Source organism: Saccostrea cucullata, unplaced genomic scaffold, assembly GCF_032062105.1.
Source record: "Saccostrea cucullata isolate Sc308-1 unplaced genomic scaffold, CSIRO_AGI_Scuc_v1 ctg138, whole genome shotgun sequence".
NCBI lineage: Eukaryota > Metazoa > Mollusca > Bivalvia > Ostreida > Ostreidae > Saccostrea > Saccostrea cuccullata.
In genome coordinates, this window is record NW_026935400.1 from 130,134 (window position 1) to 202,222 (window position 72,089).

Consider the following 72,089-nt stretch of genomic DNA (forward strand, 5'->3'; position numbering starts at 1 on the left):
AATATGTCTTACAGTTCATTCGACGTGCATGAACATTCTCTTCATACCGCGGCAAACTATTCTTAAAACGAGATTCTAGTAAACTATTGGCAAATACGTTGACTATACATTGTATCAACAGTCTGTAAATCGATTCATATTTTGGCGATTTCTATGGTCGAAACAATTACCTTTAATCGGTTAACTTTTTCCAGAACAAATTGTAGGGAGATTATTTGTTATTTTTACTGATATACAGATTGATTTTTTCCGTTTGTCCGGTGATGACAACAAGGCCAGGGGCCCGTTTCACAAAATATATGTCACCGGGTTCACAGGTGCGTGAAAGTCAGTCAATGTATAGGGTTTCAATAGCTCAGTTGCCATTGGTTAGAACCAGTACGGTTCGAGTCCCAGTTGAGACTTGACTTTTCACCACCTGTGACATTTGGGGCCCAACGAAAAAAAAAGCCCCTTGGAATATACTTCACGCATTTCCTTAATTCCTAGAATTCGAGGAGGAATACGTCACCGGGTTCACAGGTGCATGTAAGTCAGTCAATATATATAGTAAGTTGGTTAGAGCGCTGGCACAGTACGCCAGAGACCCTGGGTTCGAGTCCCAGTAGAAACTTGACTTTTCACTACCTGTGACAAAAAGAACCTACGACTACAGCCAACATTGAATAATGTTGATTAATTAATATAATAATAATGTGTATAGCTACTTGCTATATTAATTGCTATTTTACTTAAAAGGAATTTAACAGATGTTTTGAAAAAGGATCAATGGCAATATATTTTTAGAAACTTAAAAGGAATTTAACAGATAAAATGTTTTGTATTAGTTATATAAATTGCAGGTGTATAGGAATAATCTAATCTCCCCAATGGCATTTTAAGCTGAACATTCCTAACAGGTGTAGTACCCTCTGATGCTTTTTTAAAAATTTGTGTTTGTATATACAAATAAAAAAAAAATTATTTTACATTTATCAATCCGGAAGACAAGCCCCTATGACCTGTTTTGTTTTTAAAATTCAGAATGACCAACAGCTGCAAAAAATTATATTTATATATATTTTTTTCGAAAAGTCATCCTTTCACCTTTGTGCAAATACGAAATGTATAGATACGACTTAACAAATTTTGCCCTACTTTTTTTATGACCCGGAAGTTGAAACCAAGTCAGTCACATATTTGGGGAAATTTCCGTCGTTTCCAAACTAAATAGAGGAAGAATGAGGCAATTGTTTAGATACTAGCTAACAACAAAATGGCAGCCATCTTAATATCTTTAAAAATTTGACTAGGGTCATTCTAATTGTTTTGAAATCGCGACCTTTTGATCTCATTATTTCGCCAAAATGTCAGTGTCTGAGATGGAGATTTTGGATACGAATGGCGAAAGTATAAGCCTCAGTGATAAGTATAAGGAGATAACTCTAGATGCATTAAGGGTTAGTGCAAGAAAAAAATTATCTTTGTATTTAAACGTCCAAGCTGAAATAGTGAATGATGCCAATGGGTTAGTTAGTGACTACAATGGCCTGGCAGAAATGGTGGGTTTTGGATTCCTGGAGATCAAAGATTTTGAACGTCAGAAAAATCCAACAGATGAACTACTTACTGAGTGGACCAACCGACCAGACCTTTCCCCAACTATCGGAAAACTATGGGACTACTTGGTGGAGCTTGGTCGCTTCGATGTTCTTGGAGACTGCAAAAATCTCATCAGTTAGTTGTCAAAATATGCAAAAATCTCATTAGTTAGTTGTCAAAATTATAGTACATTTCATGTTTTGTTTCACAGATTATGTTGCACAAAATGAAATGCATTTAATATAAGGGCTGGGACGATACAAATTTTTCTATATCGATACATATCACGATATTTGAGCCACGATACGATATTTATCACGTTATGTTTAATTGCTTCTAAAATCTTTTTTTGCTTTGAAATAAACAAATTATTTCTATGCAAATGAGAATAATTTATTCAAAATAGTTGTTTATATGTTGTAAAACAAAAATATATTACTCAACTGGCGTTAATTATTATTTATTTCATATCTATATTTATATTTAACTTATTTAAAATTTATTTTATATATTAAACCCCAACTGTTAAATAAACAATGAAAAACAGAAGTCAGATTATTTTTCTGGGCGATATTTCAATATTTTTTCAAATGTATTGATATGTGTATCTTCCTTATATATATCACGATATATCGATATCTCGATATATTGTCCCAGCCCTATTTAATACATTGATGGTGTGAATGTTAGATGAGCATAGTACTTCTACTGTTTTATTTAATAGTTCGGGCTCGTCAAATCACTTGTGACATTTGGTGCATCTAGACTCTGACGTCACATGACGTATGAAAATTGTATTATCAAAAAGGAGTCTAAATGGTGCTGAAAGTTAATGAAGAACATTTTGTTTACTATTTTTCATTTAAAAACACCCATTAAATCAAGGCGAGTTAAATTTTTGTTTAATATTTGCTGTTATTCTCGCAAGAACATAAGCATTAACAAACAATGCACTGTGTGTCCAGAGTGACTGCGGAAAAAATTTGTTTGGATCAATGTGCAAAATCTGAATTGTCTTTGCCCAGGCTCACATTGATGAGAGGCTTTGTGCTGCTCGCTGGGCTCGCTATAAGAATTTAACTTTTTTTTTTTTTACAATCAGATCCCATGCAGGCATGAAGTATAAACTAATTAAACTGAGGCTTTTCATATAGGCACATCTCACATTTATCTCAGCTGAGATTAGATTGTCTGAATATTTGGACTGATGCCATCCTTCATTTTTCATGTCTGGAAATTAACACTCAACATTGATCGCTTCTAGTTTTTACATGTATTGTCCACCTATATGATACTCATTCACATCAAGTGTAAAAGTTATTTGAATGGTCATCTTGTTCGTTTTAATAGGTATGATTATACTGCATTGCATACAGTTACTGTGTACATGGAGTAAAGATGTAATTCCTAAACTGAAAAACCAAATTTTCCTTTTAAATAATGGCTCCAATATTAGATGCAAGTCAATTTTTTTATCTCCTAATATAAATTAGAATTATAATAGTGTCTTATTGAACATGTGCTCAACATATCAGAACAGACCATTATGTATCATGGTAGTCATCATTTGAACAAAAACAAAACTGGGAAAAAAGTGGATTTCCGGGCATGAACTATAAAGGGCTGTTCTAAGATTTGGTGAAGGTGTACGTCCAGATATCCAAACAAGCCAAAACTCAACAAGAACAGAAGCATAATCTCATAAAATAAAGAACAATACTCATATAATTTATCATTTTTTCTGGTAAAGTAGACAAAAGGCAAAAGTAGTTATACACCAAAACATCAGGACATTCTGCATGTTCTTGTCTGGCATAAAAAATGATGCACCAGACTTTATACACTGTATATTGTTCATGTCTGATTGTCTGATGTCTTCTGCAATATAGCTGTATGTGTCTTTTAATTATTTTTTTTGTTAGATCCCCTCCTACCTCCACATACACAAACACACACAAAATGGAAATTGCTAGAAAGGCATAGGGAACTGTTTGTCAGTTCATCATACTGATGCACCTTTTTGCAGGAAATAGGTCTTTATAAAATGCTATGTTAAAAAAATTAGCATGTTATATCAATTTAGACACGCTGAAAAAATGAAAAAATCAATAATAAAATACTATAATAATGCAATATACCTTCAATTTTTGTTCCAAAACAGCATGCTAGTGTAATTTTTATAATTCGACTAGTGGTGTTGATTTAGTACAATACGAATACGTCACCTGAATGGTAGCAAAATATTCCTGGTCTTTACATTCTTTTTATCAGCAATGTAAAGCAGGCAAACACCTAAGTTTATAACTTTATATATACCATAAATAATACAATCTTTCTTTCAGTCAGAGACGCTGATGCCTACATCAAGATGAAAGAAGATTTAAAGAGCAAAGAAAGTCCTGTACAAGAGGATATGGGTAAGGTCTTCATTATTTTAGCAGTACACATCTGTATGTTAAAGTCAGTTTCTTCTGACCTAAGTTACATAAAGTACCAAGTGAATTACTGGCACTTTGAATTTTGAAGTTTTGTTCATTGTCCTTGGACTCCTTATCATGTTTATTTTGTACCAATAATTGAAAATAGGAGGGGGTAAGTAGTGTGGGCTTGCCTTAAAAAAAAAAATAAATGAATACTTGAGCACTTTTAAATAGTAAAAAAATACTGTCTCTTAACATCCTTGTTAATTGGGTTTACCATGAAAACATCTTTGTCAGCAATTGTGCAGCTTATACTAAATGACCTTATGATGCACTGGTGTACAAACGATGTAATAATCATCCTTTGTCCCACACAATGAGTACTAAATAAATAATCAAGTTACCAGGTATACCATATTTGAACACTGTCTATCCATTTCAATTTTTGAATGTAATGAAGGTGAAGGTATGATTAAAATTTCCTTTTTTGATGAACTTGTATAAGTAGCTGAGACTCTCATTGGTAGAAAGAGGTACATGTACTCCACTACCTGTTGTAGAGGATTGTGTAAAAGAAAAATATTAATGTGAGCTAGTTTATTGGTGACATTTAGGTCAACCAGGTAATTTTACTAGTAACATGAGTAAGCTTTGAATAGATTATATAACATACACTAATTATAGAAATTGCATACACAGTGGTTTTATTATAATTTTTGACTGCACAGGTAAATTGTAATATGATCCAATGTTTATTATCAAAAAAAAACTATAACTTAAATTGTAAACAGCACAAAAACTTGAAAGTATTTTGTCATTTAACTCAAAGTTACTAGGTATTGAAGATTGACCAAAACGTATATTGCATAACTTGATATGGCTGCCTATCTTGAGTTGAATGTTTATTTTTGTTTAATTTGAGTATTATTCTTTTTGGATGTTGTTGATTGCATAATGGCACCAAACTATGGCCATGCATTAGGAAAGAATAAAACCATCTACTCTGGATGCATTGAAATTCATTGGTCCTTTAAGATGATTTGCTATGATGCTATCTATGTTCAATTAAACATTTCACTGATTCTGAATTCAAATATCCCCACATTTCTATATATAGGTTAAATTGTGTCTGATATTTAAATGCCAAGTCGAAAATATATGGGTATTGTTTTAAATCTCGGATATCTATGAAAGCTGATTGATTTAATTTGTGTAATTTACAGGATAGTCCTATCTTTATATAAAGTAACTAAACAAATACAAGATCTTTTTAGTTAGTCTGAACTTTTCAAAAATACACCATATATGACTTTAACTATCGTTCAACCAAAATAAATAATATAGGCCTATGAATCCTGAACCTGATCTAGAACATGTAGACAAAACCGAATCAACATAAACAAATGTTATCAACACTTGAATAGTGAAAAAAAAAGTAATGTAAATATTCTTCATAATGCTATTATACTTGCTGACATATGGACAGAAAGTTTAGGGCCAAAATAATAGGTATCATCTATGTACATAAACAATTGGCAAGAGAATAAATAAAATTCAGGTAAGCATTCTAGCCCATGGGCTTCTTGTGACATGCAAAGTTTTAACTTGGAGGATGTGTGAAAACAAACATTTAATATAAGACTGACCTCCTTGACCAGACTGTCTGCTGTAACGGTTTTTGCTCTGATTTCAGTAACTTCCTCTGAGACAGCTGTGGACCACCATGTAGATGAGCTGTCCATTCTTTGTAAAGATGATGGTAAGTTTTCTCTTAATTTTATCCAAATAAGAATATTACAGTTAAAATTTGGTGCACTTTCATTTTATTTTTGATAGGGTGTGTGATTTTATCGTTTTACTAGTATGTCATGAATTGTTACTGTGAGACTTTTATGATCATATGGAGCAAAAAAATATTTATTACAATGTTATAAAATCTGGAAGTATTTCCTTCATTTGTTCAGAAGTTTGGATAAGTGTTTAGTGTTAAAATTGATACAAAATAGTAAAATCATACTGTATAGAGTCTATACAGTATTTAGTACATAGTATCTAGTACAAACACGAATAACACTACAATTTATGGATATATAGAAAAGTTGTTTTTTCAATTCATTGTAAAATTTCTAAGATATGAGGATATAACACTATCGGATATAGTAAATTTATGGATATATTATTTTTATGTTCCAAAAGGTTCAAAATAATTAAATGAACATTATATTAATAAAAATATTATGACTACCTATATAAATGTTTGACCTCAATATTTTAGTGGAGAAAGGGGAGCCGCAGTATTTTGATGCCTTTGTCTGTTACTCCCCCATTGGGGAGGACTTGACCTTTGTCAAGGAGATGATCTCTAAGCTGGAGAATCCGCCCCACAACCTGAAGCTGTTTGTTCCATGGAGGGATGATCTGCCGGGAGGGTCACGCTATGTTATTGATGCCAGGCTCATTGAAATGAGGTCGGTTTTCTTCTCCCTAGTAAGATCATAGAATTTTTATGCCCCCCTTCGAAGAAGGGAGGGCATATTGCTTTGCTGCTGTCCGTCGGTCTGTCGGTCGGTCGGTCTGTCGGTCCATTTAGTTTCAGTTCATTTTCTTTACAACCGCTGCATATACTGAAATGAAATTTGGTATACAGGTTTATCAGGTAAATATCTAGGTCAAGTTCTGTTTTGGGTACGATCACACCATTTTTGACAGAGTTATGCCCCTTGGACTTAGAAAAATTCCATTTATTTGCAGTTTCCGCTCATTTTCTTTGCAGAGGTTGCACATATTGAAATGAAATTTAGTATACAGATGTTTCAGCTGAATATCTAGGTCGAGTTCTGTTTTGGGTTTGATCGCACCTTTTTAGCTCACCTGAGCCAAAGGCTCAAGTGAGCTTTTCTGATCACATTTTGTCCGTCGTCCGTCCGTCTGTCTGTCCGTCTGTCCGTCTGTCTGTCCGTCTGTAAACTTTTCACATTTTCGACTTCTTCTCAAGAACCACTGGGCCAATTTTGACCAAACTTGGTACAAAGCATCCTTGGGTGAAGGGGAATTTAAATTGTTAAAATGAAGGGACATATCCCCTCGCAAGGGGAGATAATCAAGAAAAGACAAAAATAGGGTTGGGTCATTAAAAAATCTTCTTCTCAAGAACGACTGGGCCAGTAAAGCTGAAACTTATGTGGAAGCATCCTGGGGTAGTGTAGATTCTAAATTGTTCACATCATGACCCCCGGGGGAAGGGCGGGGCCACAATGGGGAATCAAAGTTTTATATAGAAATATATAGGAAAAATCTTTGAAAATCTTCTTCTCAAGAACCACTGGGCCAGAAAAGCTGAAACTTATGTGGAAGCATTCTGGTATAGTGTAGATTCTAAATTGTTCACATCATGACCCCCGGGGGAAGGGCGGGGCCACAATGGGGAATCAAAGTTTTATATAGAAATATATAGGAAAAATCTTTGAAAATCTTCTTCTCAAGAACCACTGGGCCAGAAAAGCTGAAACTTATGTGGAAGCATCCTGGTGTAGTGTAGATTCTAAATTGTTCACATCATGACCCCCGGGGGAAGGGCGGGGCCACAATGGGGAATCAAAGTTTTATATAGAAATATATAGGAAAAATCTTTGAAAATCTTCTTCTCAAGAACCACTGGGCCAGAAAAGCTGAAACTTATGTGGAAGCATCCTGGTATAATGTAGATTCTAAATTGTTCAAATAATGACCCCCGGGGGAAGGGTGGGGACATTATAGAGAATCAAAGTTTTATATAGAAATATATTGGAAAAATCTTTGAAAATCTTCTTCTCAAGAACCACTGGGCCAGAAAAGCTGAAACTTATGTGGAAGCATCCTGGTATAGTGTAGATTCTAAATTGTTCACATCATGACCCCCGGGGGAAGGGCGGGGCCACAATGGGGAATCAAAGTTTTATATAGAAAAATATAGGAAAAATCTTTGAAAATCTTCTTCTCAAGAACCACTGGGCCAGAAAAGCTGAAACTTATGTGGAAGCATCCTGGTATAGTGTAGATTCTAAATTGTTCACATCATGACCCCCGGGGGAAGGGCGGGGCCACAATGGGGAATCAAAGTTTTATATAGAAATATATAGGAAAAATCTTTGAAAATCTTCTTCTCAAGAACCACTGGGCCAGAAAAGCTGAAACTTATGTGGAAGCATCCTGGTGTAGTGTAGATTCTAAATTGTTCACATCATGACCCCCGGGGGAAGGGCGGGGCCACAATGGGGAATCAAAGTTTTATATTGAAATATATAGGAAAAATCTTTGAAAATCTTCTTCTCAAGAACCACTGGGCCAGAAAAGCTGAAACTTATGTGGAAGCATCCTGGTGTAGTGTAGATTCTAAATTGTTCACATCATGACCCCCGGGGGAAGGGCGGGGCCACAATGGGGAATCAAAGTTTTATATTGAAATATATAGGAAAAATCTTTGAAAATCTTCTTCTCAAGAACCACTGGGCCAGAAAAGCTGAAACTTATGTGGAAGCATCCTGGTGTAGTGTAGATTCTAATTGTTCACATCATGACCCCCGGGGGAAGGGCGGGGCCACAATGGGGAATCAAAGTATTATATAGAAAAATATAGGAAAAATCTTTGAAAATCTTCTTCTCAAGAACCACTGGGCCAGAAAAGCTGAAACTTATGTGGAAGCATCCTGGGGTAGTGTAGATTCTTAATTTGTTCACATCATGACCCCCGGGGGAAGGGCGGGGCCACAATGGGGAATCAAAGTTTTATATAGAAATATATAGGAAAAATCTTTGAAAATCTTCTTCTCAAGAACCACTGGGCCAGAAAAGCTGAAACTTATGTGGAAGCATCCTGGTATAATGTAGATTCTAAATTGTTCAAATCATGACCCCCCGGGGGAAGGGTAGGGCCACAATGGAGAATCAAATTTTTATATAGAAATATATAGGAAAAATCTTTGAAAATCTTCTTCTCAAGAACCACTGGGCCAGAAAAAGTGAAGCTTATGTGGAAGCATTCTGGGGTAGTGTAAATTCTAAATTGTAGGAATCATGACCCCCGGGGGAAGGGCGGGGCCCTTATAGGGGAATCAAAGTTTTACATAGAAATATATAGGACAAATCTTTGAAAATCTTCTTCTCAGGAACCACTGGGCCAAAAAAGCTGAAACATATGTGTCCATAAAAGGATCATGGGGTAGTGTAGATTTCAAAATGTCTAAATTATGATCAGTGGGGTAGGGTGGGGATGCATTATGTATAACAAGGGGGAAATCTGGTAAAGAACAGAATGGTCAAAGCTTCTCAGGTGAGCGATGTGGCCCATGGGCCTCTTGTTTGATAGAGTTATGCCCCTTGGACTTACGAAAATTCCACTTATTTGCCGTTTCCATTCATTTTCTTTGTAGAGGTTGCACATATTCAAATGAAATTTAGTATACGGATGTTTCAGCTGAATATCTAGGACAAGTTCTGTTTTGGGTTCGATCACAACCTTTTTGTCAGAGTTATGCCCCTTTGACTTAGAAAAATTCCAATTATTTGCAGTTTCCGTTCATTTTCTTTGCAGAGGTTGCACATAATGAAATAAAATTTAGTATACAGATTTTTCAGCTGAATATCTAAGTCAAGTTTTGTTTTGGGTACGATTGCACCATTTTAGACAGAGTTATGCACTTTTGGACTTAGGAAAAATCCAATTTGGGGGGAGGGGGGCATAAGTGTTTCACAAACATCTCTTGTATTCCTTGTGATACATACATGTGGCATTGTTGAAAAATACATATACAATTTTTGTTGTATAAAGTGTTGTTACTTTATGGGGATTAAGCTCATCTATGTGTGTATATTTTCCAAAATTCAGAGACATTCATTTAATTTAATAAAATTGTTTTGTTTCTCTGAATAATGAATTCTTTGCTGAATTGGATCATTATATGTTTATAGATGCAAACGTATGGTCATCATCATGTCCAAGAACTACCAGAACAGTGCTGCTGCTGATTTCCAGGTCAAGTTCGCCCATGCTTTGTCTCCAGGTATTTTTTCAGTATAGTTATTGTTATACAGTAGAACACACTGAATTAGGATCAATAAAGTATTATTCGTAATGCATTTATCAATAGAATCTTAAAGTAGGGCATGGTGTAACATGTTTAAGTTCAGCAGAGCTAAAAATTTTGAAAAAAAAAATTATTTGTTTATACATGTATTGAAAACTTGAGCCTTTTGGCTTAGGATTTTTTTTCTTTAAGTATTTTAGCTGTCTATAACCAAGTAAAAACTTCAAGATTTGAAATAAGTTTTGGGGAAAAATAATAAAAGAAGTACAGGTAGTTGATCAAAAACCACTTTGCTTGAAGGTGCCAGGAGTAAGAAGCTGATTCCTGTGCTGATTGAGTCGGGGATACAGGTGCCCCAGGTGTTACGTCATGTCACTCTGTGTGACTTCACCAAACAGGACCTGAAAGACTGGTTCTGGGACCGACTCTCTAAAGCCATCAAAGCACCACTGGACCCACAGATGTCAGGGTAAGTTAGAAATCTACATAAGTAGTCAGAAGAAACTAAATATTAACAAGCCAGATCATCAATGAAAGTTGGAAACTTGGGATAATTTATCCCATGTTTCCAACTTTCCTTGATGTCCCTTGCATACCCAAGAAATTATACAGTGATTGAATACAAAAATTGTGCTTCTGTCTTTTTGTTTGACATCAGGGGGCGGGGACTATAGAAATTGACATCGGAGGTCTCGTGTAATTTGAATCTTTTAGACAACATTTTTAGTCTAGATTTTAAAAAATGTTGTCTAAAAGATTTAAATTACACAAGGCCTCCCATGTCAATTTCAATAGTCCCCGCCCGCTGATGTCAACAAAAAGACAGAGGCACAAGTTTTATATTCATATTAGGCCTCCTTCCCTCATGGCCTTTCACTTGGCGAAATTTACATTCCATTTGACTTGTCAGGATATAAACTCACCTAACTTTAAAAGAGTTTTCGCAGAGAAAACGAATAGAAATGAAAATATTCATGTGTAATCATGAGTAATTACAAATCACTGGGAGTATTTAGAAGTAAAAATATATCAGTAATAAATATTGATTGTGAATTTCTGATAATCTACAGTAAAACATGCTTATAACAAAGTTCCAGGAAAGAGAAATTGTGCTTCATTACATAATTTGTTATATCCATTAGATTCACAATATGTTTAAAACACACAGGGAATGAAAATCACTTCACTATAAGCATCAATACATAATAAGCAATGTTCACTATAAACATGCTTTAGTGTAAATTATTTTTTTTTTGTTATAAAAGTGAAATTAACCTTTTCATGCATAATATCCATTAAATGTTTGTAGATATGGATCTAAATCTCTGACAACGTCTTCCTCTTCTCCTTCATCTCTGTCATCTTCCTCGTCGTCGTCATCGATGCCGTCATCGGACATCGCACCAGGGGGTCTCGGATTTCATGCTGGAAGCAACGCAAACGTGAGAGATGAGCTGTCACAGTTCCACCCCTTACCCACCTCGCCCAGCTCCATCAGCATTTCCTCTACTTCGTCGGCGGATAATTCCTCCGCCAGTCTGATCAGCCGGGGGTCGGGGCCCGTACAGCACTCCTGTGAACCCATGGAGCACACGGATATCACCTCCATGGGCCCCGAATCCTCAGTCAAGAAATCAAAGAAGGAAAAAAAGACTTCAGGCCTCAAACATATTTTTAATAAAATTAAAAACTCTGGAAGCAGCAATAACAATACCAGTTCACAATGCTAATAATCTCAGGGTCAGAAGAAATTCTGACCAGGCAATAAATATTTAGTGTTACTAAAGTTCGTCCGACATGTTTGTCAAGTATAACCTAGCACAAGTTCACAATTTTCATTCTACATGGCTTGTCTTAAATAGTAACATGACCTGTAAGGGAAAGGTGATATGTCTTTTTGTCATAGGTTGCATAATTTTGAATTTTAATGCTTTTTCTTATGGAAGTCTGCAAAGAAATGTTACATTCCAGCTAAGGCAATTGTAAATACATGTATGAGGAAAATCAGCATGAAAAATGGCTTCATTAACTAAAAGTGGTATTTTTAAATATCATGTTTGGAATGTCATTTGAATTGATTAAGGGTCGAGATATTATAAGGATGGTTGATATATATTTGTTTCTGTTGTGGGTCTAAGCCAGCACATCACTCTTGTTACCTGCCTCTGATTGTCCTCAATGTACAGAAAATTCAGACGCATTCCATTTGCATAAAATAAATTTTTTCCCTTTTTTTTTTTTTAAATGTTCTATACACAGCTGTCTTGAATTTCAGTGTGAGGAATGTGGTGGAGAGTTTTTTTTTTTTGATACATGTTTATTTGTATTTGAAATGTAAGTCTTCATTACATTGTGATTTGATCAAAAAATGTTCTACTTTGTCCAAAAAAATAATATTACTAGATGTTTAAACATACTGTATTGGATTTTTAGCAATCAATTATTTTCTATTCATTTTTAATCAACTTGGTATGTTTTTTTAAGTTGAATAATATTTTTTATTCAGAAATATGATATATTTTTTACTACATAGTTTAATTATCAAACTTCCATTTTCATCATATATTTTAAATTCACACCTGTTTCCTACATATTTTCCGCTGGCGTAGGTGATTTATAGATTGTTGTGGCAAAAATTTTGTCAAGAAAAAGACATCATGCTGCAATGCATGATCTTTGTCACTTAAATTGTCAGCCATTTGTCTGAGTTGTATGAAATACATTCCGTCAGGCTTGTTATTTTTTGTTCACATTTTGTAGGTGGAGTAATCAAACTTTTTTTACCTGTACACATGTATATCATTCACATTGATTGATTCACTATTGTAAACATATGTAGTATATGATCTGTTTGAGGAAAACACTTGTATGATCAAGCATTAGTGTTGTAAAACTATTTTTTGTGTTGAGAACTGCTGCATATCTAGAATGTTGTTGAAGTACGTGTTTTGTTGTCTGTGTGTCTGTATGTATAATAATCTCATTAATATGTTTCAGTGCTTTGATGTTATAATACATGTATATGATCTTTTGTTATATTTTGTTCAGGTTTGTTTTCTTTTTTAAGTCTCATAACAATGTGCTTAATATATTTAGTTGATAGTCGTATGATTTTAGATTAATCTCCAGATTTTATTTATTTTATTTTATAATAGTTCCTTTATTTTCTCCAAAACCACATAAATACATGTAGTATGTGAAATACAGAGAAAATAAAAACAGAATGCATGTACAAGTTATAAATGTATGAGCAAAGGGAGATAACTCTACACAAACATAATCATTGAATTGGGTGGTAGAATTTTTGTGGTGGTGATTTTAATGTTGTAAGCACATTTTTATTTTTTACTGTAGTGGAAAAGAAAATAAATAGGTTTGATATTGTGGAAACATACTTATTTTCACCGGAAAAAATTCATTAGAGAGTGACATATTACTCAATCACGTTTACATCAGAGAGGTGCATTTACAGTTAAGTTGTTATGAATCTTTTTTATGCTTAATTTAATCTGAGAAACAGCAAATGACAACAAATATGAAGTGACCAAATTATGTAACATTTTTTAACAGATCATTCCATTGTTTTTTTTGTTCTGTATTTAATAAAAATTAGTTCTTGTTATTCCGTCAATTGCTCTAATGTCTCGAGTTGAAATTATTTAATCAGAATTTGTTTTTCTATTGGTAATTATTTACATCACCTGAGTCTTTCAGGTACATACCACTATTCTTTTTCTATTTCTCTATGTGTGTCAATCGTAACACTGTAAACTGTTTTTTACTGAAATGTTTGTCAGAGCCAATTTCAAAAAATGAATGGCATGTTCATAGTATCTGTGCACGAAAGGAAACAATGCTGCAAGTGGTCTCAGATGTGGTTGGTGGATTGAGCTTGAACCATCATGATAAAGTTGATCTTACAAATTTCTTATCAATACTCATGAATACTTTTCAGGAAAGCCATTTGCAACAACCCTCTATCAAACTTCTTTAGACCACAGGATTGGATGAAGTTGACCATATTTTGTAAAATCCTGGTACAATTCTTCACCTAGAGGTTTACAAGCAAATTGTGACATATTTATCCCCTCAGCTCAGGCCCCCTTTTTGAGACAAATTTATTGTGTTTTCAAAATGTGTATTATCATTAAAAATCTTACTGCTGAGCATCTAGGAGACAAAAGTGATCTATTAATCTGTAACATTTTTCTCTATTGGGTCCAAAGTTACAAAATCTCAGTTGGGCTGATATTGGTGAGATACTGGCCAACTGGTCCCATTTAGTATATATCATAATAAGCGGCCAGTTTCAATCCCGCCCGTTCATTTTTTCACTATATTTTAACTCATTTAAGCGGCCACCTGTCTAACGCGGCCAGTGGCCAGTGTTTTTAGGTCCCGTTCGTTCAACATGCCTGTTTTCAGCGGCCATTTTGTCTGTTTTGTCACATGACTTCCGTCTGACACGTGACCTCGTATCCTCATGAACTGCTGATAATGAGTTAATGACCAATAATTGCAGGTGTAATTTGAATTCTATCAGGATTTAAGGATTTAATTAATATGATTAAATGATTTATTGTTAAAAGATTTTTATTGGTGTTCTTAATATACAAAGTAAGTTGTTGAATATTTTCATAATATATTTAACTCAATATATTGTCAGTCTCACATTTAACCTTTTATGTTATATAAATAAATATATATCTAGAAAAACTAAAAAAAAAAAAAAAAGCTTAACACAGCATCAGGGAAATGCTAAGTTAGAACATTTTTTGATTTCCTGTGATGTATACAAATTCTATGGCTGTATATTTCTTTATCATTAAAGGGGATTTCATTTGACTTTTAAAAATTTCCCAAGTTTTTAAATGTGTTAAATTGGATATGGATACGTGTGAAAATAAATACACAATATCATTGGTTTGGTGGCCACCTGTCTTATGTGGCCAATTTGTCATTCTCCCACGAGTGGCCTCTTAAAACAGGTTTGACTGTATATCATTAACCTTTGCATTCATGGCTTACATTGACCAGTTGGTTAATATCAACCTTCATAGAACAAAGACTGATGCCTCTGGTATTATCAGGGCTATACATGTATAAATTTTATAATTAAGACTACATCCCTTTTATGATTGAAGTGAATTCTTTCAAATTTCCTGTAGAAATCGTGGTGCATTGTAAACTCAATATTTTGTCACAGTGTCATTGAGATCCAAAGTTTTCAATCTGATTTGATAAATGTTCTTTTTGAAAAAAAAAGTATAAGAACTAATACAACTTTTACAAGGTCAAAAGTCTTGCTTTTCTTGAGAGACTTGGGTGAGCATATGGCAGGTCCATTGGAATTTTTGTCTATTGTAAGAGCAAAAATGAATTGACTTAAGATGTCTTTATTTTATTTTTTTTTTTATTTGTATAACAAGCTTTTTCTTTACATTTTAATATATTGTTATATTACTATAAAATCAGATGCTATAAAATTATTTTTTATTAAATGCAAACCTTACTAGTATCTCAAATTATGATTTCATCACATTGATTTTTGTATTTTTCCTGTGATCATGTAAAAATACATGTTTGAAGTAAACATTAAATGTTTGAAATTGATGCTGATTTAAGCTTTCTTCTTTTTCCAATGAATTGAGAGACAATGCAAACAGAAAATATTTACAGACAGGTAAAGTCTAGTCAACTCAGAGAGAAATGACAAAAGACAAGATTTGTTTCTGTCACCATGACATTTTTAATTATAAAAAAAAAAAAGTTATTTTTATTATCATTCCCTTCATGAAATTTAATTTAAAAAAAACAAAAAAAGCTCACTTTTATAAGACGACAAGGGGAAAAAAATTGTGACTTTGACCTTAGCTACTATTGCTACATGTATTCATTGTTATCTGTCGTCATGCGTCGTGTGTTAACATTTGAACATTTTCAGCTTCTTCTCTGAAACCCAGGTGATCCAATTTCAGCCAATTTTAGCATATGGCATCTATGGGTGAAGAAGAACAAAATTTATGAATTTCAGTCCCTGCCCCCCTGGGGCCTGAGGGATTAGGCCAAAACCACACCTTTACACCTGGACATCAAGCAGTCAAACTGTTAGCATGAATGTAATGAGCATTGAGTCCTCTACCAAAATTGTGAAATTCATGGCCCCAAGGCCAGGGGTTCTAGTGCTAGGGTGAGGCTATATAGATTATATACGGTAGTGAAAATGCATTACTAGTATTTCTTTGAAAATCTCCACTCCTGGGTATACTATTAAATAAACTTACCAGTAGTTATGGTGAGCAAGAATGCCTCTTCCAGAATTGTGAATTTTGTGGCCCCAGGGTCGGGGGTTCTGATGTTAGGGTGGGTCTCTATTGATTTTATAATGAAAATACATTACATCTTTGAAATCTCTGCTCTTGGGTTGTAAGCAGATGAACTACATATATAGCTATTATGAGCAAGGGCCCTTCTTCCAGAATTGTGAATTTCAAGGCCCCTGAGTCAGGGGTACCATGGAGGGAGGGGGGCTCTACTTATATACTGAAAATGAATTAATTGTTTGAAATCTGCTGCTTGGTATTAATCAAACATTTTTGATAAGCAATGGTGCCTTTTCCAAAATTGTAAAATGTGTGGACCTATGGTCAGGGGTTCATGGCATGTGTGGAAGGGGCACTACTGATTTTTGCTGAATATTACTGATTAGTTGAAATGCATTTTTTGTTCACCTACCCTGCCTATGGGTATTAAGTAACCAAACTAAGCAATTGCTACACATGTAAATGTATAATTATGATGAGCAATGGTGCCTCTAGATCTTTCAAAATTGTGAATGCCATATGGCATCTAGCTTAAAACATGAACCAAATTCAATCATTGGAAAGTTGTTGCATGATGCTCAGGTGACCTATAAGACCCATGGGCCTCTTAGTTTAGTTCCACGATTGCTGAGTTATGACATTTCACAGCAGAGCTGCTGTTGTTACGGTCTACAAAGCCTCATTACAGATCTAGAGAAACATTATTATTAGGCAATGAAAAGAGTGTAATTAATGTCATGTAATTGGATATTTATTTTAATTGTGAGACAGAAAAATATTTTCACAAATGCTAAATTTGCACAAATAAAGCTATTAAAAAAAAAGTCCTGTTTCACTCATGAAATTAAGTGCATGTCTAATTTTAAAACATTGAACATTCGATCAAATCATCCTTTAACTGCAATTTACTGTCCGCCGAGATATATCTGACTTGCCACTAGCTAACCTGGAGGTCAAAATATTGGATTTAGATTTTCAGGCACAGCTACGTTAGGCTGAATATTCTACACTGATCAATTAAAATAATAACCTATAGATAATTGCTATTAGAGTAACTACATATATAATAGGATTGAGTTATTTCCCTTTTCATATTAAAATGACTCAGATTTATTTTACACGTATTATCAAAATATTAAACATTATTATTTTGAAATCTTTGGCATGCAAAAGTTATAGCTTTTTTTTTTTGGGGGGGGGGGGGGGTCATATACCGGTAGCAATTTTTTCTTGTATATACCAGTATAAATATTAGCCTACACTATTTCTCTTTATCAAGACAAAAAATTCCTTTTTCCCCTTCTTTGATCTTGGTTATTTCCTGCTACATTACATGTATGCAACTAAAAATATAATAATGGAATTTTCTGCCTTCCCTTTGCAACACTCTGGGGGAATGTTTCATTCAATTATCATTTTAGGAATTTTGCAATGCTTCAAATCATTGGATATGCAAATGAATTAATGTTTGTGTGCTTCAAGAAAAAGTGCAATTTCAGGCACTATTAAATTAAAAAAATATATATAAATTCAGTCAAAGTTACCTTATTATTTAGAATTTAACATGGTCAAGATATCTAAAAATTCATTTAACAAGGAAAATATATTTTAAAAATAGGGCTGGATATCAGCCAAGAATGTCTTATTGCAATTTATTGCTTTTTACCGTAACTGTATTGAGATATGTATTACATGTACATTATTTTCAAAGCAGTTAAGATATCTTTTCTAATCCCCTTTAGAGGTTATTTGTTTCCTTCAGAATGTATATAACAATGATAAATACATTGTAATGAAATAGTTTGTGTTTATTTAACTACAGTTTTAAACCAAACTTCAACAGCAGCTTTCTAATTGACACAATTGAAAACACTTCTGAAATTTTTAATTTTCATAATTCCAAGACCAAGCACTGTGCTGGTATTTTGGTACAGAAAAAAGTATCACAGTATGAATTAACAAATTTTGTTAACAATTCAAAATTTACTGGAATAGTGATGTTATTGCATGGCCCTATTAATAAATGTTTTGGGGACTGCTTCATCACTTCCACTTATCCCTGGTATTTGAGAAGATCATCTTCGCTATCCTTTATTTTCTGATCCGCTACTCTTCTAACAAGCCCAAGGCTAGAGAATATTATATAATATTTTAAGGTTGCAATAGGTAGTAAGTACATTATCTAATTTTAAAATGGATGCCCAATTCTTAAGTCAGACAGCTAGCTGTGAGTTCATGATGCTCAGTACTTATGTAAATAACTTGCTAAACTCTTGCATGAAATTTTACACAGTGAGAAAATCTATGTGTACAAATTAAAGTACATCCTTTCGATAAGGAAGTATCAAAATTCCTGATAACTCACTTGTGATAGATAAGAAATCAACAAGTAATCTGGTAACATTTTATTGAATGAAATAAAATAGGCACTGCGATTATTGTAACATTAATGTTAACAAATATGTTTCAAATTCACAACATTTACTTTTTTGATAAAGTATTATTGTAGGATATTTTTTCCCCCTGGGTTGACAGAAAGACAATTTTAATGAAAAAAAAAAATTTTCCAAGAGAAAAAAAAGAACAGCATTTAGACAAATGAAAACTTGGTATGATGAAGTACCATAAGTGATAAAAGTTCTGCGATACAATGGATTCACAACACAAACATTGGCTCTAATAACAAAATACGATATTTATAACCATATGATAACCGATGCAACTCATTAACAAGTAACAAATAAATAACTGACGACAATGAGAGAGCTATGAGATTCATCATAAACATGTCCATACACTGGTGTGTGTACGACTGATTTTATTGTTTAATAGAAAAATTTAAGAAAGCTATCAAGCAATTCTTACACATTTGTAATGCAATCATTAAAACAAAGAATATTCATGGTGGTTAAAACAACAATTGTTTAAAAATCCAAGTGAATATCTCCATAGACAAGAATTTAATTTTTAAAAATTGCATGCAAAAAAAGTAACTCAATTTCAACATGTGCAGATCATCTATTTTAACTGCTTTGAATCTATTTCTGAACAGAAGGTAGAAGAAAAATGGGTCTTATTTAAAATGGCTTCAACATATGAGCAATGTTATATGTAAGCATGAGCAAAATATCTATACACCTATATTTATACATATATCATTTAATACGAAACGAAGCAAAAATTTCATGCCAATCTGAATTACCTCCCTTAGAAATATTTGCAAGGAATTTGTCTTGGGAAATTCAACAAAATATCCAGCTTTTTTTAACAATCCAATTTCACCAGACATCAATCTTTCAAATACAAATTCGAAGTGCGAAAGTTTTTTGAAAGTTTGAAGTCTGGAAAATCCATTCCACTTTTTTTTCAAAATGGTTGTAGATAAGAAAAATATATTACATATGTTTATTTATCCCAAGAGCAGAACAATGCATAACGAGTCATAAAATTCTCTGTTTTTCAAATCATTTAGATGCTCATTGATTGTTTCTCACTGATGACTAGATTTGCATAAATTTTCTGTTCCAGTGTTTAAAACGTGAATATTGTATGCATAAACAAAATATTCTCCCCCTAGAGAAAACATTTTTCCTCAAAACCTTGCAAAATTCTCTTTACCAAAATACCTCTTGGCACATTTGGCATTGTAAATAAATATGCATTATGTTGAATCTGTTGTTCCCAACAACAGCGACATAAATACCCATGACCACTTATACATGATGGTCAAATTACCCCAGGATGTCAACAATGCAATACACACAGCGAAACCTTGGAATTCACAAATATTGCACATTGGATATCAACCACAAAGTTTCCAAGCCATAACAACATCAGATACAAGTAAAATCCAATCTTTTTTCAGACAGGGAGTATATAGTGAACTTGCTGGCCACGAATAGTGTGCGATATCACTATTAAAAATCTTCCGAAATTTTCTCTTGGCCTTTTGAATTTGTTCAGTTCACATCAAAATGAAATCATAACACCTTTTCTATGGCACCAGTACTTGCTTCAGAATACTTGACACTTTGGCAGTTCAGTAATAAATAAGGTCTGTTTTCACTTCTTTGAGGAGTTGAATACCACCTCGACAGACTTGTACATTTTCGTACATTATCATCCGTTTTCAGGAGACGAATATCTCCACATCCTCCTGTTTTTGTTTCTGTTTCATTGCTGCCCGTCGATCCGCCAGCATTTTCTTGCGCGCCTCCTCGCGTGCCTTTGCTGCTGCCCTCATTTTTTCCGTTCTCTCGGGCGAGGAATCTGGCGTGTCTTTTGCTTTGGGAGTTTTCCTTCGAGATCCCGGTGTTCCGCTAGGTGTGCTACCATTACTCAGTGATATACTTCCGGACTTTGGACTTGAATTTACAGAACTTCCTCTTGACTACAAAACAAAATTACATTTATAGCATTTCTGTAAATATAATGGTGTTCTACTTTACTGAATGCATTATTTTTGTACAATAGATATGTACTTTATTTTTTAGGAATCTAAACAAAAATGATATATAAATTTATGCTCTATTTAAAATAAAAAAATCTTCTCTGTACTCAAAAAATTATTTCTGTGGAAATCTTTTTGGGATTATATGAAAAATACAATTGCTAAATAGTTTTGAAAACATTTCTATTCTACATGTATATATATAAACGGCTTGAAACCTCAAACATAAATGCCTGGACAAGAGATCTTATGATACATTATGTCTGTAATCAGATTGATACAATTGCTCAATTACATTAAGAAATCCCCATTGAATTTATCCTTCAACACATTTAAATAGGAACAGCCTATACACAGGAGGGAACTTTAAAAAGATATTAACATTAAAGAGATTTCAGGATTATGTCTGACCTTAATATGTAAATAATACCCCAACTCAGAGTCTGGTTCATATATGTGTATAAATTAATGTTTATTTTTATGCTGTTGGAGTTTTTATACATTCTATTAGTGGTTTAATGGTTCTTTTGCTACTATCTATTTCTAATGGAGCAGAAAATCAATAGCTAATTATATTACTGTGACCCAATTTTCTCTTGATCAGATAATCTCCTACATGCTAGATGTTATTAAATAACTATATCGATCCACTTCTAAGCAACTCAAACATCAACAAATGCATTAGGTGCAAAAACTTGATACGGATATATGATGCCTATTTTTTCAATTGAACAATACATCACTGGTCTGACATATAAAAAAACAGAGAGAAAAAAGTTGCATATTCTAGAAAGTAGAAAAATGTTTGGTCTGACATGGAAAAAGAGAGAAAAAAAAATTTCTTATGTTTAAAAAGAAAATTTTGATAAATAAAAACAAGCTCTTCAATAAAATAATAATAAAAATTAATCCCTTATATTGCAGATAATGCAGTTATTTTTGTGAGGAAAAATTCAAGATATTTAAGCAATATTAGCAGTTTTCATTGTTGACTTTACTGCACATTGTGACCTACATGGACTGCGAGTTCCTTCCATCCATTCTGTCTCATCAGGTCCAGCTCCGCAAAGTGGTCATCAATATTGTCCGCCTGGATCTTAATCATATCCCAGAACCCCTGTAGGTCTGCCCACTTCAACACCTTACCATCCTCAGAAGGATTCTAAAATAAACATGATAAATATATTACAATCCCTTCATTTTTTTTTAATTGCATAAAGGTGAACATTTCTTGTACTTGTTCCGCCAAGAATTTTGTGCTATTTCCCATGCAAAAAATTAAAAAGATTTTATAAATGTCGACATATGCATTGAGCAAAACATTTTTTTTTTTTGGAATTATCAATATAAAAAAAGAGAGAGAGAATATTCTGAAAAGCTAATTTGGGGTTTCCAAAACAGTGTCTTTACACAATAACAAATCAAGAATCTATTTTTGATCATGTGCCCATTTCAAATAACAGAGTATTAAATGACCTTGGATTTAATTATGTTATTATTGAAGAAACTTGAACATACTGAATAAAATTTTGTTGCTAGACCTGTAAGAGAAGAGGACATGAATGCTCTCTTCTCCACTAAGCTTCAACTATTTCAGGGTAAATCACTCACCATGTGTTCAGCACACAGCTCCCGGAACTGCTTAAACTTCTGAGAGATCAGCAGATTAGCTTTACCCACAGCTGCTCGGATTTTACCTCGCACTGTCAAACAAAAGGGACAGCTGTTAGACAAATGTTAAAAATGTAATCTGTCTTTAAAAAACATGCAATTTTACACATTTATATCTAAATTTCATTTTTGAAGTCTTTGTAATATGGAGTTTGAATTTATTTACAAAAGGTAGGAAGTCTGATTTTTCATGTTAATCTTTACACTTAAGCAATTTCTAGAAGTTTTTTAAATCATCAATTTCAGATAATAATATTTATCAGTTTGATCAAAGTACAAAATCTAAAATTCATTTTGTTGTTTAAATGATCAACTGCGAACATAAAAATCAAAATTATGTAATCAAAAACAACAGCCTGCAAGTGATCAAACCTCACTTAAATAGACTCTTTACATTCACGAAACAGATCTTGTGAATTCCTTGCTTTATTCTGTTCTGGTTTTAAATGACAATCAAAGAAAAAGTTATATTTTTTGAAACACATAATCATGCACTATCATTAGTCAAAAACGGCAATAATTCTAAAAATATCACATCAAAATGATCTTGTTGATGCATTTAAATGTGCACTAAGTTGTACTAAATAATGGAATCAAAATGATTAAATAAAAAAAAATATCTGAATAATAGGCAAAACTCTTTGGGATAAAATAATCACAATGTGCTAAATACATAGGTTGACAAAACTATGTACAACAGTTTGTCTGTGAACAAACTGTATCTGTATATTATGTGAAGGTTGGAAAGTGTGAAATTACAAATATAGGGTGGTAATATGCACAGTGGTGTGTATAAATACAAATATTCTGTGCAGCGGTGAGGAGTTGGCTGACAAACTGTTCATCTCTATATAAAAGGTATGGCCAAAAACCTAAGTTTTTAGTGCGGGAATCCAAGTTTACAAAACTACACATCTGTATATATGTAGAGCGGAGGGGTTGCGCTGACAAATGGTTTGTATATTAGGTATGGCCAAAAATGTTTCTAAATGTGTGTTGCCTTGTTATCCTTCAATACTCGGTCTACGATCATTATCCCAAATAGAAATGCACAAATGTATCATGTATATAGTGCTCTAACTATAACCTAGAACAAATATAATTCTCCTCCTCCATGACCAGCACTATCATAAATGACTTCCATTACTACGATAAACTACTACCAGAAGGAATACTGGAACTTTTAAATACAGTCTTATTTTGTTATCTCAAACTTGATTGCACCAAGCGAAAAAATAAAAATTCTTGAAAGATATTTAGTGTAAAATTCACAAGGAAAAAAAGTCATTGGGACTTCCAAATCACTTTGACATATCCATGATATTTGAGCTGTTGGTGTTTGAGATACCAAAAGTTCAACTGTACTGTAGATCATTTATATTTTACAGCCATGACACCTTATTTTCGCTGTTGAGATAGAACTCTCAAAGCACAAAAATAAAATGATTCTTTATTAGCGAGACAAAATTTTCACGAATTGTGGTCATTGCTCAGTGTGTATATAATCTTAAGGAATTCTATAATACGCGAGTTTATTGAAATTTTATGTGTTTTGCCCTGATCCTTCACAGCATTCATCCCAAATAGAAATGCACAATCCTGTATCATGTGCGTAATTATGCATGACCAGCACTATCATAAAGTTCTCATGATTAGTATGATAAATAAAAAGTGATTTCCAGTATATGGATGCAAATTTAACCTATGGCATGATAAACCTACACACTGGGGGAGTGTGGACTTTTTGATGTTACTAGACCTATCGTCAGTATAAGAACTAATTCCTTACCATCCTCTGGGGTGCTGGGACTCTCTAGGTCTCCCTCTATCTGACGACAGTGGGATGTTAATCGATCTTCCCACTGCTGGGTAAGTCTCAGGAAGTATTCCCCATCCTAAAAATAGATCCAGGAGAGTCATAACTCAAGTCTAACACAGCATATCAGATTCTTCATTTCTGTCACTTGGATACACTTAATACGATGAATGGGATAATTCTTCAAGAATTACTTTGGACAGTTTCATTATATAAACATGATATATTACAAGTATATTTAGCTCAACAGACACAATCCAATAAATCTATTCCTACCAGCTTATGAACTCGAATGATGTATCTAAAGTTCTGAACACAAAATTAAATTCAAAGTAAATAGTCAACTCATTAATATTCATCTTTTTTTTAATTACGGCAAAAACTATTAGAATGATTTCCTGATACTCTTGATCTGGCTATTTTCATCACTGTATCTAACTGTAAGATTAAGAGGTAGATGTGCACAATGATATCTAGTCCTTAAGGACAGTGCATGCCTCCCCCACCCCACCCTCCACACCAGTAATGTTTACCTGTTGTTTGTCTCCTGTGGGGTAGTGTTCGTCTGGTAACACACCCTGTCCGTTCCCTGATGCACCATTAGTAACAAGTCCGTTATCATACACTAAGGGCTGGGGACATATAAGGCCCAGTTCTAGAGTACTGTTTGAGGCAGAAGTCCTTCTCATAGGGGAGGTCACTCTGGTGACCGGCATTTTGTAATCCGATTGTAAAGATGAACAGCTAGAATATGGTGAGCGTTTCTCTATAGATTTATATGAACTGTACTGACTATATCTCCCATAACCACTCACAGCACAACTAAGTTTTAAATATGATGGAGTATTTGTACACTCTTTGAATTCCACATCCGCTGTTGAGGCCAGTTTTGGCATGTTTGTGAAGAATGCCCCATTTTCTGAGGCTGAGCGAACTTTTTCAGAATAGCGGTCCCCTCTGGTTGGGCCGAGGGCACTTTCTGATCGGATTGTGTTCTCTCTGCTTCCTAACGCTGGTAGCTTGGAGTCGTTACTGGATCCTCCTTGATTCAATGAAGATTCACTGTCTGTAATAAATAATAAACATTTAATTTATATGAACTACATAGGCATAACATTTGAGAAAGTGATCACTGAAAACATCTATGTCAACTGATGTAAAATTAAAAGCTTTTCCCTCCAAGAAATAATCTGAGTGGGAAGGATTGAAGCACATTCCCTCTGAGTCAATATAATTTTATATCAGTCTCGCTGCAGTTGTTACATAGATGGCTTTTTGAGTTCGATTCATTGACACTAAAAACATTAGGCCTGGCAGCAGCAGATAATGCATGCTTCTGACACACAGATAAACTCTGTAATGGCATTTCCTATAATTTCTCCATATACCATCTAGAATGTGTCCTTAGATTCTCAAGGCTTCTCTATGTCATTAACTAAGTGAGTTCCCAACAAGAATGCTACAAGGTTCATAACTGAATCTTCAAGTGTTAAAACTTAAAAAGAGAAACCAACCTTGATGTGAACTGAAATCAGTGTAGACTGCAACAAGTGTCTAGAATCAATGACTGAGGTTAGAGGTGTGTCGAGACAGCTTGTGAAGCAGGTCTCAGTGGTTATTTTAAATCAATAGTCAAACAGAGAAATCACAAAAAAATTTCTTCACATGACAAAGTTAACCAAGCTTTCCACAGGTTGACAAGACATAATCCGAGTTCTACCTGATCAATACATACGGCTCAGAGCCGGTGTGACCAGTCAACAGGGGAAGCTTACTCCTCCTTGGGACCTAATCCCAACTCTGGAATTTCTAGGGGTAACTGTTTTATATCCTGTTTACACATGTTACAGATATGATATTGCTTGTTTTGTTTTTTAGATGGATCATTATTATCTTCATCTATTTCATTTCTAAACTGACAATCTGATCAAGGAAATTTTTCTTACTTTAAAAAACTAGACCTTGCATCCTTGACTTTATCACATATAACTTTTGCCAGTATCTCATACAGTTACATTACCTGCTCTAAAAAATGAATCACTCTCCATCTCTTCCCCCTTCATATCAATTGAAATGATAAATTTCCCTTAACTTGTTCAATTTTTTTTCTCAGATATTCTTCCTCAAAAAGTATGTGACTCCTTGGGGATCAAGTTTCCAGTATTGTCCCCAGAGTCAAACATTACGTGTGAACTTGTAAACCAGTAAAACCACACAAGAAGGGGTCATTTCCCCTCAACTCTACACACTGTATATATGGGAACTCTACTCTAACATACTACATAATGTTTCTGATCTCAAAAACTCATAAACTTCTTGTCAACTCGTCATAATCAGCATAACTGCAGGTGCATGTGTTCTCTGCAAAAGCCAGGAAGATGAACAAAATGGAGTCTAGAGTTTATGATGCACTCTGACAACTTGAGTGTTCCCATTTATATCCAACATAAAATACACCAGTAATTAAGTAGAGAGGTTAATTAGATTTAATACTCTGACCTTGTGAACTGTTGAGGATATCTTGAAATATTCTCATAATAAATTCTGTGTTTATGTCTGTGTGATGTCACAGCCAAGACTTCCTTTATCATATGTTTATCATGTTTATGAAATCTAAAGGCCGGTTTACACTATGCATCTTGACACATGCATCTTGGATGCATGTGCCAAGATTCATAGTGTAAAAGCCCCTTGTGTCAAATTAAAAGGGTGTTGCATCTTGAACTTAGATGGAATAGAACTTGTTCAATTCATTAATTTCTATTAGAACTGACCAATGAAAAGAAAGGTCAGAGTTGATATTGAATCATGAGCCTTATTTTTTTCATATAGTTTCAAAAATAGCTTCCCAAGATACACAAAAACCGAAAATATTGATTAAAACTACAATTAGAAAAAACTTATTTGATCATTATAATATAGAGGAGTTTTTGTTTTGGAATAAATATAAATTATATCTTCCAAGAATTATCATAAAAAGGAAATTAAGATTGATTTGTTCAGCTAAAATAAATTTGGAAATGAAATTTGAAGGCATTGTTACTTTTTTTAGTAGATAAATTTCATCTTTACAAAATATTCTAAAGATGCATGCATCTAGACACATAGTGTAAATAAGAAGATGCATGAGGCAAAATTGAAGCATGAGTTTAGATGCATGTGTCAAGATGCATAGTGTAAACCGGCCTTTACATTGCTAAGGGCAGTCGTATATACACACAAGACAGTAAAGAAAATCATTAGTCATTGAATTTATTAATTAAAAAAGAACATTAATAAAGAGTATAAGTTTATAATTACTCCTTTTTCTAAATTAATTTTTTAACCACATAAGCTCCAAAGAAACTAATCTAACTGTAACTTAGCCAAGAAATAGAAGATTCAAATCATTAATTTCTATTAGAAATGAAGCAACAGATTAAAGATTTGTCAGGCTCTAAATGAGGGAATTTTCCCTGTAAACATGAGGGCCCATATATCAATCATTTCTGATTACCGTCTCCATAAATCTGGAGAAATCCAATTTGCTCTGAGATAATCCAATAAATATACAACTGAGTAAAAACTGCTAGATTCCATGTGACAATCATTGTTTCTTTTCTAATACAATTTAGAAAAAAAATATAATTGAATTTCCTCTAAGAAACGGAACATGAAGATTTCAGTGGTAATGAACAGGGAAGATATTTTCAAGTTACTTTTAAACAACAATTTTACTCACCAAAGTGAAAACAGACCAAATATATACAAAATGCCCAGCTTTATACCGCAGTAGACAGTGTCTATCCAGAGAATGATTAAAACTCATCAAATACTAAATATTTTCCTGATATGTTTTCCTCGCACATGCCTGCTCTCCTCTCACTGAAAACCAGGCCAACAGGAAGCTAGTAGGCCAAGCGCAGCTTAATGTGGCTCACAGAGACCCCTCAAACTCAAATGGCTTCATGCTAATCATTTTTTTATCTTCTTCATCAGAATCTGTTTCTGGATACACTCAAGACATTCCCGGACCTCATTATATGGAGATTACTATTTTTTGTTAACATTTCAAAACATAAAATTTGAATCCAAAACATTTAATATCAGCTATGTGTCATTCCTGAGGAGTGGTGGTACACTTAGCTATAGAAACATATGTATTACAAACTCTCAGAAATCTTAAAAACTTCCTCGTCGGAAATCAAAATAAAGTTCATTAGTTCAAAGACTGCATGGTCATTGCAACCACTCAAAACTTTCAAGTAAATAAAAAAGAATGGGCTTAATTAATATATGAAGCTGGGCAATTAGGAACAAAGAAAGATCACATTTCTGAAATGTATAAAATGAAGAATATAAACCAAATAAACTTACTGAGAATGTATATATTATAATGAAGTAATTAACAGTTTAAAACTCTACTAGAGATGGATATATCACCTGAATTTCAAATGAAAGTAGGAACTGGGGTTGTAGATGTTCCAGAAGATTATAACAACATCGAAAGATTAAATGATCATACCCAGGCAAACAAAAACTGAGTATACCACCGTATACCTTGATTTACCCTTCATATGACCTGTCAGAATTCATGAAAATATCAGACATTTTCCACCTCTGTGACCTTAATTGACTTAAACAAATAATGAGGAGTGACAATTTTTGACAAGTACAATACAGAATTGACGGCCTATACATACATTTAGATGGGTCAGCGTGTGGAACAGGGCCCTTCATCCTTAGAACAATTTGGCCAGTCAGTACAGAATGATTCACAAGTCCATTCCAATGTATAACATTATGTATGAACCAGTCAATGTAACACTGAATGAACCGGCCTGTGTCATGTCTGCGTCAAATTTCTCATTGGTCACGGTTCTCTGATCACATGGGGACTAATTCAAAACACACTTCTCTTTAATGACTGAACTCCAACACAAAGTCTAGCATTAACACACAAATTATATTAACTTAATTAAATTAAATGACTGAGACTGTTTATTTCATTAAATATGCTTTTCCTTTTAATTTTTTTCCTGCCAACATAAACACTGCATGTCTTCAAACACCCCAGATCTTGAAACAGTCCTAATCATTTTTCTTTCTCTTTAATGTCTTTGAAATCTCAGAATTGAAATAAACAGTTGAAACTAAATGCCAAATTGGAAGGAAAGCAAAACTACGACTTAACTCTGCCAATAGAAAATTCAAAACAAGTCCTAACAATTAAATATACCTCTGAGTGGACACAAAGACGTAATCTAAATAGAATGTGTCAGGAAACAAAATCAAAATAAAAAACGAAAATAGAGAAGTCAGCTGTATACTGTATAATAATATTTAGAAATATCTCAAAAAATTACACATCTATATGTTATTGCATAAAATGTTAAAATCATTGATTCAGAGAACAGTACAACATTCAGGGGGCTCCAAATTCAATACGTAAAATTCCATGAGTTATATTTGTTCCTACTGCACACTCCCACTAATCATAATTAGCATTATACAGATGATTATTGAAATGTCATTGTCAATAATTTCTGCAATGCATTAACTTAGGTTTCATTAATGTTCCTGGCTTACAATTCTTTCTCTAGGGGGACAGACTTAATAGTAATTTCATGTTGAGTTGCCTCCTCTAATGAGTCAACTCATGCAAACTAAACTTTTTGAATGCCTATAACCTAAATTATCAGAGAGAGAGGAGAGGAGAGAGAGAGACTAGTAGCAGGCAGATCAGGTGAGACATTATTATGGTATTGATCTAGTGACTCACTCCCTCTTACTTCTATACATAAAGTACATCTGATCACTGCCATTGATTTTTTTTCATCAATATTCTCAGATTTAAATGAAAAAAACGCTTTCACATGTATAATTTCATTCTAAATATTTTGAAATTCAAAATTTACTCAGAAAAAGAACCCAAAATAACATACGGTAATTTTTTTCTTCTAAGAATTTTGCATAAAAATATTTATCATGGTTACATTATTACAAGTGTCCTGTAAAAGAATTGGCAAATGACACCTATTTTTTGTATAAAAGTTTACCTGTAGTTTCTGTCATTTTTAACTTGATATGCATTCCAAATATCCACTACGAAAAATAACAAGAACCAAGGCTGTGTGTGGTTTGCTTTACAGACAGGCCTGTGTGCCACAGTCCACAAGAGTTCCAGTCAACTCCAGATCAAGAACCAGAATCATACACAAACCCTTATTTGGGTTAAATTATTTTGTCCCATAATCAAATAAATTCAAAAGCATGTTTGTACACATATCAACACGATCAACCTGAAACTGTCAACAGTTTGTCCCTCTCCAATCAAGCAAGAGATTTTAAAGATCTCTGCCAGTCTGCATTGTAGATCTCCCCAGGTAAAAATGGTCTGGACCAATTAACACCACATAATCGCTCATTAGAATTAAACAACCAATTAATTGTCCAGTGGTCACCTGGTGTGCCACTTCTGGTCAGAGGTCAAACAAACACCACTGGATGTGTACGTACATGTACTGGTATTAAACATGCCATATTAAACATGATAAATAGCTGACTATTGATTGCCATCAACCCCTATATTAACTAGATGCTGATCAGTAAAACCCAGGCAGTGTCAAGGAGAACATTATAACTTTACAGTAAAAGTCCTGTGTCAGCAATTCAGAATTTTAATACTTTTAAAATTTACTTCATAATTGCTTTAATTAAGAACTTTTTATTTCTACGTTTCTTTTTTTAACATGTACTACTTAATCAACTGTTTTAATCTATTTTTTCATTTAACATCTGTTTTATTGGCTGCTGTTTGCAGCAGGTGCTAGTGAAAATTTCTTTAAAACAAATCCTCCATTCACTACACTAGCCAAATTCCAAAAGATTATTTCTAGCAAGAAAATGCAATGCATACAAGATCTATGAACCTTAATTTTCCAGCCTAAACTGAAGCCAGGATTCAATGCTTTATTTACTAGGGTAAATGAAAATTCTAAAATTACTTTTTACAGACTGAAACACTACATGAGAATTAAATTTCACTTTCTTTTCTGACCTATTTGCCTTAGAAAAAAACATCTACAGGTATATGTCAAGTGAAATGTATTCCCGAGGTGACAAATTTCCACCTTTATTACAATTTACAGGCCCCTCCCTTCCTATATCCCTGTTACTTACCTGTTTCACCCCGATTGCTGTAATTACTGATAAAATTCCACTCTTACCGGTAATTAAGGCCACTGCTTCCTTGGTCCACAGGAATGTAGCAGATTTTGACGAGTAACGAATGGCCTATATCCTGGAGCTGCTACTGTTTGCCACTGATGACACTCCGATTTATAACTAGCTTATTTATCACAATACCAGGTGGACGTTTAAGACAGCTGACCAGTCTCTAATTCCTTCCTAATCAGACATGTACCTACCTTGTTTACAGACTACACATCTATCTTGTTATTCCTGACCCGAGGTAAACATGACACCAAATAGCTTCATTAAGATAGTGAAAATTTTAGTGGTCACCACAGATTCTATTCATACCAAACCTGACAACTTTAGATAAACAATCTCAGCTGGTCAGTCTAACTCAAAATGTTTATGTGCACGGAAATCATAACTTCAAGGAAAAACTCCAGTGGTTGCAACTCATAACATGTCAACATGTGCAGCAAGGTTAAATCTAGCATATCACTGAGTCAAGCGAATCAGTGAGTCACTCCCCCCTCGGAAACTGAGACTTAAAACAGCATACTTGATGTAGAAAATCCAAAACCATTGTCTGAGGTTTTTCGATAAATAACTTGTATGTTTACCAAGAAAACTTACCAATGATATCTCCCAGTCACTTTGAAAGAGTACAAAATACCACACACTGTATTTATACACAATACGAGTATATTTTCTCTGTAAATTGTTAACTCCCTAACCATCCCAAGAAAGACAGTTATTTAAATATAAAAACTTTTAATATTCCTCTGAATTAGTCACTTCCACATTCTCCACACACAGCACTAGACATGCAACAATTAAGATTTTCAGAATTTGAGTCCTGTTAAAAGGTTTAAATTTTTTGGCAATGGAAGGAGATTATTTTTATCTGTAAGAACCTGAAAATATTAAATCATAGCATTGAGGAGTAGTGTATTGGCTCCGGCCTTACATTATTTACATAAAGACAGGATAAATTTTCTTTTGACATTTCAGAGATAGTTTCACACCATTTAAAGTACCCGATAGCCTTTCAAATGATCAATAGATTCTTTTATATCAAAAGCATAAGTGCGACTGAAAGTTTATTTCCTTTACATATCTGCTTCATGCATGAAATGATAATCTATACCAACATATAATAAGTAAGGAAAGTTTTCAGCTGATTTCATTGGAAAATTGCACTATGATCTGCAGCCTGTGTGTATATACAACAGATTTTTAACAGGCAGCAATTTTAATTTAACTTTTTTTTTGCATCACTCCAAAACTACATGTGTACTGGTATGTGTAATCAAGTAAAAAATTATTAAAAACAAATAGAATTGAGGAAATTAAACCCAAAATCAGATAATTAAATAAGTGAATTTTAGCATTATAGTAATGTTAAAATCCTACTAGGAAATTTAACCAAAAATTACATACTTTTAGTACTGTCCGCCTTTAATATCCCTGTCCACTGACCAGAGTACACAGTTATAACTAAGTAGGCCTGGGCTCTGTCCAACACACCTGCTCTGAGCGGACATTAATCAGTGTAGGGGAGATCATGTCATAAACAAACAATACAGACATGGATACTCGTGATGGATGTCAATTTTTTTTAAGTGTGACTGGTCTATGTTGTACAATGTTTTGTTTTATCTTGTCTGGCAGAGGCCCAAGAAAACTTTCTCCTGATACACATCTAATTATTCTACCTTCATCAGGTAAATATATAAAGTAAGGTGCCTTATTGCATAGGTGAGTCATTTTCAAAACCTACCAATGGACTACTGGCAGCTTTAATGAAAATCATCACAATGTTCCCTTTATATATACCTCTCATATAAACTACTGGAACATTGATTTACCATTGAACCACTGAAGACTGCAAGAGTTATCTGTCCGCTGCCCTATCAATTGGCAGGAAATTGGAGCAGAAAATAGCACCATCAATAATTCAGACAAATAGTTCCCCGAATTGTCATAAATCTTTTTTCTCCATTATCCAGGCCTTCTGTTCACAACCTAATCACACCCCAAAGATGAATTCATTTCCTGAACATTTTATATTTAGCCTACATGTAAATTAATACAATGATATATATTTTTACTGCCAATACTTTATAGACCTTGAGATATTATAGTTCTCACTTCAAAGACACTTTTCTGTAATTTCCATTACAAAATCAGCATTTACCTACTCTTATTAATTTGGTTTTGAGGAGAATGTGTAAAGATTCTGATTAGTCTCTCAGTCAACTGCAGCAGTTGAATAAAAATTCCAAGGACTCTAACTGAGGGCTGAATCCCATGAAAATTAGTGAAAACAATTACATGAAATTGAAATTTTGGAATGTCAATACAGGCAAAATGTAAAATCATCATCAACAAAGGAGTAGTTTTAGCCATTTCTTTTTTTTAAACACAGCGAAATTCCACTTACCTGTGACCGTGTTGTCCAATGAACAATTGCCAATGGAGTCCTCGTTTGAACTCAGTACAGATGTTTGAAGGATCCTGGGGGGCTTTGATGCCACATGGACATCTACAGAGTTTGGGGACGCCACTCTAACTTGAGGTTCCACTTTATAATGTTCACCACTAGTGCTGGGGCCATCCATCTCCGTGAGGTTCTCCTTGTTCATCCCCGGGGGTGACACTGCTGCAGTGGCTCTCATGGCCTGGGGTCTCGATTGTCTTTGACCCTCACCCTGGGGCTGAGGGTCCTCAGATAAACTCTTTGGTGATTGCTTTTCTTTGAATCTTTGGTAAACATCTCTCTCAGCAATGGTGTTTTGTTCGATGGATTTCAGAATTCTGTTAGAAGCGGTTGGAATTTGGTTTGGCTTCTCGTCCTGGACAAAGCCTGCTTCACGATCAGCAGTAAAATCATCCAAACTGTCCTGGCTCCGGGACTGGGAGTTTGACCGTCGCTTGGAACGACCCATCAGCTTCAGGAAAGAGCTTCTCACTTTATTTCTGGAGAAGCTCTCCTCCTGCTGAGATCCAGCAGTGTCCATACTTGAGGTAGATCCTTTGTCTTTGGGAGATTTTCGTCCAAGTCTGGGTGACAACTTCCTAAAGAAGTTCCCAATGCTGCCCCCAACTGACCGCTTTGTTGGAGTCAGTCTGTTACTGTTGTCCCTACCAGGATGGGAAGGCACAGAATTGGACCGCTCTGCTTTGACATCCTTCACAAGATTATTGTGCGTGATTCTGCCCCCTGGTGGGAACCTCTCTTCAATCTTCGCCTCAGCAAGTCTCTTCACCTCTTCGGAATATTTGTTGGTGATGGCCTGTCTATAACTCACTGTACGGTCATGTTCATACTCCCTGGACAACTCATTTACAGGAGGCATTGGTTTTTGTCTGGTAGGAGAGCCCCCATTGGCCATTCCATTTTTAGCATTCTGTCGTCCCATGACCCTTTTTGTATTATTTTGACTAGAATCTGTCACATCTACACCATTCTGCACAGGGTATTCCTTCACAATTAACTCAGTCATTTCCTTAATTTTTGTTGAATAATTAGTTTTTTCCCTTGGACTATCACATTCAGTAAACGAAGGGTCAAAAGCTGGATCTATACTTGAATTCAGCTCTTCCCCTTGAAGCACATCCGTTTCATGCTCAAATGAGTCTGAATGTCTCACAGTAACTTTAGCATCATAAGTCACATGTTTAGGGCTCACTTTACGAGCGGTGGCACCATGTTCAGATTTCATGCTGGATGTTAGGACCCGGGTCGGAGTTGTTGATCGACTCCTTTCTTTTTTCACTTTAGCCGGTGTGAGGACAGCACTGAAGCTTGTTCTGTATGGCTGGGGTATCCTAACATCGATTTCCTCCTCAGTTTCTGGGTCTCGATTCTGCACTCCGCTGGCCGATTTCTGCCGCGTGATGTGATCCGAGACCAAGTGAGATTCCTTCTTGTTAGACCTGTGGTCCAACACAGACTGTGGAGCTAAGGTATCCATGGCGATGAGTAGGGTGGTGGGTCACACACTCAGATGTCAGCGGTCTCCACGGAAACATGATGGCAGATTAGTCTGAAAGATAAAATTTGAATGTAATCAAACTACATAAAATGGTATTATATTTTAATATATTGAAGACAATACAGTGTCCCATGGTATAATTCTACAATAGCTGTCCAAAATGCATTTCCTCCTGAACTATATACTTATAAAACATTGTATATTATAACAAATGCAAATACAATAGCAAATCTTTAAACAATAATGTTCCAATGTGCAATTCATTTCCATGAGGTGCAAGCACAGATATGTACATTTCCACCTTTCTGTTTATTTTAAATAATAACAGGGAAATAATTAACAATTCCCATTGATCATTAATAAAAAGCTTCATTTGGCTAATTCAATAGTACATACATAATTTCATATCCTCCTTTTGATTTTAATCAATGCTGCTCTAAAGGATTCATGAATTTTCTTCTCTTGTTAGTGACCAAAGAAAAATCTCTTCACCTATTTATCCTGATCTTTTTTTGCAGTCCAACCAGTTCCTCAAGACAAACATATTAAACTAAAAATAGAACGCACTTATTCCACATTCACAGACCACCATTCTTTGGAAAATTAGGAACCTCATGGTCATGTCTATGACAAAACAGAACCTTGTCAAAACAACACTGCACACCTTACGTACCTTGTGTCTATCGATTTACATTGTCTAACATAGCTAAAACATTGACACTATGACCTACATTAACAATTCATTCAATCATTTCAAGCTACATAAATCAAGCTAAACACTTAGTAACCTTACCTGGACAAGACCTAACTAGTATGTATTTAAAACTATTATTGAAGACCCTAGTCAAATACCATAAGCAATTAAAATACCTATCAAATAAGGTATTAGAAGTTAACACCATTTTTGCCAGAAGTGGTGATCAGAGTTAATGCACATGACCCCCATTTCAAGCCAATACAAAATAAATAGACTTACTTGATCTGTGGTTTGGGATAACTTTACCAGGAAACTGTATATAGCAGTATAGAAAGTACAATGTATAGCCAGACGCATCCAGAGATAATGCGGGTAGGTGAAGGGGTGGGGAGATAGAAGGAACTGATAGAGGCATTTAATAACGTTAAATCTGACAATGGCTTCCAGTCAAGTAACACAAAGGCTTCAATTGATCAACAGATAATACAGGTAGTAACACATTTGTACTCTTGCTAAACTCTTTACAACTATCCCATTAAATGTAAATAAAGAAACTGAATACCCTTTGCTTTACATGGGTATAGATATAGTAAAAATGTTAATCTTCCATATCACTCAGAGAACCTATAGCCAAAGAAAGACACCAGTAAAAAGGGCTGGGTCTCAATGAACACGGGAAAAGTTTCAGCAATCAATACTTCATTCAATTTTTTAAAATCCTTATTTCAACACCACATGTGCATACTGAATTAAAGAACTTGAGATAAATTCATTCACTAAAATGATAAAAGTTTCTTTGTTGGATGGTTACATGCACGTATACTAAGAATGTGTGCATAGAGACCTGGCTTTTATTTCTGAAATATTGGACAGCAGGACACAATTCTAATGGAAAAATTTCCTTCTTTCCTATCTAACCCCCTTTCCATGCACATACACCCCCTCTCTTTCTGGTAAATGGAGTTTCAATTTTTCAATATTTGATCCAGATCAAACAAACAAACCAATACCATTCACTTAGGGTTATCTTATAAAAGTGAAGTAGACCATATATATATACACATGTATATGTTATTTAAGCAATCAGTTAGAGGTTTTACTGCACAGCATGTTATCATCAAGATAGAAGTAAACCAGCTCAAACTAGATTACACCTGGGATTGCTAGATAAATCTTTAAATGTTTTATAGGGTTTCCAATTAAAAATCAAGTCATAAATATATCATACGGTACCTTGGGATATTTTCTAAAGATCAGAGGAACTAAAAAAATCCCATCTCTTATCAAAACATTGATTATGCATCTTGCCTATCTCCAAAATGGTATAATTAGTTTCATAGTTTGGCAAATTGTCTGCATGCTAGGATGTTTCTAGGTGCCATCAAGCAGAAGTTATCTTGAAGAGAAACAATTAGTTGGCTTTTCGATCCATTCACAGAATTCCTACTCGGGCACATCCCTCCTCTGAGTAAACCCACATGACAGGCCTTACTTAACTTCCTTTGAATTATCTCCGAGTTTGATGTAACTCCTTCAGCTACACAACATATTGACAGCACGCCACACTCCAAAGTTTACAAAATACATTCCTTACCTACCCAAAACTTAATTGCCTTGGCTGAGTTGGCTCTAAGATTTAATTTTTTTAACTTGTATAAACATCTAGAAATCCTCAAAAATTGAATCCCTTGGATTCAAGTTTTACTGCCAGTTGCATTCAGAGCTTGCATTCTCAGCTAAACAATAAGTGGTTCTTGTTATCCGATGTAACTAGAAAATGACACTTTGGTTGTTTTTCTTTGAATTTTCTTCTACTTTAGAGAATGCCAACATGTGTTAAAAGTTTATATAGGCTTTTTGCGAAAGTAACTTTGAAAAAGATAAAAATATGTATACCTACTAGAAGCAAACTAGAAATTATCTTACAATTCTATTACGTATATTCCCTGCGAAAGAATAGCAAGCTGAATTTACTAACTCAAGTACAACTGTACGTGTGATTTGCCGTACCTAACAATGCCAAAATAAATGTCTGATTGCTGCATTTTCTCTGCTAATCTAAGCTCTCTGTATCAAATTTTAATACAATGTACTCCCTTTACTTTGTGATTCTTGAACAATAAGTATTAAATCTTAATGTGACTACATTTCAGCACCAAAGGTACACATCTTAAAATTCATTGTTGTAACCGTTGAGCTTAAAAAATTATATTGATATTTTTCCCCATGTTTTCCTTCTCAAATCACCGAGGAACTAAATATGGATAGTTTTCTTGATGTTTATGTGCCTTCATGTCCTGTTATGTGTAAATTACATAATTGTGAAGCATGCTATTAAAAAAAATCATCCTGGATGAACCATAGATCTAAAACTAATTTAAAAAATTTCATTTCAAAATAATCAAATTCATAAAAGAAAACAAGCTTTTTAATTCTATGGGAAAATTTATGAATTACTATCAAGTATAATTAAATTAGAACTGCTTTAAATACAGTACTTTATATAAATCTGGCAAATGAAGAGAGACACTGAAAAACTACCTTGCCAGGTAGCTACACACACAAGCTGATAATCTCACTTTCTTAAGCACACCCATATATAACCTATCAACACTGATTAAATCTACAAATGATTAAAACAAAACCTGTCACCATATTTACCTTTGGTCAGCCATTGTTAAGTCCTGTCTTATCAACTCTCAGTAAATCTCATGTCTGCAGAAACACAACAATAAACAAGCACTGAATACGGCACATTCCTCAAGCAGAAAGAATCCTGCTCTATGTATTTACTGAGGAGAAGAGTTTGAATAAAAAAAAATCTTCCTCAGCTGCTGATTGGTTATAGCCAGTTTCTGATGCTGGAAGGTGACCAAGGATCAAAATCCAGTTGGATGAAGAGAAATGGAAGCTGTTGTTTTTCTCTGCTTCACATTAAAAAGTCAATAAGATTCACCTGGGTGTTTATCCTCCAGAAAACCTTCGGAAATCGCAAACACACATTGATCAAGCTGATCTGCCTGAACTTCTTAATTAAAAGCCAAATAGTCAGGATCAAACGTTTACCCCACAGCATAAATCAATCCGAGAATAAAAATAACCGTCAGGATTTCCAATCTTATACAGAGATAAAGCTAACATTAGCAGGGGGCCTTGAAGATACTAACCCACTGCATATACAACAGAAGTCACCAATTTTATTGACTTTCTCATAAACTAGCCAATAAATCTGCTATAACGTATGCTGATGGATATGTCCTTATGAAGCTGTATTGGGCTGTCAAGATGTGACCTTTGACATGCCTATGACCTCTTAACTCTAGGGAAAAGAGTGAGGGACTGCTACCATTAAATGAGGGCCCCACAAAGCCTACGTATATTTCATTGTGAGAGACGCTGCTGAAGGTCCTTCCCAGCCACAACAAATGGATCAAAAATTTGATTGCTCACCTGTAAATTACAGGTCTTACCTATAATTTGCCTACTAGTGGGCAGTATGGGCCCCTATTATCCCCTCCAGACCCATTATCTAGTGTGAAGGTTACTGTCAGGGTGGGGTTATATTGTCTGTTTATTAGTCGGAGTAGGTATTGACTCCTATAGGATTAAGTCTTGGTTGGCATGCAGCATCTATTGATTCTCTCTCTCTTCTCTCCTTTTCTCTCTATTTATTACCTGATTTACTCTGTCCTTGTACTGAGGGTGGGGGGTCCCGTATACTCCACACCTGTAATATAAGAAAGGCTATGAACTTTCAGAAAAAAAAAACATACAATATAGGTCAAAGGTAGCCTCTTGCTACACTCACATTCATCAGTTTTTTAGCTAATGGAGAAGATGATGCAGTTCTCTAGACTAATGCAATAATTATTGCCATACATTAAGATGACTCATGCACACACTAACCATAAAGTAGGGATGCTCTTTACAGATTTTTAGAGTAATTGCCAAAAACACTTGCAATTATCTCCTTACAAACTTTTTATGATTTTTACGGGTTTTTTTGTTTCTTTTTTTGGAGATGCAAACTGTTTGCACATTGCCAAATATACATAATTATACACCCAATACAATTATGTCTGGTGTAGAGCATGTAGCAGTGTTAATATGCTTTTAAAAAATGATATCACTTTGAAAGAATGGATATAATAGGCCCTGTTTGTTTAGTTAATGGGCTCCTCAATACTTCATCTGAAGTCATATTCTGCTCAGAGAACAATTAAAACTGCTAGGGATGATTTATCAAATCAATTGTTTACATGTTACATCTCTATGGTTACACATTATTTTTGTCATCACTTTCATGTGAATCTGATACTGATGCGCACATTGGTATGGCATGCCTACAATTTGTCAGGATGGATCAGAGACATACAACTCACTAAGTATCAGACAAAAAACTGTGAATATGTTTGTCAAAACGAGAAGCTCAAAATTTGAAGATAAGAGCTGAAAACATGTCTCTGTAATCAATATTGTTGATAAATGTCTATATAATAAGGACTTCAGTATTCATTCATCAATGTATAAAGAGGGAACAGGCCATGTGTTGATTGATGAACAGACACGGTGCATTATTTTATTGAATCCTACTAAAAACTTGTACAATTTTGTATGGAATATAAAACATCACATTTGTAAGGCCTACTGAATGTTGCTGATAGAGAAAAATCTATCTGACATTTATCATACCATTGCTGAAGTGCATCACTGAATCAAATCAATACAATTCAGGACCTTAACATTTCATCATTTCATGACATCAAGGGATTGTGTGATATGGGAAGCTGCCCTACAGCCTGGCCTTTCAATCCAATTTCTCATCTCCATCCTCCCTGAGCCAAAACTTCAAAATCTGCTCATCATGATCTAGAAGCTATTAAATCATGAAGCCAGAGTTTGAGCTACTGCCAGAATAATTAAGTTGGCTTCCTCCTAAAATGTTTGCTAACTTGATGAAAATATCTTCAAGGATACTTCACTGATGAGAGCCACTGGCTATATGTGATATATCTGCAACAGTTAAACATCCGAAAGTACAAGGTCAGACGCCTTTGTCAAGAGAACTTAATCAAGATTTTACAACTGAGTAAACAAACACACATTCACATAGGAGGGTTACTGACTTCAAGCTATATCAGAAATCTTTTCTACAAAGAAACATACCTGTGTTTTGAATTTATAACAGAGTATTTTTATATTGTAACAAAGCAATCTACAATCTTGCTACTGCATACATGAGTAATCTAAGAATTATGAAGGCTCTAGTCTGTCTGCTGTTGCATTCCTGAAGGCATTCTTATTCAAGTCTCTCTTGTAATACATTATTCTTTTCTTTTCATCAAATTTTCAACAACTTGATAAACTTTCAGATACTACAGTTGAAAAATTAACAGAAAAATGAAAAAAAGAACAAGAATACAAACCCCTCGAAAACCATGATGTGCTGTAATATTGTGAACACTCCCTGCAGAATAAACTAACCTTAGCTAGACACACAATCTCGTTTACTGCTCCCGTAAAGCACTCTACTGACTCAGATCAAGGTAAGCAAGCACCTGTACCTACAAAAATCAATACACATTTATAATTTAAAAATAGTGTGCAGGCAAGATCAAAGCAATTATATGGCTATATCAATTTACACATCTTATATAATCCCTACAAGTCCAAAAGAATACTAATTGATGTTAACTGGCCTGGTATTGCAATCCAAGACAATGCAAAATTTATTAATGCAAAAGATGTATCTTTTGTGCTCCCATCAATTTAGATGAATACCAAAAAGACTAGTTTTTCATTTTTTTAATAGATAAAACAAAACATTGTTTCCTGTAAAGCTGTCCTAAGTTAGTTTTAGAAATAACACATCCAGTGTGTCTAGGCTTTGAAAGATTTTCTTGGCACTTTGAAAGTTAAGCACACTAATATTTTAAAATTTGTATTCTGATTTGCTTAGACTTTTAGGAACCATTCAACAGGAATATACAAAATTTAGGTGCTTTTAGTTTTTAGGTGCATTAAATGTAGAATTTTAGCCAGCCTAAAACAAATGAGCTTTATGTATATAATTAGCAATCTTGACTTGAAATGTATCATTGATCTTGATCTTTGCACGACCTTTTCTTAAATAAGACACATGAAAAAATTATTTTAAACTTGACCCCCATAACTTCTGTCCTTCCTGTTAAAAATACATGTAACCGTGTGAAAGAAGTGGAAAAATACAACACTGATCATTGTCCTAGTAATGAATTGATTCAATTTAGTGCAAGTCATCAAACAGTCAAAACTCTACTAGAAAAAGATTTAGTTTTCTTCTAAAAAATCATTATTAATAACTTCATTTCAAAATTTTAGAAGTTTAAAATTCAGAAAGTTACCAAAAGATGATAGAATTTAAGCAAAATCAAGAACCCAGTAATACTGTTCTTTCTTTTCTCTTTATTAAAGAGAAAGTTCCATGATATATATCCTAACTTTCAGGGTCTGGGGATCGAGTCATTCCCAATTACTTTTCCCTCTGTATCAATAAAGAATCTGTTGCCCCTATTATTTCTACCCTCCAGATCTGACAGGCCTAGGAGTCAATTATCCCTGCATATCACATCTGTACCACAGATCTCCTCATCTTTACCCCTCATTATCACAGGGTAAGCTTTAGAAAGCTATCTTCACCTAGCAGTATACAGGGCTTTCAAAAAGATTTGAACCAGGTGGTACTTTATCAAAAATAGGAGGTACCACTTGGCGAACGCCGAAGGCGTGAGCCTGCTAGGGGGGTCCGGGGGCATGCCCCCCCCCCGGAAAAATTTTGAAATTTAGAAGCCACCAGACAGCATTTCCTGGTTTTTAGACACATAGAAGTATGCTGCTATCAGTGTTATTTTTATGCCATGTTTCAAAGTTTATTTTTGGTCAATACACATTACATGTGAAGTTTAGCACTGGATGGGTGGAATTACATAGAAAAAATTAGTTATTTGAGCAGAGTATAAGAATAAGATTTAGGTAAAACTTCAAAGTTCTATGCTATATTTGTTTATATAAATGTGTTCAAAAAAATTTTGCAAGGTTTGAGTTGTAAGTATTATGTTTTAAATATAAAAAAATTATTGAGTCACGAAAGGAAATGGAAATTCAAAATTTAAATTTGATAAAAGAGAAGTGAAATTGTATTTGCATTAAATCAAATTCATTTCTGTTCTACAGTAAAGTGCAGATTAAAAAAAAAAAAATTAGAAGAAGCACTGCATGATGCATAGCATGTACCAATAAATTCAGCATATTTTTCATGCACTGGTACATGTACATATAAAATAATATACATGTGTAAATTAGACAAAGATGACATCAAGACTGGAGACAAAAAAAATTTAGATATGACTCCCTCACTTTACTGGATATGGTTACAACATTGGGAAGAAAGTAAACGTCCGCAAGGTCATTCTCTTGACCACTAGAAAACTGCTGAATCAAAGAATTAAATGTGTGGCAAAAGAAATAGTTTCTGTTTTATGTCCTTTTGTTTCATCAGAAAGTTGCAGATATTCAAGACTGCAAGTAATTTATATCGTCAGCTGCGGATTTTGACACTTAAATTTGAAGAGTTGGGGCTATTAAAATGTACAGAGATGGTCAAAGAACTATCTACTGTTCATGTCCGTCTCTCTATCGGTCAATTGTGTTGAAGACTTTCCGTGGTCTAGTTCCTTGTATCTTAAAATCTTTTGTGAAACTCGTTACCATGGCTTTAAATTGACACTTTCATTTCTGACACCTGGATTCCTATTTTTTTTATTTTTTTGGCCGTATTTATTTAAAATATATTCCTAGTCATTAGCTTTTGTCAAAATCAGTGACGGTGGCATTTGATATCGAAATCTACTTTCGTTTTCGACAAGATCTATAAGACGCGTTACGCAATCTCTTTTGTTTCATTTATTCAAACGCTTTAATGATCTTCTTGACTAACCAATCAAAAACGTTATTAGATACCATTACGAACTAAAGAATAATACAAAGCTACGTAACCACAACTTTTGTAAAACATGGTAGGGCCTATCGTATTTTCACGCGATTTTTTTTTCTCCACTGAATATTTTGGCCGGTACCATGAATGAATCCAACCGGGTAAAAGTACCGGGTACCGGCAGATTTTGAAAGGCCTGAGTATATCATATAATAGCTAATAGGGCTCTTAATCTTTGACGCTTGGAATATTTTTCATCCTAATAAACGCGTATAATTTTTAATAAGTCAACTTCTTCTTCAGGTGTTCAGTGTCATTAAACCAGGTTTTTAATATCTACTATTATATTATTATACAAGTAATATGTTCATTTATAATAGCACTCACCATTCCATTTTTTTCAATGCCATGTACCTAGAAAATCAATATCCCACAAAAATGTTTACCAACTTTAAAATGCCTAATCAAATGTTATTGTTCCAGTAGCCTACACACACACACACACACCTTGTTACCAGCAGGAAAACTCAATGAATGAAAGATTACAATCACAATGCCGTCTACAATCCTAATTCATATGCATGCACATGAATATTTAATTAAGATTAATTCTTAGCATATATTCTTATGCTACCCTTCAAACTCTCTGTTAGAACTGCATAGCAGTGTAATGATATTTCCATACTGATCAAAGGCTTTCTATCAGAGAAAGATGCCTCATTCTAGTATTCGACTTGAATTTGGAATGACCCACTAGAAAATCAAATGGTTGGTCAGATTTTGGTACGAAATTTAAAACAATATGAGCTGCATTTTTGAAAATTTTATTTTGCAGGTAAAATATGCTATTATGATTTATTTGTATGTAATTTAAACCCTTATGACCAATAAGCCCAAAATAAAGTTTAAAAAATGTTTTAAGAAGAAATATTTCTGTACGACCAAATATACAGTATCATATAAGAAATCATTATTGTACAGGATGGCAATAATTCAATTTTGTTTCAATCAAAGCTTATAAATAGTTCTTCCATCACATAAATGAACAATAGAAGTTTATAAATGTTTTATTTTTCTGTCATTGAAATAGTTAATTACAAATTTGCAACAAAATTTTCCAATGTCAAACATGCAGCTCATATTGCTCTTAAAAAATAGGAACACCAGCCAATTTAACAATTTCCTGTTCATTTAAAATAAAAACAAAGCCATGATGAAAAGGGGAAAAACACATTTAACCAGCAGATAGAAAATATTGAATGCTTTTATTGCATTTTTACTTATTGTGAAGTTAAAGGACAGCTGCGCCTGTGAATGTCTGGTAAAATTTTGGGAAAGGAACAACACTGACCTAGCCATTTGACCCATTGCAAGTGCCAAAAACATATATCTCAGACAGAATGGTCAGCCATTGCAGCCAGTCTAATCAGGTTTACAGAATTTGTACACAGTGGGTTTATTCAAATGCATCACTTTAGCTCTTAATTTATTATTTCTTCCACTAAATAACATATGTATATCATTTTTAACATATATGCAAAGTACTTCAAAAAATACTTACCACAGCAGACAATACTGAGTATAACTTCGGTCCACTTTCTAATGTCCCCACACAAAGGCTCTCCACTGAATATGAAATTATTCATTTAAACTGATTAGAGTGGATTTTAAATTGCTGACAAGTATAGCTGTAATTCTGAAGAATATAATCCTGAGTTGAGGTTTCCTAAGTATGTGTCATTGTGTGTGGGTTTAAACTTATTTATGCAGACCTACCTACCCAAGATCAGGATTCAGGAAGAAATTTTATTAATAGTATTTTTGAAGCAAACAGTATTAATGATATGGATCAAAACAGGTTAAAATTATGCTATGTTCAAATCCCTATATAATCAACAATACAAATAAAACGTAAAAAAAAAAAAAAAAAAAAATTATGATCATCTTGGGTGAATTGATATTGAAATATATCCTAAGGGAGACAATTCACATAATTGTTTTGAACACCTTTTATGTTAAGAAAAGTGCACAAATACTTTTATATTTCATTTCTGAATACATATATTGATACTTCAATAGAATATCTGTGTTTAATGATAAACAAACCAAAGCACTGAGCAGAGAACGATATGTAACCTGAGTACATCACGGATTATGCATTAATCTGGTTTTTTTTTAATGTTTCTTAAACACTATAATGATTGGTTTGTGATTAAAACCAACACTTGTAGAGGATTGTTTAAAAATAGACCAATTAATTTCGATTGGAGATTTGAGGACCAATCACTCATGTCAATATTTTCCTGTCTTTTGTTTACAAAAAAAATCACACCTATTTCTTGACTTACCTTATTTGAAGAACTCGAGCTACTCAACTTGAAGCACAATTAATCAACTTTAATCGTAGAGTTGTGAATATATAAACTTAAATCTAACTATAAAATTTAAACTACTCACAATAATTTGAATGAACATGAACTGATCCGTCCCGCCGAAAATAAACAATGTCATGGTTAAAATCACGCTTGAGAAAAATTATCCAATTTGCGTTTCTTAAAACGTTCCTTTGACTAGAGGCGATAAGTGGCAATGTGTAAAACTAGAACACTGCAGTAATACAATTTTTAACTTACCTGAGCCAAAGGTTCTGAATTCATCGGCGTTATCTTTAGTGTCTGCATAAGCTTTTCGCATTTTTTCTTCAGCTAAACTTGCCAAAAGGCATCATTGTGTGAACTAGTGGATTCAAATTTGTTAACAAAGATATATTGCGGGTTCCAGTTAATGCTTAACCAAGCATCCTTTTTTTGCTCTTCATTAAGATATTAACAGTAGTGAAGGAGAAACTTCAAGAGTACTGTGCAACAATATATTCAAGAAGTGGTGTAAATCAGATGTGGATGCTTAAAAATTCCACAAACTTTTGGACAGTTTGAAATCACAAGATTTTACCAAAATCAAGGGCTTAAAAACTTACGATTTTTCAACTTTATACACAACCATTCCCCACGATGAATTAAAGTCCAGACAGCTGATTTTTCAATAAAAATGGAACTCGCAAATTTACTTACCTTTTCAATGGTCAATTGCAGAATTATTTTGTTAAAAAACATTCTGATTGAAAATGTACACACACACATAAAAAAAAATGCTTGAGTTTCTGATTGACAATTTCTATGTGGGTTTTGGAGACCAGGTATTCCAACAATCTATTGGAACTCCCATGGATACCAAATGCGTCCCGTTATAAGCATACCTATTTTTGTATTCATATGAAGAAGAATTTTTGCAAAATCTTATATTAAGTAAAAATTTAGGAAGAAAAAAAACTTGCCGTGGCCTTCAACTCGACACTTATATATAGATATATCGACGACGTATTCAATTAACAATGGTAATTTCCATTCTTATGTCGATACGTTATATCCCGGTAAGCTTGAGATAAAAGATAACACAGAGTCTGAAACATCTGTTTCATATTGGATATTTTACTTAAAGCCATACACGGCGTAACTGATCAAAAAAATATATTTTTGAAAAATACAAAATTAAGTGAAGAAATATAGTTAATACATTTAAATTAAAGCTTTTCATACAATTCTGAACAAGGAGAATACCTCGTTTCATCTAATAATACGATTTTATCTTCTCTGTAATGTGTTATTTAAATCTTTTGTATTTTCTTCCGAGTCGGAGAAAATTACGAGAATCCAAATTAAATTGTGATATCTTTATAACGCAATTGACTTAGATTTTGTAATTTACGGAAAAGTTCTATCTTCATATAAAGTAATGATACAAATAATAAGTTCTTATAATTTTAGTCTAATAATTTTCATTGTACATACGCCATATATGGCTTTAAAAATGACGTTATTGGCAATCTACGAAAGCCGGATAGGCTCATTTCTGAAAAGATAAAAAAAATATTTAACTCGTTATAACGAGTTAGTTATCTCGTTATAACGAGTTAGTATCTCGTTATAACAAGATAACTAACTCGTTATAACGAGTTAGTTATCTCGTTATAACGAGTTAGTTATCTCGTTATAACGAGTTAGTTTTCTCGGTATAACGAGTTAGTTTTCTCGTTATAACGAGTTAATTATCTCGTTATAACGAATTAATTATCTCGTTATAACGAGTTAATTATATCGTTATAACGAGTTAGTTACCTCGTTATGACGAGTTAGTTTTCTTGTTATAACGACTTAATTATCTCGTTATAATGAGTTAGTTATCTCGTTATAACGAGTTAATAAGTTGCCCTTTATTTCCAAATTTAATAGCAGTATAGGAATTTAAAATGGCTGTAGTTTTAATGCCATTGAAGTTTACTTGATAATTATTAGTCGTTCTGAACTTCAAAATTGAAAAAATGTTGCCAATTTAATTCGCTTAATCCTTAACTATCTTTCTGTCAATAATCATAATTTGATAAGTATAGCAATCTTTATTCGAACACATTTACACATTTATATGTGAACGTCTCCAAGGACACATTATCAAAAAAAAAATGTTGCCAAATGTACTTGCTTCAAAGTTTGGCAATTTATGTATGACAACTTTCTCCGATAAAAGACACTACTTTTTGTTTTTTTTTACATGTTTTGGATGTCTTATTAGCTTTCATAACCAATGTCTTCGTACCTAAATTAATACATTATAATAGCAAGCTATCGCTGGCTTTAATGCAACATATATTATATACACTCCCAGTGTGATATATATTATTTTGAGAGTCAGAAATGTTTTGAAGAAGGGGGATATGGAGACATCAGCAGTTAGGTCATGGGCGTAAAATTCGGCGGCTACTGCCCATACATAACATAACATCACGAGGCAGTCATCAGTTTCCGTATACATGTATATATTTGTCTTCGGTCTTTTAAATAAACAATACAAATCAACTGCATCGTTTATACATAAACAAACTACATTCACAGGCACAATCCCTCGAAAGACAAAATAAAGTTTGGAGTTTTTCAATAAATCTTTGCCAAACACACTTTAAACAAACTTGATCGACTCGGTTTTATATGCTGTACGTACTTCCTATCACTTAGATATGTCAACTTTAGACCAGTTTTTATCTCGTTATAACGAGAAAACTAACTCGTTATAATGAGATAATTAACTCGTTATAACAAAATAATTAACTCGTTATAACGAGATAACTAATTCGTTATAACGAGATAACTAACTCGTTATAACGAGATAATTAACTCGTTATAACGAAATAATTATCTCGTTATAACGAGATAACTAAGTCGTTATGACGAGATAATTAACTCGTTATAACGAGATACTAACTCGTTATAACGAGATAACTAACTCGTTATAACGATATAACTAACTCGTTATTACGAAATACTAACTCGTTATAACGAGATAAAAAAAATATCTTCTCAGAAATGAGCCTATCCGGCTTTATAGCAATCTAACAACCAAGCTCTATGATAAACGTGATGGATTTAACTTTACAATTGTCAACTTTCCTTACTTATGCAGCAATATACCTTCATCACCTGCATAAGCGGAGTTGATTCAGTTGATTCGATACGCAAGAACATGCTGTACGTATGAACAATTTCTAAAACGAAGAAATTACTGACAAACAAGTTGATGAAACAGGGATATAAGCAGTCTTGTTTAAAGTCATCATTTCGGAAGTTCTATGGTCGATGGTCATCAATGACATTGTCAGCAAATACAATTTATCATGGAGTCAAATGCTGACTGACGTTTTTCATATTATAATTGTTAGTCGGGCCATTATTACCGTCTTCCTTGGAAGACGGTATTGTATAGTTGAAGTTTTTTACAGTCTTCGGACTATCCACTTCCTCTCTTTTGTGATTGGTAGAAATTGCATGATGAGAAAATTTTCAATTATTTCATTGGTTGAAATGCTGTTAAAGGCAAGGGAGATAATTTCCTGATGATCTATTTTTCGTACGACTTAACAATTTTGCAAGATTTCCAATCTTAAAAAAATGACAAAACGAACAAAAAAATCAGCAGTAATTATTTCTTAATAACATGATATTTTCTATAGCAATAAATAAAAAGGTCTCTTTCATTTCATTATAAATAAAATTTGATAGTTATTGCTTGCAGGCTTTACAATTTGTTATTATTCTTTTCCCCTTTCTTGTTTGAAGAGCCGAGGCTTGCCGAAAGCTCTCTGCCAGTCAAAGTTTACGGAGATGACCGAGCGACAACCGTGGTAGGGCTAATGCCCGTGAAAAGCTAATTTAGAAATACAAAATCAAGAAATTCAAAAGAATTATACGGCCTGTTAAGTGTAAATCTGTTTAGTGTTTAAAATTGTTGCTAAAGACGGTAAGCTTTTTTGAAAAGCTCTACTTGTTCATACACTGAATTGACGACGGACTTTTCCGTTATCTCCCGATTATGACAAGGAACGCACGGCAGGTGTTACTGGTCAGTAGGGGATGCTCACTCCTCCATGACACCTGATCACACTTCTGATGTTTTTGAGGTCCGTGTTTTCTCTGCTCCTATTTTGTATTAATAGTTTTATGGACTTTTGATCTTGAATACTGTTCGTTATCTTCATAATTAAGTTTCATCGATGAACCACAATCTCTTTCAATGGGAGATAATTATGATTTAGTGCACGTGGAAACTTTTTGGCATTTTCTAAAAATCAAATGTGAAAGCTTTATTTTATAGTGTAGATTCAAATATAGGACAGGGGGCCACAACAGGGCATCTAAATTACAGTCACAGTATACAAAAATATGTATAGGAAAGAAACATCTAAACAGAGGGAAGGTTAGGGTGCTTAGCACCCTTCCCTTAATTTTTTGCAAAGCAAACCACAATTTACGTAATGAGGCTTGGGCTTAGCCCATAAACTTTTTTTTGTTGATTTAGCCCTCTTTCATTTTGCTTCAATACTGACGCTTATTAGAAGCATCGTGAGGTAGTATAGATTCAAGATTGTTCAAATCATGATCCCCGGGGTATGGTGGGCCACAGCAGATTCTGAGGATCAAAGTTATGCATAGGAATTATATACCGGTAACGAAAGGAATTCGAAATATCTTCTCATGATCTCATGGCAACACTGAAAGAAAAACCTAGTGAATTTAACTAGTGTGCCTCGTAAACCGTTGATCGTGATTAGTAAACTTTCAGTTTACTGGTTAAGATAGTGAGTTGTGGAGCGGGGGTCGTATAGATACTTAGGTACCTAGTGAAAGTTACTTATATCAATTCTAAATTTACTAATCTTATCTAGTAAATATACCAATATCTGGTAAAACTACTTTTAAGGTAGTGATTGTATGGACAGTAAATTTACTAGTTTTCTTCGTGACTTTAACTAGTTATTTTTTTACAGTGAAGCAAAAGTCAGGATATTATAGTAGAAGCTTTAAGCATCCCTAGGTACTGTAGTTTTGTTCAAAACATGACACACAACCCTCCCTGCCAGAGAAATACATGGGGAAAATCCTAAAAATCATTAAACGTTATGATTATACATTTGTTCATATAAATACCCGGTATGTTGAAGCAACTTCAGTTAGCGTCGAATCAAGCTTGTTCAAATCTTGCACAAAAATCTGTGCTGTTGTGTATGTTGCCGGGGATCACTTATGAATGTTGAACTGATTTCTGTTGTTCAATGAAGGCAGCGTCCTCAAATGAGCGATGTGGGAAATGGACATTTTTACGCCATGGAAAGCACAAATGACATGACTATCAGTTTGCTACATTCAAATTAAACTAACAGGAGACCATGGACAGCATTGCTCACATTTGTCAGAATTATACTGCAGTTTCTTTAGAAGATTTTTGAAGAAAGATGTTCACATAAGTTATGATCACCAATAAGGGACAAAACGACTTTATCTTAGTAAGAGGATCTTAGATCGATTGATGATTTAAATTGTCTTAAATACGTGCACGCTCTAAGCGGTCAATTTCATCTTAGTAGATAAACGCTTTTGTATTAACTGACCTGTTTTTATATTCGTATAAAGCAGAATTTTTTTTTTCAATGTATACGAAAAGAAGAAAGCACTGGTCTGCTGTGGTCTTCGCTGGACTACCTGTAATCTGAACATCTTTTCCAAGATAGTTCTCAGGACAATCAGTTTTTAAACAAAGGAAGACTACTGACAGATAAGTTGATGTTACAGGGTTTAAAAAAAACCTTGTTTAACGACAGCATTTCTTAAATTCATTGGTCGTAAGAGTGACTCTGTTCGCAAATATACTCTATCATTGACTGTATTTTTGCTTATATGATTCAATTGTTAAGCTTTTGTTTTTATACGAAATTTGAAAATTGATGTATCTGGTGTATAATCTGCAACTTGAAAATCTTATTAAATATATGAATTATTTGTAGTTTAAACGTTCGAGTCAAACGTAAGTAAGTAAGTAAGTAAGTAAATTTTATTTAAAGTCGGCATTGTATACATACATAACAATAAACATGAGCTCTGTAGAGCTCTTAAACCGACTATCACAGTTAAAATATCACAGAAAGACGTTTACACATAAATTATCATGCAAAAACACATGTACATATATACACATACAAAAAATTATGACAGATAAAATGAATTTTAAGAATTTAACAAATTTTAAGAATTTATAGTTTCTTTAGAATAAGTTAAAGAAAAATAGACAGCTTGAAAAGCAATATGATTGCATTAAGAGCAACAAAAATAAATATAACGTGAGTATTATAAATAAATAAATAAAAGTCATATGATTAGTACATGTAATAAAATTAAGCACTAAGTTTAATTCATAAATTCAGATAAAAATAACTAATTGTATTATTAATAATATTAAAAATAAATAAATAAAAAAAACCCCGATAATTGAATAAATTTGAAAGTTTAGGAAATTTAAAATTCACACAGACATAGCTAAACCAAATTGAGAACGAAGGAAAGAATAAAAAATAAAAATAAATAATAGTAATAATAATTTTAAAGTAATTTATGTTCCTCAACAATACACATCCTGCCTAGTGATTGGGTCAGTCCCTACCTACATAGGCAAGATATGCATATTGTGAGGTTAAAGGAAAAAACAGATAGGTGATATCATTAGAGAAAATGAAAGATTTCAAAAATAAATGAAAATTCAACTGTTTCTAAACATTGTCTCATCAGCTATGCAGCCCTACGCTTTCTGCAGGAACTGCATTTGCATTTTCCCCCCGTCCATGTCTCTATGAAAGTTTTAAATTGGCTGAGGGTGGAAAGTTCCCTAGCATGATTTGGTAGAGAATTCCACAACGTAGCAGCTGCATAGCTGAATGACTGTTTTCCATACCTAGTGGTTCTTGGCCTAGGTAATTCCAGGGTCTTTTGATATCTAAAATTGTATGTTGAATTTCGCTGTTGAACTAAATCTTGTAGGAACAGTGGGCATTGATTGTTTATAATTTTGAAAACTTCAAGGGCCATGGCTCTCATACGCCTGATTTTCAGTGAGGGGAGGTTTGATTTTTCTAGGAGCTGGTCATAACTGCTTGTGTAGTCATTATATATGAATCTTAGTGCTCGCTCTTGAATTTTTTCTATTTTTTGGCAATTTTGTTCACTGCTAAAATGCCATACCAGAGGACAATAACTAAAGTTGGACATTATAAAGGAATGATAGATGGTAAGTTTACCCAGTTTACAGAGATGTTTCCCGACACGTTTTAACACATTTAATTGTCGAGCTGCTTTTTTACAAATATTTGATATATGAGAATTAAAGTTTAAGTTAAAATCAAAAGTAACACCAAGCAGTTTCACTTCATCCTCACAGGCAAGAGTTGTACCTTTCAAGTTTAAAGTAATGTTTTTATCATGCGTCTTTTTCCCCAGTGCTATTGCTTGAAATTTTTCTGGGTTTGCCTGCAATTTATTAGCTGAAAACCAATCGATGAGAGTGCCACTTTCCTTTTCAAGAGTAGTAATGACATTTTGTAAGATAGGATCAGATTTGGATAAGGTATTATCATCAGCATAATTGTACAAATCTGAATTTTTTACAAAATAAAAAATATCATTAATGAAAATATTAAAAATGACTGGCCCAAGAATTGATCCTTGAGGTACACCTTTAAAGATATCCAACAAGGTGCTTATATTTTGACTAATTTTGACACACTGTTTTCTGCAAGATAAATAGTTCTTTATCAGATCTACCGCAGGTGGAGAGAGACCATAAGATTTTAGTTTGAGCAGAACAAGATCATGAGGGAGGCAGTCAAATGCCTTGGATAAGTCCATTAAAATAGCAGCAACATATTTATTTTCATCAAGAGCTCTCTTCCAATCCTCGGTGATTCTTAATAAGGTCGATTGGCAACCATACCCTGATCTAAATGCCGCTGCTAAATAAGGGTTAAAAATTTTCTCAAAATAGTTCGATATTTGAGTGTTAATTGCATTTTCAAAAACCTTGGAAAGAGCTGGGAGGACGCTAACTGGTCTATAGTTTCCCTTATCTAAGACACTGTTCTTTTTGTGAATAGGGACTACTTGGGCTATTTTAAGGGAATCTGGGAAAACTGAGGATGACAGCGACATATTTACCAGTTTGGTCAAGGGACTGATAATAACAGGCTTCGCGTAATGTAGTATCTTTGGGGAAACGGCTAGATGGGTAAGTCAACTTAACACAGCTGGACAAATTTAATTTACAAGCTGTACATTCAGACAGGAAAATTTTGATCCATATTGAAATACCTTAATTGTTAATATAAATCTACTAGATTGCTGATCTCAACAGTACAGTTACGATAACATGTATCATTTCACATTATTAATGAACACATTTCAGTTTAAAGGGTTTTGTAAATTGCAAATATATTTAAATGTTTTAATATTTCAGTGGATCGGAAGAAACTGCTCTGATTTTTGGTGAAAAAGAATAAAAAATTGATTTAATTTTAAATTCTTCAGAATCAGAAAATATGATAAAAATGAATCGAAAATTAGAAAAAAATAAAATATAAACAATATATAAAAAAAACAATGAAATAAAATAAAATGTTGCTGTAGAACTTTCATAACCTTTTGATTATGACCGCAATCGTGTAATAGCTAGTTTTACCCAATTCCTATCAACGAAACCGAAAGTAGGAATGTCGGCTATTTGTCGCTTTTTCCAGTAAATCCACGCACCTGGGGCGTTCTCAAGATAAATTAACGCCAAAGTAAGAATATTTTATTTGTTTTAATCTTTTTCGTGAAATATAACATGTGAATAAGTCAGTTTCTGATCTAATACATATACCACTTATCGACTCAAATTACGCATCGACTTTTTCCCTACTTTCATGGAAGCAGCTACTGTACTAGTAAAACAAGACGGAATGTAAAAGGAGGTTCGTTTTATTTTTGTAGCAGCACTGATATATAAAATTGTTTTGCATGTGATCAAACTGACCAACTTTTCACTCCATTTATATTAATTTTTCGATATTAAAAAGGTATGACGACGTCGACTTGTTCCTCAGTTTTTGCCTTTCATTAGCTGAAAAAATCCTATGAATGATTGAACTATTGTCCGATTGACCAATTTTTCGCTTGTCCTTGCATTAAAAGCTTAGAGCACTCACTATAAGTCAGCATTTCTACGAAGTGTTCAATTCTCTAGTCTATCAAAAACTTGTAAATTGTTTGGGTCTTGGATATCGGCCTGGGTAGCTCAGTCAGTAGAGCACCTGACGTGATGCAGGGGGTCGCGGGTTTGATACCCGGTCTGGCCATAGATTTTCTCTTTCCGGTTCCACTTGTTTTTATTGTAGACTCTGTTTCATTGTAGATAATATATGCATGGAATGACCAAGAATTAAGTTGCCAATTTTTTCAAAAATGTACATTCAATTGACTTTGACTGACCCGGTCACAAAGCAAAAAGAGGAGGGCTGCATCCTTATCTCACGCACTCATAATACTGAGAAAGGGATTACGGAACAAGAAGTCAAGATCACAGACCCAGGATGCCTCTGTATCATGAGAATCATGGTTAAAAGTCCATTTGAAATCGACAAGCAGCGCTACCCAAAAATTGGAAAATTTTTTCGAGATAGTGACAGAAAGATGAAAATAATTAATCGATTACAAAAAGTTCTAAAACGATTGTTTTTTAAAATGTGTTTACAAGCCATGATGATTGTTAAAATGAATGAATACACAATGGTCAAACTTTACGAGGAAATCTGCTTCAGCGACATACGAGTGTTTGCCCTTCTGATTCTGAGGATGTCCACCTGGCGCGAAATAATCGTTGATATCAATGGCACCAAAACAACCAATTTACGCGAGATCCTTCAGGTCTACGCATGTCCCGAGGAAAATTCAGCCAATATCTGTGACGAGACATTCCTGATGCAAATGTCCCTCTGCAATTACATCCAGGACCGGTGTGGAGATAAGTCAGAGATCGGACACAAGGCTGACAAGTTGCTAGAACTCGTTAAAGACACCCTCACCAACAACGGGCACCAGCGCAAGAGGATGGAACTCATCTACGGACGACAGGGAGAAAGCACTATAGTATTCTGTTCATAATGATGCAGGAATTTTCAACAAAGGGTAGCAAGGGGTGATTTATTAATGTTTCAGAGATTGGAATTCATTCTTAAAATTTCATAATTGGTAAAGAAAACCATCATAAACAATTATAAAACAGCTTCTTCAATAGATAAATTCACCTCCAAATTTTTGAAAGCCCTGATGCTGCAAAATGACCAAAAAAAAAAAAAAAAGAGAACCTTCTGAAGTAAAAATGTAATATAAGTCATTTCCTGACAATCATTTTTTTTTAATTAGCTAAGTTGTCTATTTTGAATTCTTACCAAAACATTATCCTATGTATAGGATACTTCCATCTATAATATCCCGGTGATCTATATCTTTTCCATAAAATTTGTCATTAATACATTCATTGATAATCAAATACAAGGTGTACTGGTACAATAATCATCCAGCCAATGGAATGCAAACTGATACATCATTTCTATATATTTGTTAATATACTCTTTATTTTTGTTGCACTTTGTATTTTCTTTGAAGGCTGGTACTCTTTTATTTTTATATAAGCATGTGACTGGGTTTGCTGTTTAATATGTTTTTTAAGCCAAAAGTATAAATTATGACAAAATACAGTAAAACTGTTTTACTGTATTTGATCATAAACCCAGAGTAGCCTTGTATTCTTAGAGTTTATCAGGTTGTGCAATCAGTGTCCTCTTAAAAAAAGTTTTTTATGTCACACTTTTGAGCAAATTGGCCAACACAGAAGTTTTAGCTATAAATGTTAACTTCACAAAAAAGTAACTTACCCAGCAATTTTATCTGTGCATGGGGTCCCATGGAGATTAAACATAAATTTGAAGTTTGCATACAGACAAATTCATGAGTTTGTCAGTTTGCATAAAAACAGAAAGTCCTAAAGTGTTATGGACAACAGTTGTGATACATGAATATTTACCGTAATAATGCATGCATTCACATTAATCAAATTATCATATGATACCTTTCATTGTTGTGCTATTGTCTATCATTGACAACCAATACAATGGTCATTTTACCTTTTTTTTTCGCTTTTGAAAAGTGATACATAAAATGTACAAAATATTTTTAAAATATCATGAAAGCAATTTAGAAAAGTGGTGTATAAAATACAAAACATGTTTAAAAAAAAAAAAAAAAAAAAAAGTCCAATTACTGTTAACAATTTTGGTTAAACTAGAATTCTTGTTTGATATATTTAAGTGCCAGCAGAATAATGGGATATTTTGAATGTCAACTTTAACAACTATCAATTAGTCAAAGAATGCACTTGTACATTTCTGTTTTTTGAAGCTAAATTATAGATTTTAGTTGAATGCAAAGCATAATTCAGGATCATTTAAAGTTTTGTTTTGAGTGTTCAGAGTGTAATTTTTGTTTTGATTTTTTTTTTTAATTTTAATTTGTTTATTACCATTTTCATCATTCTTTGTAAACGTTTGTTGCTCCAATGTTGCAAACTGATTTTTTACTCATGCAAGCATGACATTTACGTCTTTCTTGGTACTGATGTTTACATTCATCAATGCATACATGTAAATTTATCATTATCTAAAAGGCGTAAAAGACCAAATCAAAACTCATGATTATACATGTGTTATACATCTAATACAGTCAGTACACTCCATATTGAATATCAAAAACAATCTCCAAATACTTCACAAATACATGACTGTATTATATCTAAAATACTAATAAAAAAGTCCCAAATTTTTTCTACCATTGCACATATTCCATTACTTAACTTGTAACTCTGATTATATCCTTCATTCCAATGCCTTGCATATATTGAATGAAAATTATATCTTTCAAATAAATAACCATACTAGACAAATTAAGCAGGTTCTCCTGCACTACTATAAGGATCTCAATATTTACAAGTATCAGGTCACATCAGAAACTTTTAGGGTCTCCTTATTTTAATTATCATCAGTAGCTGTGGCTAATGTTAAATTAATTTAGATCTAAAATTAGAAACAGGGATAAAAGGCCATACAGGGGGAAAGCAATAACAAAAAGTTCCTAACTGTAGACAGTGTAAATAATTTATAACTATATATCAGAATTTTTACAAGAATGCCTTATAGCGGCTATAAAATAGAAATGTAAATGTGATGTTATAATGAGAAGGATAACTGACCCGAGAGAACAAAATACTAGTAACTATGGTTTTATGTAAATTTAAATTATCATAGGCTCTATGTAGCTAGCTAGGCTATAACCACTTATGTTGTTTAAAGACAATGTTTCACAAATATATGATAATTAAGAGGATTACAGTGAAGCTTCATTTATTCAGATACTCGTTTCAAATCAGATCACCCAGGTACCAGTAGATAAATTAATATTGATAAAAATTTTATTGGTGTTTCCTACAGATTTTGTCCATAAGGTGAAAAGTCCAGCTTATTTGTATCAGGATTAACAAGGCGCCACTGTAGTTATCTGACTTTGTGCCATAAAATAGAACAATAATCAAATCAATACACCATGAGAATGTGCCATAAATTATAAAAGCAAATATAGTCATTGGTAATTCATAAACATGAAACATTGTTTGTCATTTGAAAATTTCATCCAGTTTAACGCAAAAACAAAACTTTCTCAAACTGTTTTTTTTTTTTTTTTTTTTTTTTTTGTAGAGAATGTTTTATAATTACATGTTCATGTACCTGTATAAAGTATTACCGATAATTGAAATATCAGAATATACATAAGGCTTAGAAACTAAATAATGCACGCACACTTATGACTTCACAAAAAATACAATAAATTATGCATGTATTTCGTTTCTATGCATGAGAATTTTTGCTTTTTAGAATTAAAAAAAATTGTTATTAAAATATATGAAAAGATGAAGCTGTGAATTGTTTTGGATATAAAGTGCCTTTAAAATCCAGAAATATTTTGGAAACTGTGCATTTTCTTTTTCAATATTTACTGTGTTACTTTTTGAGTGTATATAATTCATTATATACATGTGTATACATGTAAATATATTTTTAGAGATTAAAATTGACATTTATAGTGACATACTCTTTTAATGTTAATTTTTATTATTTCATATTTTTTAGTCTTAACTAAATAGAAGATTGTAATACTTTTAGAACATTTGATTCAGTATTGTATACATTGTATAGAATTTTTTTTGTACACGTATTTTATGCAGATAATCATTTACTGGTTACCATTGCTTCAATTACCATAGCATAAAATGTGTCAAACTTTCATGAAATAAAAGTAAAGAGAGATGTAAAGTTGTTCCCTTTGATAGCACCGCCAGACACACGATGAACTCTCACTAGGCTAGCTAAGTAAAATTTATGTCTTCTTGTCTGTCTATAATTAAATCAGAAGAAAGAAATGAAAAGAAGATGGATGAAAAAAGGCGAAAAAAATCGTGTTGGGCATGATTGTGCGACAAACGTGGAGATTGAGCTATCAAATCTCAATTATGACAAAATTTTCTTGGACTTTTTTCTCTGAAAGATTAAGAATATTTTCAAGACAGTAAGTTTTCACAGAGCTTTCTTCAGTTAAATTTGAAATCACAACTCCCTCTGACCTTTTAAAGAGAGGCCTCCTGATTTTAGGTCAAATGTTAATGTCATATCTTCCCACAAATTTTTAACATTTTTCAGGTAAATTCAGAGTTTTAAACCGGGTTTCCCGAAGTAAAAATCCGGTTTTTAAAATGGCAGATGGGCGGCTGCCAAAAGGGGTATGGTACCCTATTTGATTTCCATATATTTACCGATTCCTGTATGATTTGCGAATGATAAGTTTTCTTCAGCTGCAGAACCTCAAAACACATTATTATGAAGTTTATTAATCACATCTCAGGATGAATTTTTCTCAGCAGCTCTGTTTATTTTCCATTTTCCTTACTGAATGTACTTGTGCTTTCTATAACATCGATTATGGATTGGGGACAATATAATATAGTTCCCAGAAATTATTGATTTTCTTTTAATGATACATTTATGTAAAAAGTTGGATTAAGATTATACAAAACAATTAAACATTATTATTTTATTTAAAGAATACCCCCTACTTTCTAATCATGTATATGCAGCTTTCATGGATAGCTTCCCATATACTTCCTAAATTGTCTGATGTTCAAAATTACTTAAGCCACGAATTAGTAAGGAATTGTCAAATATTTGATCAGTGGTACCCAAAGAAGGGTCTTGTCACAAAGAATACACCTTTGAAATATGAAAGCCATACCTCCACTCACTCAATAGTTATGGGCTAGGTTAAAGTTGACAACAGACAGACAGGACAAAAACAATATACCCCGGGATCTTTCGATCCAGGAGCATAAAATCATGTCTTACAATTAGTATGACAACTAAAAACGATCCAATGACAGGCTTAATAGGTTTTAAAGAAGGTCATAAAAGCGACCGTAGAATTTACAAAATAACAATTTGAAATCCCTGTAATATCAATTTATCTGTCAATAGTCTACCTCAGTTTAAATAATGATCGTACTCAGGACATATTTTTGTGTGTAGTATAAGTTGGGAGACAAAAACACCATATGCATGTGATAACAAAATATTACTATATAGGAACACAAGAAAAAATGACGATGAAAAAACTGAAGTAATCTCGTTTGTAATACAATTTAGTTGTCAATTGTCAATTATCGTCAATGGTCAGTATAACATCCAAATATAAAACAAGCTAATTCAAAGAATTGTGTTTCGGTGTCTATATGTTTGGGATGTCATATTTTATGACAAATTGTGTCAAATCTCTTGTAATGCACATGTCAGATATGAAAGCCATATCTCTTCTCAATCAAAAGTTATAAGGAAGTGAAACACTGATGACCCTGTATGGCAAAATAGCGAATTAAATATATTGGTACCCAAAGTAGGGCCATCTCACAAGAAATACCATTGTGAAATATGAAAGCCCTAACTCAAAAGTTAAGGATAAGTTTTTGAAAGGTAGGTCAAACTTCAAGTTCAAAGGGTCAAAGTTGTTCGTTTCTTACGAAAGGTCTTGCCAAAAGTATTACATAGGTGATGTACGAAAGCTCTTGCCCGAACTGTTCAAAAGTTATAGCCAAGGTTTCAGTTTAAAAAGTAGGTCAAACTCTAAGGTCAATGTCAAAGGGTCAAAGTCCTTTACATCCAATGAAAGGTCTCTTCACAAAAATTATATATGTGAAGTATGAAAGCCCTAGCATTTACCGTTCAAAAGTTATGGCCAAGTTTACAGTTTTTTCATAAGTACGGAAATCTCCAAGGTCAAGGTCAAAAGGTCAAAGTTGTTGGTATCCAATGAAAGGTCTTGCTACAAAAAATAGTTAAAATACATATGTGAAATATGAAAGCCCTAGATTCTACCGTTCAAAAGTTATGGCCAAAGTAAAAGTTTGGAATTTTTTGTAAAAGTGGATCAAACTCCAAGGTCAAGGTCAAAAGGTCAAATTTGATGGAAGGTCTTGTCACAAGTATTACATAGGTGAAGTATGAAAGCCCTTGCCCAAATTTTTCCAAAGTTATCTCCAAGGTTAAAGTTTTAAAAAAGTAGGTCTAACTCCAAGGTCAAAGGGTCAAATTTTTAATATCCAAATGAAAGGTCTTGCAACAAGTATTACATATGTGAAGTATGAAAGCCCTTGCCCGAACTTTCAAAAATTATGGCCATGGTTAAAGTTTTTAAAATTGAAGGTCAAACTCCAAGGTCAAGGTCAAAAAGTCAAAGTTTTTGGTATCTAATAAAAGATCCTATCACATGGATTACATACTAGTATGTGAACTATGAAAGCCCTAGCTCTTACCATTCAAAAGTTATGGCCAAGGGTAAAGTTTTTGTGACGGACGGACAGACAGACAGCTAGACTGACACACTTACAGACGAATGAAATTTAATGTCCCCTCGCTTTTGCAAAAGCGGGGGACAATAAATATGGCATACTATATGATTTCTTTTACTTCAAATATCGAATCAGCGTATGAATGGAATCAATTATTATAAATTGATAAAATGTCGATGTACATGAATGCCGAGTTGTAGGCCATAGCAAGTATTTTCTTCTCCTCGAGAAGACGTTTTTAATTAATTCTGCTTCATGGGAATATTAAAAAAGGCGAGTTAAAAAGGAGCACAATTCGTGCCCATCGAATTTTCAACAGTTTGTTGGAAAATTTCGTCTCCAAAGACTACAACCCCAACATCCTGAGTAAGTTGTACATATAAAAGTATACAATCAGAGTGTTTTCATCGAAGTACAATTGTAATTTTGCTGATGACCAATAACTACATGTGAAAATTTTCGAATTCAATTTTTACTGATGAAGCACTTATTATCTACAATACCAGAAACTCTAGATTTTCAATTATTGTGAGCAAATATTGTACTTGAATAAAGAATGGAAAAAAATTGTAATCGACTTTTGAAAAATTGGTATTTTTAACCTTTTTAGAAGTACTTTTGAGTTTTTCAGGACCTACATCTGATTTACACAATTTCTAGAATATACAGAAGCACAGACTCTGAAGTTTCTCCTTTGATATTTGCAGTTGATATCTTAAGTAAAGAGTAAGAGCTTGGCAACGCATTTGCTGGACCCAGCAATAAAACCTTGTAAGGATTTTTATGAAGTTTAGGAATCCAGTTCAGGAAGATTAGATGGATCTCATCATGTCTGACCGGAATATTAAGGCGACACTGAGAACCATCCGAGGTTGTCTCCCCCCCCCCCCCCACCCCTCCTCCCGTCGCGCAGTGATTTGAGCCTCCTTATGTCGTGGATTCGAATCCCACTGTGGGACGGGAAAACTGGTCCTTCGGATGAGACCGTATAAACCAAGGTCCCGTGTCGCAGTAGGTGCTGGGATGAAAAATACCCCTCACTGCTCTATGGCCGTAAGTGCTGAGTATAGAACAAAACTTGCAGCTCTCCACAAGCGGCAAGAGGTGGCGTCTCCGTGTGAGTGAAAAATTCTCGAGAGGGGACGTTAAACAACATACAATCAATCATCCGAGGCTAGCCGAATGGCGAGCTGGCTCAATGGTCTAAATGGCTGAAAAATAGCTGGAATATCTTTAAATAGCTGTTGTTGATTATTTTGTGTATACATTAATAAACTACTAAGTCAATATTGACCATAATGACATTGCATACAAACATTTACTGAGTATTCTAACAGGTCGAGGAAACTATTTTCTGTGACGTCGGAATAAATTAACATGTTTAATGAGGAACCACCGTGACTGACAAACCGACCGATCAGCTGAATGAGTTGCAGTATGGGTTAAATTACTACAAAAACACTACACGTATGTTCGAAAAGACCAATCTTGAATTCGCTCTCGGAAAGATGTTATGCGTTTTTCCAAGCATTTTACACACTTAATACAATATGTACATTATTTTCTATAAAATCCATTCTCACAATTACATACAAATGATTTACAACGGTAAAATTAGGGTTTTCTCCACTCCATTGTACAAGTCCGTTTCATGACAGCTTTCCCCGTGCTGTACTGTCAGTGAAAAGTGCATTTCACGTGACTCTTGCTAGGTTCAAAACGGTCAACTCTGCGGTGTATTCACGTATTGCCAACGTTAACAATGCATATAACTTCAAAATATATGCTACGTTCTCTGATCAATGCACATGAGAATTAATATAGTGTGAATAAAGAAAAAAAATGTGCAACTTAAGTTTTTTTCCGTAAATGCATTAAATCTTAATTGCTATTAAAAAATACCAAAGCAACAACAAAGAATGACTCTTCATAACATTGCGATCTGGCCCCTTTTTAAACACGGATTTTTGCCTTTTCAAATCAGAACATTGACATATTTTAGCTAAAATGAACAAGTATGGTATGAATACAAACACTTCAAAATCTTTTTTGATAGAGAGACTCTCAATATATACATAATATCAATGAAATAAAATTGCATACATCAGTGCCAAATCTCAACTTCGCCATTGCGGCTATATATAGGTCACTGTATCATTTGATTAAGGAGGCGGAGCGTCAATCAAGCGTGCGAATAGTGTGAATATATTATCGAGTGTTCGACGTGTACTTAATATAGTTTTTAAGTGATATCTTATTAATTAACTAAACAATCTTAAAACCCCTCACCTTTTTTTCAGGCTTGGGACCGACAATATGTAATAATTTTGGTAGGTTTAGGTTTTATTTTTACTGCTTAGCTTTTAAACGAGCATATCAATGAAATAATTATTTTTGAAATTCGTTGAAATAAAATGTAAACACAATGATATGGTTTCTGTAAACATAATGTCTTGCAAAAGATGGTATTTTTAGGACTAGGTAAGTATTTTTAAGATTTTACAGTAACCTAGCTTATTTCTCAACCCAGATAGCATGACTATGTTGGGCCAACATTTGTTAAAGGTTGTATGGTTGGCGTTGGGGGAACAACGTTGGGCCAACGTTGGACCAATGTTACCAAGTCAACCTTCTCGACCATGACGGAATTCCTATGTTGGCCCAACCTTGGTCCAACGTAAGCAACTTCCATTCACTTTAGTTTCCAAAGAGGGAAGGATCATGGCGTTGGCCTTACGTTGGACCAATGTTTATAATACACCCTTAAAGAAAGTGTATTTACAAGTTGGTAGTAGTATGTTGGCCCAACTTTGGCCCATTGTTTGTAATACACCCTTAAAGAAAGTGCCTTATCAAGTTTGTAGTAGTCTGTTGGCCCAACGTTGGCCCATTGTTTGTAATACACCCTTAAAGAACGTGTCCTATCAGGTTGGTAGTAGTATGTTGGCCCAACGTTGGCCCATTGTTTGTAATACACCCTTAAAGAACGTGTCCTATCAAGTTGGTAGTAGTATGTTGGCCCAACGTTGGCCCATTGTTTGTAATACACTCTTAAAGAACGTGTCCTATCAAATTGGTAGTAGTATGTTGACCCAACGTTGGCCCATTGTTTGTAATACACCCTTAAAGAACGTGTCCTATCAAGTTGGTAGTAGTATGTTGACCCAACGTTGACCCATTGTTTGTAATACACCCTTAAAGAACGTGTCCTATCAAGTTGGTAGTAGTATGTTGGCCCAACGTTGGCACAATGTTTGTAATACACACAAGTGTTATTTTGTTTAGGTCTTTCAAAGATGGGATATTTATATTGGGCCAACGTTGGCCCAATTTTTATACTTCCAACTAATTGATGGTGTTAATTTTATAATTAGCTGCTGAGCTTTACGTTAGGACAAGGTTGGCACATTCTGAAATAATTAAAAGGACTTTCTATGTCCATGCTTATCATTGGATGACTGCTTTTGTTTAGATATGATATTTTCAACATTTTAATTTTGCACTTAAGTGATCAAGCACCAAAGAGTGTTTTATTCTATTTTTTGAATTGTGTATATGCTTATTTATTTGTAATAACCCAGATAGCGGAACACCGTTGGCCCAATCTTACATTATGGTTCTATTATCTATGTTGGGTTACCTTGATTGGGCCAACAATGGCCCAACATGGAATATTGATAGCTGGTTATGTATAATAGTGCGCTAATGTTGGGCTAACTGTTGGCATTATATTATAAAACTATAATCATGAGAGAAAATATTTGTTTGGGGATTGGCATCGGCCCTACGTCGGTCCAATATACCATGAATCTGACTGAGGATCATGGGTAGACAACAACCGGGCTACTTGTAATATCCGCGCCATTTTTAATCTGACACGAGCGAGCGTAATGAGACTGATACCTTGCATATCTGCATCCACTTCGTAAGTATTAATAATATGTTTGCCTCGGCACAGCTGAATTAACGTTTAGTTTTTAAACGATATCATGTACAAATCTGTTTAAATCAGACAAGGGGAAGTGCAGAGGCCAGGTGCTGTTAGGTCAACACTGTACAGATAGCATGCTAACATTGGGCCAACGTTGGGCCAATGTAATCGGTTACATCGGGCCAATGTTGGAAAATGGCATTGACCCAATTTAAGTTTGCTCATCGGCCCAATGTTGGTCCGATATGTTGGGCCAACGTTGGCCCAATGTAGAGTGTTATTTCTACAGATATTGGCCCAATGTTGCGCCAACATTGGCCCAATGAATGCGAAATTGTTGGCGAAACGTCAACAAGAACATTGGGCCGATGTTGGCAAGTGACGTTAGCCCAGTGTCATTTTGCTCCTTGGCCCAATGTTGGCCCGATATATTGGACCAACATTGGGCCAATGTGTATAAACATTTAATTGTTACAAATCTGTATATTAATGAATCTGATCGTCTCTTCAATCAGAAATAAATCTACAACCAATCCTTCTTGAAAAATCAAGCTAGCTAAAATAAATTTAAAATTCTTATAATTTATCAAACAAAATAAATTATCAGTGATTAAATTTTTTGTTTCTATACAAGAAAAATAAATGAAAGTATAAAAATGTGTTTTGATACAGTTAAAACAATAAATGATTTGCTCCTTATTTAAATTGAAATTTGTGTCTATAGTAGAATACATTTCCGAAGTCTGACTTAATTTACTTATATACACTTAACGTCGAGTACATGATCAAACATTTTGAAAATGATGAACTTGCTGAAATTTATTCAGTACTAAAAATAATTATAAATTGGGTTCTTTCATTTAAAATTTGTTCATTGTAACGACAAATTTTCAATACATGTATTCTATATGGGGCAACATTGAATCAAAATTGTTGTGATGATGATTATCAAGCGTATAAATATCATTCATAAATGCCTTCATCACGCAAGCTAATCACTTAATCACACCATGAAACAAAAAAGACGGTTGTTCCTTAATTGACAGCTTCAACATATAGTGATATACTTGTAAATTTAATCGTATGTTTACTCTTTACTGAGAAAAGTAACAAATGTATTAAGTACCAAATATTACAATTTTAGTGTTACTGGAGATTCTAAAAAGACATGGAGAACACAATCAAAGAATGGCTAAGGTATGCCAAGGACAGGGATGGGGGAGGAAGAAACGGACAGAGAAGAAAAGAAGGGGGTGGAGGAGACTCGGGAAGAGGAAATGGAGACTTAGGAGAGGGATCAGATGGAAAGTGGCAGTGCCTAACTTTTTTTCTGTAATATAGTGTGACATACCTGTAGTTCTGCCCTTTTTGTGTCTGTTTGTCGGTTATAAACACGATGCAGATGCCAGAAACATTTTTTGTGTGTATACAGTCATGTAACCCACTTTTGGGGATGGGCGGGTCAACTGAGTGCACTTTTGGGGCTGGGGTGGATGGGCGGGTCAAGTGAGTGCAGCCCCTGTTGGGATAGGTGGGTCAACAGAGTGCAGCCCCTGTGGGGGATAGGCGGGTCAAGGGAGTGCAGCCCCTGGGGGGGGATAGGTGGGTGAAGAGAGTGCAGATTAGGGGGTCTGTGGGGGATAGCTGGGTCAACTCAGTACAACCCTAATCCTAACCCTAGGGGGGCTAGATGGGTTAGTACATAGCCCCTATATGTCCTATACGGGGTGTTTACACTGTGTTTACATTTTACTATATACGCTGCTACTACGATTCACAACGCTGCTACTACGATTTTGGCAGCGAGTCAAAAGAATTTGATTATGACGTCACGCTTCACAGTCTAGACAGTCTACCCTAACCAGTTCAAACTGGATTTTCTGAAAACAATAACAAAAGACACATGATAACAAGGCAATTTTATTCAGAATTCAAAATCTATTCTCCAAATGTTGTTTTTCGTGTCAGCAATAAAGGGAATGCGACAATATATATACACTGTATAAGTCTCTGGAAGAATTCCTTGTTTCTTTCTATGTTCGAATTCACGAAAACAGCTTTCAATCTGGTTTTTCCATCCACTTTCCTTACAATAACAACTGAGCACCCATTTGTATCTTTGATAAAATAAATAACCATTTTTTCTCTTCAGACAGTATTGGTCCTCTCTGGTGTCATAATCTTCAGGATCCAATTCCACTCTTTTTACCAACCACACTCTTTTTTGGTATCTGGGACTAAATATTCTATGGCGTTTATAAAAATCCTGGATCGCTTCTTCTTTAGTTTTCATCCATTTTCCAAAGCTTGATCCATTGACTGACCAACAATACTCCGTTTTCTTTGTCATATTTTTTATCTGCACCATTTTTTTTTTACCTGTGTCGAATTCAGAATGCTAACGAAGTGTGAACGTCAATGTCCAGCGCTGGTTTATATACCTGCTGTGTGCCGTGTGCAAAAATACGTTTTACCTGCGTTTTCTTATATACCTGTTGCATCACCTGTAAAGGGCCGTGTGCAAAAAAATATGCTGACTACACAGGTAATACTTGGCAGCGATTCAAGTTTGTTTAGGGCCGTGTGCAAAAAAAAAAAAAATATGCTTACCTATGCATTGTGACGTCATCCACTGTATAAATACAGGTTTTCTCCTACTTTCAGCTCATTCTACAGTCAGAGCCAGCTCCCTGCCTGTGGGAGGTCATGGATTCTACTAGAGAAAAACAGTTACATGCTCAGCGATTATTAGAATGGAAAAAAAGGGAGAGAGAATTAGATCAAATTCTTGATGAAAATAAAGAGCGAGAATTAGAGCTTAGGAAAAGAAATGCGGAAAGATTACAGAGAAGAGCTCTACAAGAAAAACAACGACAACAACAACTACAACAACAACGACAACGACAACTACGGGAGAGAGAATCAAATCAAATTCTTGATGAAAATAAAGAGCGAGAATTAAAGCTTCGGAAAAGAAATGCCATACTATTACAGAGAAGAGCTCAACTAGAAAAACAACGACAGCAACAGCAAAGGACAAGGGCGCATGAGGGGTCAAAGTTACCTATTCATTCACCACCCAAACCCAAGGCCATATCCCAGTATTATCGAGTCAAAGTGAATGAAAGGGTGCACTCTAAAAAATTTAAAGCTCAACAGGATTTTTACACTGTAATTTTTAAGGAGTTTCCAGAGGAAGAAAACAGAGGATTTGTTCGGCGATTATTCAGAGACATGTTACAAACTTTCAAATCGAAAATGCAGTGTAATCCTAACGATTACCTCCGCCTGAACATACGCCACAAATCTCTGGAATCAGAGATTTGGTACGAGTTTACTCAATGTAAACATTTTAACGAGGACGTCATTTTAGACAAGATTGAAGCCGTGCAACAATCCAGAAAGGAGTTCAAACTGGGCGACGGGGGCATGGAATTTGATATGTTTCGGGTCAAGTATCCCGAGGGAAGTGGTGGCCAGAAAACCAAACATCTACAAGTGAATAAGGAGACTTTTAAGAACAATAAAAGAGCCATCGTTCGGATCGTCAATCCCTGGGATAAATTTTGTTTAGCTAGAGCCATCGTCGTGACTCGATTACACAGTCAAAAACCCGAACATCCAGACCCCGAATGGGAAAAACAATGGCGCGTATGCGGAAAGGAGATGTAAAGCCAATGACCAGAAGAACCAAGCCATAGCCCTCATGGAACAGGCCGGGAGTGATATCACTCAAGCTTGTGGATATGCAGAGTGGACGAAACTACAACAGGTGTTAGCTCCCCAGTATCGACTGAAAATATTTCAGTTCAAGTCTACTTCGACTAAACTCACCTTAGAGCGCATCTTCAAAGGCTGGGGAGACGGAACTTGTTTGAACATATTGTTAGACGACCATCATTACGATGCCATCATATCCATGCCGGGAGTAACGGGGAACCAATATTACTGTGATCATTGCGACGTGGGGTACAGTCATGTCACAGACCATCGCTCCAAGTGCCCTCATCGCTGTACCTTTTGTTTAGGACATCACCCTAATTGTCCCGATGAAGGGATCAAGATTAAATGCCAGGAATGCCATGGAATGTTTAAGAACAGGACCTGCTACGAAAATCATTTAAGACCCCATAGTAAGAAGACCACCACTACTGTCTGCAATTTAATGGAACAATGCGAGAAGTGTCAGTCTTGGATACCTAAGAAATTATTCCCTCATCACAAGTGCGGAGGACAGAAACAGTGTAAGATCTGTAAGAAAATCGTCGATACCGATCATCAGTGCTACGTACAACAGAAGCCCCAGAAGAAGAAGAAGGGGAAAGGGACCTTAGAGTTTTACATCTATTTCGATTTCGAATGCACTCAGGAAACCGGCATTCACATCCCTAATCTGTGTGTGGCACACCGCGTCTGTCAACATTGCAGTCACTTACCCATAGACCAACCCTGTCCTCATTGTCAACACATGGGACCCCGTCAGCACCTATTTCAAGGACCAGACACCTTAAAGAAGTTCATGGACTGGTTATTACAACCCACTACAGGTACTAAGAATTCCACTTTAGTACACGACGAGGCCATTATCATCGCCCATAACTTCAAAGGCTACGACGGACAGTTCATTTTGAATCACCTGGTGCATTCCTCTTGCCTGAAACCTAACGTCATCATGACCGGCAGTAAGATCTTATACATGGAAATATGCGGACTGAAATTCATCGACTCGTATAGTTTCTTACCGTTTGCATTAGCCAAGATGCCCTCCGCTTTCGGATTCGACGAATTGAAGAAAGGCTATTTCCCCCACTTTTTTAATACGGAACAGAACCAGAATTACGTAGGACCTTATCCACCGGCAGCTTTCTACAAACCGGACGAAATGTCTACCAGTGGACGAAAAGCTTTTTTTGAATGGTACGACCAACAGAGGGGAAAAGTGTTTGATTTCCAGAAAGAGTTTGTAGGGTATTGTGTCTCGGACGTCGACATTTTACGCCGATGCTGTGCACAGTTTAGAGCCACCCTCAAGAGTTTGGTCAATGTGGACCCTTTCCAGGAATCCATCACTTTTGCCAGTGCTGCTAATTTAGCCTACCGTCGACAATTCATGCCTGAAGACACCATAGCCATCATTCCGAACCTCGGGTATCAACCGGCACGACAATATTCGGCTAAAGCCTGTCGGTGGCTCACCTGGATGAGTCAACAGACTGGATGTCACATACAACATGCCAGAAACGGGGGCGAAATCCAGATCGGAAATTATACCGTCGACGGATACCAGGAAGCGACTCGCACCGTCTACGAATTTTACGGGTGCTATTGGCACGGATGCCCCACCTGCTATCCCAGTTTACAGACCGAAACTCATCCTCATCGGACCCAATTTACTTACCAGCAATTACACGAAGAAACCCTCAGAAGGACTGGCGATTTAGAAGACATGGGGTATACCGTCCGTGGTATCTGGGAGCACGATTTCGATCAGCAAGTGCAAAAAGATGAGAGTTTACAGCAATTTGTAGGAAACCTGGACATTCCGGATCCTTTGAAACCTCGAGAAGCCCTGTACGGAGGTCGGACC

General features: G+C 34.4%; 3 protein-coding genes and 1 long non-coding RNA gene across 7 annotated transcripts in view; 2 read left to right on the forward strand and 2 right to left on the reverse strand.

The window, feature by feature from the left end:
* The first annotated feature begins 1,132 nt into the window (after positions 1-1,132).
* On the forward strand, positions 1,133-14,351 carry LOC134242684 (myeloid differentiation primary response protein MyD88-like). The gene is made up of 7 exons (XM_062724781.1): positions 1,133-1,716; positions 3,924-3,998; positions 5,695-5,760; positions 6,277-6,469; positions 9,948-10,039; positions 10,364-10,532; positions 11,373-14,351. The coding sequence occupies exons 1-7, from the start codon at positions 1,347-1,349 to the stop codon at positions 11,791-11,793; spliced, it is 1,386 nt and encodes a 461-aa protein (XP_062580765.1). The 5' UTR covers positions 1,133-1,346; the 3' UTR covers positions 11,794-14,351.
* A 4,425-nt stretch (positions 14,352-18,776) lies between these two features.
* On the reverse strand, positions 18,777-46,689 carry LOC134242687 (disks large-associated protein 4-like). Of its 4 annotated transcripts, none has more exons than XM_062724783.1 (10): positions 46,624-46,689; positions 45,728-45,792; positions 41,621-41,758; positions 39,870-39,921; positions 33,943-35,548; positions 24,857-25,389; positions 24,297-24,402; positions 22,448-22,539; positions 21,852-21,998; positions 18,777-20,776 (listed from the first exon to the last, which is right to left on the reverse strand). In XM_062724783.1, exons 5-10 carry the CDS (start codon positions 35,474-35,476, stop codon positions 20,516-20,518), a joined length of 2,673 nt encoding a protein of 890 aa, XP_062580767.1. In that variant the 5' UTR covers positions 35,477-35,548; positions 39,870-39,921; positions 41,621-41,758; positions 45,728-45,792; positions 46,624-46,689; the 3' UTR covers positions 18,777-20,515. The 4 variants fall into 4 exon arrangements, with proteins under 4 accessions (XP_062580767.1, XP_062580769.1, XP_062580771.1 ...); XM_062724785.1 differs by having other exon boundaries at positions 41,679-41,758; positions 46,624-46,688; XM_062724787.1 differs by lacking the exon at positions 41,621-41,758 and having other exon boundaries at positions 46,624-46,688.
* An 8,605-nt stretch (positions 46,690-55,294) lies between these two features.
* Positions 55,295-57,287, forward strand: LOC134242686 (uncharacterized). The gene is made up of 2 exons (XM_062724782.1): positions 55,295-55,372; positions 55,984-57,287. Exon 2 carries the CDS (start codon positions 56,034-56,036, stop codon positions 56,730-56,732), a length of 699 nt encoding a protein of 232 aa, XP_062580766.1. The 5' UTR covers positions 55,295-55,372; positions 55,984-56,033; the 3' UTR covers positions 56,733-57,287.
* Positions 57,288-69,086: 11,799 nt separating this feature from the next.
* Positions 69,087-72,089, reverse strand: part of LOC134242713 (uncharacterized) — an 18,964-nt gene continuing 15,961 nt past the window's right edge. The window contains exon 4 of the long non-coding RNA XR_009986908.1: positions 69,087-69,218. This is a non-coding gene — a long non-coding RNA (uncharacterized LOC134242713). The remainder of the gene's footprint in view (positions 69,219-72,089) is intronic.

Coding starts and splice junctions, on each gene's coding strand:
- LOC134242686 (XM_062724782.1), top strand. CDS start 56,034: ATGTACATTCAATTGACTTTGACTGACCCGGTCACAAAGCAAAAAGAG.
- LOC134242687 (XM_062724783.1), bottom strand. CDS start 35,476: ATGGATACCTTAGCTCCACAGTCTGTGTTGGACCACAGGTCTAACAAG. Junction 24,403..24,856: donor CCACAGGAGACAAACAACAG/GTAAACATTACT, acceptor ATCTATTTTTAG/GATGGGGAATACTTCCTGAG. Junction 20,777..21,851: donor GGAAGGAACTCGCAGTCCAT/GTAGGTCACAAT, acceptor TTTGTTTTGTAG/TCAAGAGGAAGTTCTGTAAA.
- LOC134242684 (XM_062724781.1), top strand. CDS start 1,347: ATGTCAGTGTCTGAGATGGAGATTTTGGATACGAATGGCGAAAGTATA. Junction 6,470..9,947: donor GCCAGGCTCATTGAAATGAG/GTCGGTTTTCTT, acceptor ATATGTTTATAG/ATGCAAACGTATGGTCATCA. Junction 10,040..10,363: donor CGCCCATGCTTTGTCTCCAG/GTATTTTTTCAG, acceptor CTTTGCTTGAAG/GTGCCAGGAGTAAGAAGCTG.